The sequence below is a fragment of the Lissotriton helveticus genome, chromosome 4_1, assembly GCF_964261635.1.
Source record: "Lissotriton helveticus chromosome 4_1, aLisHel1.1, whole genome shotgun sequence".
NCBI classification, from domain to species: Eukaryota; Metazoa; Chordata; class Amphibia; order Caudata; family Salamandridae; genus Lissotriton; species Lissotriton helveticus.
This window is the reverse complement of record NC_136063.1, coordinates 808,442,124-808,514,212: the sequence shown is the minus strand read 5'-3', so window position 1 is coordinate 808,514,212 and position 72,089 is coordinate 808,442,124.

Below are 72,089 nucleotides of genomic sequence, written 5' to 3'. Positions count from 1 at the left end.
TGAATGGGGATTTTGTCCTGTGTATATGAATGTGATAGACCCTTGAATGGCAGCAGTATGCTGATATGCACTGATCTGTTGTATTGTGTCAGTGGCCAGCGGGATGAAAGTCTTGTGTGTGGTGCATGAATGGCATGTGAGTAGACCATAAAGTGATTGGTGCCATCACAAGGCTTTATGACTCCCCTCCACCAGTCTTGGTTTCAATATTCAGCTACTTTGATAAGTTTTTGTGTTGAAAAGCTAGCATTTTTGGGGGTGCTAAAACCAACCAGTGTAAGTGTTGGATTAATAAAAAAAAATGAGTACCAGATTTATATCTGTGGCAGTAAGGACACTCCATTGCAAGGACAATATACTATCCTTACCGTGAAGATAATGGCCTGCCTGCCTGATATAAATGCGGACGGACCGTTGATTAAACTGTGGGGAAGACTACTCCATCTCCATGCATGGTTGCACCTCCTCCATTTCCCAACTGCGTAAGGGCCATCTGCGGCTGAACCCTGTGTCCACCCACCTAATTTAGATGTTCAGACATACAGGGCAGTCTTCACTGCCTGTTGCCACCTGGAAAATAATGGTGGTAAGGGACAGTGAAAAATGTCTAATACCCCCCTTGCCATGCAAGATAACTCCCAGATTGAGAGCAGATTTTTTTTTTCAAAAAGCAAATCTGATTTCGGGATTTTGTTTTTGAAAATTAAAAAAATTAATTGATGAATGGCTCTATCATGTTAATGGAGTAGTGAGTCAAACACAAAAAGGCATTGACAAGAACTGCCATGACGGCAGTGCCCATCAATGTTTTTTTAAAACTCTTTTTTATTGTTAAACTTACACACATTTGATTATTACAGAAACTGACATTACCACATCACGTCATCTCCTCTAATACATCAATGCCCACTGACGAGTAGTTCTCACATTGGAAGATTACAATTTGGTATTCCCTCCTGCTTGACCTCTGCCTGGGGTTTTCCCATTCCCGAGTACAATTGGGACACACATTTGTCCCATGTGTGTGTTCCACATGCTCCAGATTTGTTCCCATTTCTTGGGGCACCCTCTTTTTTCATAGACTGTGCTTTCTGCCACCATTGCCCAGTCCATATCCCTCACCCATTCTGCCATGGTGGGCAGTGCATCCACTCCCCACTTTCATGCAATGTTTTGGGTGCCTATAGCAAAGCCTAGCGTGACCATAATAGGTTCTTTACTGTTGCGGTCTGTTGGTCCCCATATATTGAGCAAACATAGTTGTGGTGTTTGTTGAATTTCCTTGCCTGTCACTTTATGTAGTTGTGTCACTATCGCTCTCCAGTACATCTGGATGAGAGGACATTCACACAGAATGTGGAAGAATGTGCCTTCTGTCTTACATTGTCGTCTACATTTTTGTCATAGTGTTACAGGAATAATAGGCTCTATGTAGTACTCTGAGTTGTATTAGTTTTAGTCTGGAGTCTATGGCTACTTCTCTAGGTGAAGCAAGTGCTTCCTGCCAGTCTTACTCTTCTAGTTCTCCTAAATTAACCTCCCATTGCTCTCGTAATTTTGTAAGGTGGCCAGGCATGGTATTTAATAATTTTTTATATGTTTTCGGTATAGCTTTACTGTCAATTCAGTCAAATGTAGTCTGTCCTCTAGCAGATACAATTCTGGAAGGTCTGATCCCGAAGGGCGGGCAGACATTAGGGTGTGTATGATTTGCATATACTGGTAAGTCTCAGATGCTGCCATAGCATCAATGTTTTTGAATTTACCACCAACTTTGCGGTCATTTCTAAATTTGGTGGGCGGAGTAGTCTCCTCATGGCAGATGTTAATTCCTCTACCAGGGCAACTGAGCCTTATTTGTCAGTCAAGATGTAAATATGGCCCTTCCTAACAACTCATTTGTGTTTTTTCTTCAATCTAAACACCCAGAGGTGTCCAGCCTCACTTGCCTTGATTCGTTCACTTTCCCATAATGCTCCACAAACTTTAATGTGCGTACTCAACAAACATTACTCATTTATTTACATTTTGTGTTTGAAATTTCTGTATTCTGTTGAGATCCACGGATTGACACCCAACCAGCGATCCCACATGTGTCCACATAACAAGTGAGCCCCATTTGTGTGGGTAGCCTTAGCGCCCACATTTGGAAAACGGTAAAAACACAACATAGACAGATCAAATTTATGCAATGAAAACACGCCTGTTTTTGCAATGTGGGTGCTATGGATTTTGGGCCCTAGCTCTTCTGACACCAAGAAAACCTGCACACACATTTTTGAAAATTAGTGTGCGAATGGTGAGACTCTCATCAGATAATTCTTCCCAGAAGCCCTTGCAAATAGCAAACTTTGGCATGAAACACATTTTCCTCATATTTCTGTGACAAAAAGTTCAGGAATCTGAAGGGAACCACGGGTTTCCTACCACCCTACGTTCCCACATGTCTCCTGATGAGAACAGTACCCCACTTGTGGGGGTGAGCCAAGAGACAATTAGTCAAAAGGCCCTAAATTGCTGTGTTGAGACTTAAGCAATAGGCTTAGCTGCTGGATTAGGGACCTCATACCACGTTGCAATACCCCACTTGTGCCGATAAAAGAGGTGCCCCATTTGTGTGGCTTATTAGTGACCACTACAGGAGCAGCTCAAACCAAGGTCAATGGGAGCCCTCACCAGGGCCCCCCACTGACCTTGGCTTGATCTGTTTTCACAAACTGGAAGTAGGCTTAGGGCACAAAACATGGGAAAAATGGGCTACCTCTTTGAAAATGCCAAAACTGTGCTAAAAAATAGTTTTTTTATTCAGCTGTGCATGTTCCTGAAAGCTGGGAAAATGATGACTTTAGCCCAGCAAATCATTCATTGATGCAATTTTTAGGAAAAATACAGACACTTTTATCTGGAGAACATTGTTTCCCATTTTTCCTCAGAAACTCAATATTTACCTAATTTTGCCTATTTTCTCAGTCCCCTTCAGGGGACTCCACAGACCCATGGTACCTTAAGAATGCCCCAGATGTTGGAAAAATGGACACAAATTTGGTGTGGATACCTTGAGAGGGAAAAAAGTTATGGATCCCTAAGCATGACTGACCCCAAATAGCCAAAAAAGGGCTCTGAAGTTAAGGGTTAATTACATTTTGGATGTTTCCTTAAAATTATCTTACCATTAAAATGCTTCCTTTATTGTAATTGTATTTCCTTAAAATTGTCTTTCATCAAAATAGGTTTATTATGAATTAGTATCCTCAACTGTGGTTTTGTTTTCTCCATTAATCACATACATCATTTATCTCAGAGACTAGGGGCCAGATGTAGGTAATAGCAATTTACTGAATGGTAAATACCGAATTTTACCGATTCGGTATTTACAATTCGGTAATTGCTATGTAGGTAAATAATTCGGTAAAAATACAGAATCTGTAAGATTCGGTAATTACCGATTTGGTAATTACCGAATCGGTATTTGCCATTGATTCCTATGGGCCTTGAAGCCCATAGGATTCAATAGCAAATACCGATTCGGTAATTACCGAATCGGTAAAATTACCGATTTTACAAGGGGGACAGGGTGTCACTTTGACACCTTGTTGCACCCCTGTTTCGGGCTTGTGTGCCATGTGACACTTCCGCATTCTACGGGTGGTGTTTCATCGCGTAAACTGCTCTAATTTCATGCGTTCACCGCGCTACACCACGGAATACATTGACCCCCTGAAGAAGAGCTTCCAGCCCAAAATGCATCGGGGACATTGACACACGTTGTTGTTAAATATACAACCATGAAGTATTGAACTGTCTTTATTATGGAATCATCCCGCAATGTTTCATTTGAATTACTTCACCCTAAGGAATATCTTTGATTTAGCAGGATGAATTACATTCTGTAATACTACAAAGTGATTAAAACTTTGAACGCGCTGCGAGGCCCTAGGGCAGTTATGCGCTATACAAATGCAATTTTTCATTTCATTTCATTTCATTTCATTTCATTTCATTTCACATGAATACCCTTGAGTAATTTGCATTTATCCAGCACAACAGGAGTGCTCAGGTTTCTTACCTTATGCCTGTAAGGTCCTTTCTTCGATTTCATTGTTCTGCCCCTACCGGACAGAAGGGGTTCACCCTGAGCACCCTAAATTATTGAACTCTATTAATTACCCTCATCATTACCTCGAGTACCGTGGAGTGCAGCGGACCCCATCTCGTAGCCATGTGACACACAGACATGCCCTTGGGGCATGTCTGTGTGCCACATGGCACAGGTGTACATGCACACATGCACAGATGTGCATGTACACTGTAATTCGTTATTTACCATGGAATACTATTCCATGGTAAATAACGATTCGATAAGGGCCTGTGGCACTGATTACAGTGCCACCTACATATTGATTTACAGAATCGATATATTTACCGATTTGGTATTTTACCGAATCTGTAAATTTACCGAATCAGTAAATATACAGATTCTGTAAATAATATGCCCCCTACATTTCAAAACCCAAATACCGGTCGGTAACGGCCGAAATCGGCCGTTACCGACCGGTAAAGGCCTTCCTACATCTGGCCCTAGGGGCCTGATTACGATGCGGTCGGAAAAGGCTATGACTGTTGGTTGGAGCCTTTCCGACAGCATCGTAAATTTCCGGTCGGATTCCTTTCCACCCACCTCATTATGATAGAGGTGGTCGGAAAGGAATCCAACTGGTCATTTCGACTGGCTTCTGACGGGCTTGGAGAACCCGTCCGCCAGTTGTAATACTGTCAGTTATGCCAAGGGCAGCTCTTTCAACTCTTGGGATTACGATGTCCGGTTTCGGCAGCCTTTCTGTGCTGGCCTTTCCGACACAGAAAGGCTGTCAGAACTTGACTTTAGGGGCCCCCATGGGTTCACAGCCTCCAGTTGGAGGCCGAGCCCCCTGTTGATCCCTGAACCCCATGGGGTCCAGGGATGAACTGCACCTCCTATTTTACAATGGGAGCATGCATTCCAGCCGGAATGCATGCTCCCATTGTAAAGTATAGGACTGCGACCGAACAGTGTTCGGTCGCATCCTAATTACTCGATTGGGACCGCCGACTGGGTGTAGATCGGTCCCTTGACCGAGATGATGTCGGGCAGAGGAAACTCTGCCCAACATCATATTAGGGCCCTATGTCTGAATAGATCAGTTGTGAAATCAAACTTTTCCACTGCATAATAAAATGTAATCGCAAAAATACCTTGTTTGCTGGTGACACTAGAAATTCCTTGCTGGGGTGTGAATTAAAACAGTATCCCTTTTGGATAACGTTTTGAAGGATCTTTCTTTCAAATTTATTTTAAAAGGACCAGATAGTGATTAAGCTGTTCCAACATAAATATGAAAAAAGAATGAAAGTTTCTTGATCCATGGACTGTGAACAAGGGAATGCATAAAGATGTAAATGTCCAGTCCGTTAACTGGGCAGATAATCACTCAAAAAAGGTAAGTGGTAAAAGTAGGCGATAGACCAGATCTTGAGCTTCGAAATGCACAATGGTTGCATACCAATGTCTGTCTCTGAAAAATAGATCTAAAGGATGATGTGGAGGGAGCAGTAAGGCAGATACATTCCTCAGTCATTATAATATGTTAATGCCACCGAATGGGTAGACTGCCTTGGATGGGCTGGGGCAGTCTGTCTTCTCAAACTTCTTTCAAGTCATGATCAGGGCCAATAACTTTATGACCTCAGATAAAAAATAATTTATTTATATGTATCCGGGACGGGATGTTGGAGGAAGAGGAGTGGGTGTCTCAGCCTAGGACATGCTGGTTGAATTCGGCAACCTTTGCACTTATATCTTTCATCATTTTATTTCAACAACAAATATGAAAAGGTACAGCTACACATTCATATACATTTAGTACAAAAGAAAGTAATCTGCCTATTTTAACTAGTAGGATTCTGGGCGTTTCAGGCCAATACATTAAGGCATTTGTGAACACGTGGGTGGTATTCCTATACTATTATATCTTGACGTGCTCATAAACGCCTTTGTGAATTGGGCCATATATGTATTCTCCCAATAATCGTCTATTGTCACTGATAATTAGCGAGCTTCTTTTATTATAATGTAATAAGGGATCAATTTTGCAGAGTTACATTTCCTATACCCACGTGGATATTCATTAAAATATCAAATACAATTTTTGAATTTAAAAAATGCACCTTCAAGTAAGAGGGTTAATACGAAGAAGTATTGTGAAACAGGTTCCCGCAAAATAGGCGTCAGTTACTATTTTCTCTGAGATTGATAAAAATCACAAATCAATACAGAATGAAGTTAAGACACAATCGAATTCAATGCACCTACACCATTTTAGTTCTATTTTCTGTTTTTCAAACAACTTGACATCGGATCTAATGCTGTGGATTAAAAAGGTCCATGCTCAGTAATTTTCACGGATTTAATACATTCATCATTTCCACAAAATAGCCAGCCAGACGCTGGAGGAAGTTTCAAGCAAATCATATAAGGTCAGTGATTTTCAGCCCTTCATTAGAAACTTGGCAGAATCCAATGCCTTCTCATGCTTGCTCCATTGGATCATTTGTTAACACAGAGAACACAACGGAAGTTCATGCCTTTTGTAGCGAACTTAATTCCCTCTTCCCATTTCTGTCTCAATAGAGACGAATACACGGGTAAATGGACTAACATTCACATTATACACACTGCAAGTGCATTCTCCACGCTACTCCAGCTGTAAGAATCTTTCAGGGCCAAACTTTGAAAATATTAATTTTTATTCTTATTTAATATTCGCAGTTTTGAAGCTATTTGTAGGAACTTTAAAGCAGGGCCGGCTGAAGGGCAGTGCAACTGGTGCTGCTGCACTGGGTGCAGACCTGGAGGGGGCGCTGTGTTGAGCAATAACTTAGGATTGAAAGGCACCTGCTGCAGAGTTCCATGTGCCTCTGGCTTTCAGGCAGTAATACAACATCAAGATAACTCTTGTGATTAATGTTCCTGCTAGAGAGAGAGAGAAATGGAGCTTTGTCTAGGAGCAGTTTTGACTCACCATAAAGTAGCGCAGAGGGTTAATATGCCTGCTGCAAAGAACAGATCTGTATTTTTTCATGGATAGCTGATTGGATTAGTAAAACCAGTCTTCACCCACGCTTTGAAACGAATGAAATGTATGTGAGAGAGGGGCTACAGAGGGATGAGGGGCACTTTTGCCAGGCGGTAGTGAAGGAATCCGAGGTGGATTCATGTTGGTGGGTGCACCAAAAACAGTGTTGCACCAGGCGCCACCAACGCTATATGCTTTAGGGAAAAAGAGAATGCATCGTAATGATCATCATTATTTGGGTGCCTGTTATATTAGGTGGTATTGCTCGCACCTATGGGCAATGATGGTTGTTATTGCCCTAGAGGTAAAGGTAATAAGGTTATTGCCACCCAACTGTAATTCCAATGGGGCCATAACTGGAGCTATCTCATTTATCAGGTCCCTAAGTGCCCCACACATTACACCCTGATATTTTGTACCTTCCAAGTTACTGATGACCCTCGTATTAGTAAATCCAGAGGACAGAGTCCCAGGTCAAGCTACAGTAGACTCTTAATAAGGGCTTACCTAGGTTGCATCAACCTGCACAGACAGCAGACTTGTTCAAGCAGGCTACCTTTAAGCATTTGGTAGTTGTGTTGTTTCAAAACCACAATGGCATAAACTGATTCCCTTGTATCCAGTACCCACTTAATAGTCACAATATTTTCAAGCACATTTTTTTTTTTGTGAATGCAAATAAAGGGCTCTGACTGCCATTGACTGACACCCATGCCAGCTATTCCACATTGCATTCAGAAATATCTTCGGTGGCAGCAATCAATGGAATCACATATGGAATTGCATTAGCTGCATATTACAACTCCATATTGAACAGAGTAATAGATAAAACCGTCTGTTTGTAGATGTGTATCACATAACATTCTGTGCTTACAAACGATGCAGTGCACTCAATTTCACTTCAATAAATAGTGGGCTGCTGGTAATACATTAATGATACATTCCTTTTATCAAACATGATGCCATACTTTCAATTTCTTCAGAGCAGTAAAACGTTTCCCTTTACTCCACTTGTGTGTTTGTGCAAGAATTCAGTATTTGTACATGCAGAAAGAAGAACCACCTGAATTTGCACACAGCACAACGCTCTCATAATTCTGTTACATTACAAACTTAACATATAGATACTGATACATATGTTGGTTACAACAAATATTCAGAATGACATACAATATAGTAATTAATTGATAATTGGTGACACAGCCCTTTATATGCATTATTTCACAAATGTGGCAGGCCATTTTCCAATTTAGGGCCCTATTATGATGTCAGTTGGAAAGCCTCCGACCGCAGGTCGGTAGGTTTTCTGAACCGACATCTAAGGTTTACAGTCCAACCGCCTTATTACAATGAATCAGAAAAGGGGGTGGTGATTGACAGAGCATCTGAGTTAAACAGAACACTCATACCCAGTCAAAAGATCAGGGCTTGATCCATCACCTTTTTAGCTCACTGCACCATCCCAGTTCAGAACCTGGCTACATGCAAATTAGTCTGTCCCTGGCCCAGTGCATCATGGGAACAGAGCAGACCAAACTACCAAGCCAATTCTTTACTGGAAAGAAAACAAGCTTCCGGGGACCGGTTTCTGGCATTACAGCCGTCTTCGGCCCGGCTTGCTTGAATCCTGATGGTGCAGTGAGCAAGGGACTCATGTCTGAGCATACCCTGCCACTCCTATAGTGGCCAAAACGATTCAGAAAAGGGGGTGGTGATGGACAGCCCTGATCTTTTGACTGGGTATGAGTGTTCTGTTTAATTCAGATGCTCTGTCCATCACCACCCCCTTTTCAGAATTATTACAATGAAGGCGGCCAGTCTGATTGACTATCTTCCAACGAGCTCAAAGAGTCTGTCGGCCAGTCGGAACTGCAATGTAATCCCTTAAGGACGGCGTTTTCGCCATCTGCATAATGATGTCAGTTTCAGACAGCTTTTCCATGCCTGCCTTTCCACCATCGAAAGGTGATGGAATGTGACTTTGGAGGCCCCCAACAGGGCTCTCTTCCCTTTGCAGCCTATGGCTGTGGTGTACCCCTGTAAATCCCTGCTCCCTGTGGCAGTCACCATGAGGTACCTTCCACAGGGTGCAGGGATTTATGCAAACTCCCATTTCTCAATGTGAGCTTGTGCTGTGGCCGGTTTCCAACTGTCGCACAAGCTCCCACAGAGAAATGGGAGTATTTTCGCACTATGGGCGGTCACATCATAATACTGCAGTCCAGCCGCCGACTGAATGCTGGTTGGTTCCGATCCAGCTACGTCATAATGAGGCCCTAATTGATTTCTACTTAGCCATATTTTAGTAACAGGGAAATAGTTTATGAACTGGACTAATATACATATAAAGCAACAACAGAAAAGCATGAGTACTTAATGTATCAGTAAGTACACCATACAATACGCAAAAAAATTGGAGAGAGGGTCCGAGGGAATATTTAACGACCTAGGCACAGTTATAATCCCCCTTTAAACTATAGAAAACACAAAGAATACCTGTGGGTCTAAACATGTAAACCAGCTATGTGTGTGGAAATGGCTGTGTGTAAGCTGCAAATGTAAGCAAACTACAGGACATTTGCCTATTTTACTTGCTTTGTATATATGTATGAGTCATAAAAGTAAACTACTCCTTTGTACAAATGTAGGTGTACTTACTGATGAAAACACAAAGAATAACTGTGGGTCTAAACATGTAAACCAGCTATGTGTGTGGAAATGGCTGTGTGTAAGCTGCAAATGTAAGCAAACTACAGGACATTTACCTATTGTGAGTAAGTGTCCATCAGTTACTGTTCCTGTACCATCCAATTCATCATGTGGTCTACTACACAGTAGGTAGTCCGAGTTAACTACAGACACACCTCTTCTTTTATCACTATTCACTAATCACATTTGCACTGCTTTCAGTTACAAACAACATCTACCTATCACCCTATAAACTACCTCATCAATACCAACCATCTCCCAATAACACCCTGGAGTTGGTTAACTCGGACTACCTACTGTGTAGTAGACTACATGATGAATTGGGCGGTACTGGAACAGTAACTGATGGACACTTACTCACAATAGGTAAATGTCCTGTCGTTTGCTTACATTTGCAGCTTACACACAGCCATTTCCACACACATAGCTGGTTTACATGTTTAGACCCACAGTTATTCTTTGTGTTTTCATCAGTAAGTACACCTACATTTGTACAAAGGAGTAGTTTACTTTTATGACTCATACATACGTACAAAGCAAGTAAAATAGTAGATGAGAGGTTGCACAGCATAACATTGATTGAGCCTTTCGATGACCAGATATATCTATTACGCATCTACCACAGCTTGCTGGAACTTAATAGTGGCCACAACCAAGGGCTATGGCCAAGCTTGCACTTACTTAAAAAAATATCAATCAAGCCAAACATGTATTATTTTGTCCTTTTAGCAAAGACACTCCTTCTATGCACTCGGCATTGCATTTTGAAAGTCATGGCTCGGCGAACGATTGCTCAAGCCTGAGCCGGAGCGTGGCAGAGCCTGAACCACAATGCACCTGTACCCACCTCCCCTCGGCCAGTACAACAGCACCTCTGGAACCGCCGTGGGAGGAGCAGAAGAGCTGGAATCAGTAAGGGGTTGCAGAGGCCCCCACCATTTGGAGCTGCTGTGAGGGGGCGATGCGAGGACGAGACAGCGGCAGGCAGATAAGCAGTGGGGCAGGCTGGGCCGGTGGAAGCCCCATACCAAGGCGGAAGTGGGCGACAATAGGCTGGTATGGCTTGTCTTGGAGGGGGCCCCACCCCACATATTCCTGCTGTTGGCCGTTGTGGCTGTTGGTAAGGGGAGAACACAGGGAGTTAAGGGGAGACAGGGTGGCCATTACCTCTTTGGTAAGGGAGACAAGGGGGACCACTACTATTACCATCAACCCCCCAGGGCCTCCATTCCTTGCCGCCCCGGCTCCTATTCCTCTTCTGGCACCGGAGCTGGGGAGGGCCCAAGAAGATGCCTGGACCTGCCCGGCCCAGAGGTTCTCGCCACATTCGGAGACAGCTAAAGGGTGAACAAATGTGAAGTCCTAGACATTCAGCAGGCCAGTACAGTGAAAGCAATCAAAAAGCAACCACATACACAAGACTAGTTGGACCCGGAAAAGCACAGCCGAGCCGTGTCAAATGACGTTAAATATACCCCGGAAAAATCCAGAAAACAGAGCAACTTGTAGAAGAGCGACCACTGGTAAAGAATGCAAATGCCCTGCACACATGTGGAAACTGGCTTGTAAATTACCTTTCGGGTTGTGGCACAGGACCTTTCTAAAAGAAAATAAATGAGCTAGCACGCTACCGGGGTGGAAAATGACAAAGAGGATGCCAGGGACTAAAACATCCTCTAGTAAAACCAACACCATGAGATCACCATCTATGGAGACTCAAGTCCAGCTTGAGTCCACCCCCGTCGTACACTCAAACTCAATATCATGACAATCTGCAAGTACTTCATGCCAACGCCTGCAGCGCTCAGAGCATTAGTGAAAGGGGAGCCACGCAGTAGGGCTACACCACATCAACCAACCTCAGCAAACCAGGTGAGGCAACAAGCAGATGACTGCCACAGTCAGGAACCTAATTTGCACTATTGTGAGAATCTGGCCAATGTGAGTATCTCCAGCCCCTTTAAAAGTGGAGCTGATCATGCTTTGATCCAGGAATTCCATGCAAGGTGAGACAGGGCAAGGAAAACCCGAAGCCCTAGAAATATCATCAGCACTGGACTCCCCGAAAGGTGAAACGCAAAACCAGGAAGGAAAAGACTAGGTGACCCTCCAGATGAGAGGCAGCGGCCCTCATCACGATCTGTACCTTTCACAAAGCCTGCAGCAATGAAGCCCTTCACTTTCAAAAAAAGCTTATCTCTTTTGGGACTTCGGGTCAATAGCCCCTGGTGGAAACAGCACTCCTACCATCTACTTGGCGAGACAAAGCTCACAACTCAATCCAGGTGCTCCCACCAAAATTCTCTTTTATCCTCAATAAACTCAACATTGACGACCACCAATAATGCCATCACATGCGAAACGCAAAAACTTGAAATTCAAAAGGACACTATGTAGGCAATAGCAACAGCTATAACGAACATAGCAGCGAAAATTGATCATTGAGATGGGAATCTGGAAATGTTGAAGAAGCAGCACTTTGTGAGGTGTTCCTGCCTTCCAATCATTGAGGAGCTCAGCTCTATTTTTTTTTGTTTAAATATCCTTTATTGAAGTCACAGGAGGAATGAAAACATGAATGTTACAATATACATATTACTACATCTCAGAGATGTCTGTCATGTTTGCGGGGCGCGTCACACAATGCAGTAGTTCTCCGCTTCATACATCATGATATCACAAATGTTCCAACCGTGTTGGCGCAACAGAGGAGATGACATTCCTAGATAAACAATGAAGAAAAAAACAACAACAAAGGGGGAAAAGGAAAGGGGGAATATGGTTATCTGATATGGAAGTGTGGTGTGTATGTCAAGTTGAGGGTGCATCGATGTAGTAGGGGCGTGCGGGCGCTATTGAATAGTGACTATCGGTGTGAGTGTAGCTCTGGGGAGGACAATGGGTCAGCTGCGGCAGGTCTTTGGTATGAGGGGAGTGTCGGGCGGGGTATCACCATGTCGGTCAGCTTGGGACGTCAGCAAGGGACGTATTGGTGGCATCGTCCGGGTGGTCGCCATTCGTGGGGTTCTGTGCGAGTTGGCATTCCCTATGAAAGGAGCTTAGCAGTCCATCCCATAATGCCGCTATTGGGAACTGTCTTAGACCTGCTGTTTCCTCATTATGGAGGGTGGTGCTTTCCGCTCTCGCCCAGTTGTCTAGGGACGTGTGCCAGTGTTCCGTCAGGGGTGGGGTAGCTCGCTTCCAGTGTTTTGTGATCAGTCGTTTGGCCGTGAGGAGGCCAAGGTCCCAGAAACGAGAAGGGACTCTATTTAATTTGGATCGTTTATACAGGCCTAGTATGCATGCCTCCCATGTGTGCGGTATCAGCATGGCCGTGCATTTTTCCAGTATCGCTAGCACAGTCCGCCAGTACGTCTGAAGCCGCGGGCACCGCCACAGCATGTGCAGCAAGTCTGCTCCCTCCAGAGCACATCTCGGGCAGCCAGCTGTAGCGCCCGGGAAGTACCGGTTAATTTTGTCAGGCGAGAGGTACGCCCTATGCAGTATATAGACCTGGATCAATTTGAAGCGTGCGTTGCGGGGAATGTTCCTGGGTCCCAGTAGTACCATCTCCCACTTCTTATCTGTCCAGTCCCTCCCCCTGTCAATTGCCCACTTGTCACGGAGCGGCTGTAGCGTGTGTTGCGTGTGCGACAGTAGTGCTTGATACAGCCAGTGCACCACATGTGTACCGTTCCCCATGTCATGTAGGCTCTGTAGCAATTGATGTGTTGGTAGTTCCTCTGTGATGTTACCCCATCTTTGCGTGTATGCCATAATTATGGAGGCGTGTTGTAAGAACTGTCCCGCTGGGAGACCCGTGTCAGTAGCTAGTGTCAAAAAAGGTATCAGGGCACCATCGGCGTACATGTCCGCCATGGTGTCCACTCCAGTGCGAGTCCAGTGTTCCAGTGCTGTTTCCGTGACAACTGAGGTGTTTTTGGGGGTGCCTAGGAGTGGGAGTGCTGGGGCATATGGTTTGGTGTGTCTCGTGAGCCGCAAGCTCCTGACGTAGCATCGCACCGCCACATCTACATGCAGTTGTGACGTTCTCCTCGGGTGTGTCAGGGGGTGGAATAAGGTATGTATCTGTGTGGATGACAGCGCATCTGTGGCCGTGGCCGCGTCCTCCAGGCGGTTTCCTGCGAGCCAGGCAGTTACCCACTGTAGTTGCGCAGCTAGATAGCAGAGTTCTAGGTTCGGTACTGCAAGGCCACCCGCACTAACCGGCGTATATAGTTTTTGCAGGGCTACTCTGGGCCTCCCTGTGTTCCATATCAGGTCCCTGATCATGGATGCTAGTTCTTTGAAGGTGCGGGCCTGTACGTATACCGGGATGTTGGCGAAGTAATATAGGAGTCTTGGGAGAACGATCACTTTCGTCAATGTCACTCTGCTCGGGACGTTGAGCGGTAGGGACTTCCAAAAGGCAATTTGGGACCTTATGGACGTTATGGCGCGTGTTAGGTTGCCGTCCAGGATGTCCGGGGGCGTCCTGTATATATATATTCCCAGGTACTTGAACGTGGTATGATGCCACGGCACTTGTTCGCCATTAATCCTAATTTCAGGGTCCAGGATGTCGGGGTTGAACGAATACGCCCCTGATTTGGCCCAGTTTACCTTGAGGCCTGACACGTTATCGAAGGATCGGAAGATCTCCGAGAGTTCCGGTGGTATTTGGGTGAGGTCCCTGACGTACAAGAGTAGGTCGTCCGCATATAGCGAGACTACGTGGGTATACACCCGTTACGACGCAACTTTTACTCCGCACTACCATTACAACGCGGGCATTACAACGCATGACATTACAACGCATTGCGCTGGGGGGCGCTCTAGGATAAGAGGTAAGTTTAATTTACTATCCAACACCTTCCCTAGGGTCCACGGGGACTGGAGTTAGAATAGTAAATTATACTTACCACTATCCAGCACCCCAAAGCGCTATGCGTTGTAACGGTATTCGTTGTAAATACCGCGTTGTAATGGTACGCGGAGTAAAAGTATGCGTTGTAACGTCATACATCCGACTACGTGTATACCATCCGTCAGCGGGATGCCCCATCGCATACCCCTATTGCGCAATATTCCTGCAAGGGGTTCTATCGCCAGTGAAAAGAGTAAAGGGGATAGTGGGCAGCCTTGTCTGGTGCCGTGTCGCACCCTAATGGCGTCGGACAGCAGCTTGCCCGTGCGGACTCGCACCACAGGGTGTCTGTAGAGCAATCCGACCAGTTTAATATAGTCATCCCCAAGCTCGAATCTGCGCAACACAGCCAGTAGGTAGGGCCACTCGACCGAGTCAAATGCCTTCTCTAGGTCTAGGACTAGGCAGCCTGACCTAGGCCAATCTTGTACTGCATATGTTTGCACTCGGAACAGCCTCCGTATGTTGTGGGAGGTGCATCTAGTGGGCACCAGGCCTGCCAGTCGTCGGGCGAGGGTCGATGCCAGTATCTTATAATCTGTGTTCAGCAGCGCTAGAGGTCTATACGAGCCGAGGTGCGTACCATCCCTACCCGGTTTGAGAAGGGACACTAGTGTCGCCTCATTCATCGACTGGGGTAAAGCCGAGTCTTCCAGTGCCGCTGCGTACACCTTGAGGAGCTCCGGGATCAGGATATCGGAGCAGGCTTGGTAATATTCCGCCGGCAACCCATCTGGGCCGGGGGCTTTGCCATTCGAGAGGGCAAAGATGGCCTCACGGAGCTCCTCTGCTATCAACAGCGACCCTAGGTCGGCCTGTTGGTCATCCGTTAGGGCAGGCAGTGCGACGCCGTCTAGATATTCAGTTATGGTGGGTGGTGTGGTTAGAAGACGGGACACGTATAGCGTGCTGTAGTGCGCCACAAAGGCCTCGTGTATTTTCGCCTGGGTGTACACTTTCGGGCCAGCCACTGATTGCATCGTCGTCACTGGCGTCGTGCGTTCTTCGCGTTGTATCAGCCAAACCAGCAGTTTGCCAGGCTTGTCTCCAGTGTGGTGTGTGCGGGCTGAGTGGGCCTTGTAATTAAAATTTTTCAACCTGTCAATCAGCCTGCCATGTTCCGCCCGTGCTTCCAATAAGTCGGTGTTCGCGCCTGAGGCCGCTGCCTGCTCCGCTTGCAACAAGTCTGATTCTAAGCGTCTGAGATCTGCCTCTAATTGCCGTCGGGAATGGGCCTGGGTGCCTAGACATTGCCCCCTGAGGACCACTTTAAAAGCGTCCCATTCAATCTGTGGTGTCGACGCCGTGCCTGAGTTGTCTTCGAAATATTGTGCTGTTTGCATGCAGATGGAACCTCTAAATGGGCCATCCAATAGTAGGTCAGGCTGTAACCGCCATGTGGGTATCGGGGGGCCGTGGTTGTTCCCACACCAGTTCCAATAGATGTGGGTTGTGATCAGAGTGCGTGCGGCCCATGTAGCAGGCATCTGTGACATGTGTTAGGATCTCACTGGTTACCATGTACCTATCAAGGCGTACATGCAGGGCGTGCGCTCCCGAATAATATGAGTAGACTCTGGAGTGTGGATTGCGAGTGCGCCACCCATCATGTAGATCCCATTGTGTGGATCATTCCTGTAGTGCATTCGCAGTATTCCGTGCCTGTGAGTTGTGTGGTGGAGGGTGAGAGCGGTCCATACTCTCTAGGAGAGCAACAAAATTTAAATCTGAGGGGGTGTTTGTGCTATGTGCATGTGATCAGTAGTTCTGAGTCAGTATAGTTGTTCTATAAAGGCCCACTGCCTTCCCGGGAGGAATGTACCAGTCTAAGCCGCCCTTGCATACAGTGAACCCCTTTTGTATATGCATGAAATTCTATACATTACGTGTCCCAATCGAGCTGCTACTAGGCGAAGCAAAGCGTCTCTGTAGCTGCACCTCGGTCAAGTACGGGCACTCAATGTTGAGTCTTGGATTCGTGCTCACTGAGGAGGCGCCTGGCATGTGCGTGTCTCATGTGCGGCTGGTAGGGTCAGGGGTGTAGGTCGCTGCCGCAAGTGTTCCTTGCCGCCGCTGCGTTGCGGTTGTATTGGCGCGTTCCTTCAGATCCGTAGCGATGGTTGTTGGCAAATGTCCCTTCAGAGTGTTGTGCTCGTCGTGCAGTTAGCTGATGTAGTCCGCTGTTTGGGGAGTGACGTCTGGTCATTCATCCGATGTTGGGGAGTCCGGCACACCATAAATGGCTTCGTCATCGCTGTGGAGTTCCTGCGCGCCGCTGCCCGCCACGTTGCTCCATGCAGGGGATCCACTGAGTTCCATCACCAGGCGGAGGGCGTCCTGTTTCTCCTGCCTCGTTGCGTCCGCTGGAGGGGGAGTTCTTGCCGTTGGTCGCGTCTCAGTCTGAGACCTCTAGCGGGGTCGACGCCTTCGTCTGTTGCCTCCGGATTGTCGCCGGGGCGCAGGACCCGCAGTTGTTTTGGGGTCTGTATCTACTCCGCTGTCCAGCCATGCTTCCACTTCCGCGGGGTCCGTGAAGAAATGAGTCCGCTCCCCGGCCACAACCCTCAACTTTGCAGGAAACAGCAGAGAGTACTGTAGGTCTAGCTCCCGCAGCCGTTTTTTCACCGCCATAAAGTCATGTCTTTGCCGCTGGACCTGTACAGTGTAGTCCGGAAAGAACATTACTGACGCGTTTTCAATCCGGATCTCATGGAGTTTGCGTGTTTCTCGCAGTATGGAGTCTCTGTCGCGATAGTTCATTATGCGGAGCAGCATGGGTCTCGGGTTAGAGCCTGTTGCCAGAGGTTTGGTGGGGACCCTGTGAGCACACTCTATTACGAAGTGTGGGGAGAGTGATCCCTCTGGTAGTATGCCCTTCAGCCATTGTTCCATGTGCTCCTCTGGGGTCCTCCCTTCCCATTTCTCCGGGACTCTGACCAAGCGCACGTTGTTCCTGCGGGTCCTACCTTCCGCGTCTTTGGCTCTGTCCTCCAAGAACTCCACCCTGTTCAATAAATCCTGTATGTGCTTGTGCGACTGGTTGGCTTGAGGCTGAAGCGTCTGCATAGCACCCTCTAAGGTCGTGGTGCGTTCTGCCAGTTTTTTATGGTCCGCCCTCAGGTGTGTTAGGTCGATGACCACGCTATCAATTTTGGTGGCCAGGGAGGTGCGGGTTAGGTGTATTGACTCTTCTAGCCTCTCCATCGCCGCCAGCATGGTGTCCAGCTTCGCCGCCGTTTGGTCCGGATCATTGCTCTTCCCGGACTTGTCCATCTTGCCCTTTGGGTTTGTGCTGCCAGTCCCAGTTCGTGTTCTAGGTCCGGTAGACATCTGCACCACAGCGTTGTTTCCGTTCTAGCGGCGTGCTTCACCCCCAGATGACCAGCTTGTGCGTGTGGTCGTCAGGCGGTGGGTGAATGGACTAGTCCTCAGAATTCGCGGCCCGCAGGTGAGCAGGCGCCTGTGTCCGTGGCTCCGTGTCGGCAGCCCGCAGCGTCCGGCGCTAGCTAGGACGGTGTGTCCGTGTTTGTAGGTAGCGCAGGGCCAGCGCGTGTCCCCCTGTGGTGGGTCAGGGGCGGTGGTGGTCCATGCAGGCCACTTCGGCACTCACGTGGTGTAGGCAGCGTCGTGGGCGTCTTGTTTCCCCGGCTGTGGGCGCCTGTGCGTTCCCACCGTTTCTTGCCAATATGCAGGCGTGTTGCAATAGGCGCGTTGGCAGTCCGATCGTTTCCGCCGTCCAACCGCGCACCATTCACCCCTCGTGGCCGCTCAGCTCCGTCATTGCTGACCGCCTGGTGGAGGAGCAAGGCTTCAGGCACACCAGGCGGGCAGGAGTAGGCCTCCGCAGTCGGTGGATCAGCTCCGCTCCCCCTACCTCCGGTTCGTGTCGGTCAGATCGGCCCCATCCGGTCACTTTCAGCCGCTCGGCCGGTCAGGTGTCGGCATAGCCAGTGCTCAGCATGTGGAACTTCCGGTCAGGTCAGGCCGGGCGCCGCGTTTCGTCCCTGCACCACGGCCCCATGTGTTCGCTTTGCATGTAGGCCGCGAGTCTGGGCCTTCTACGCCAGCCGAAGCCTCGGTCTTTCCTGAGCGTCCCCCGAGGTCGGGAGCGACGCGTGCGGCCCTAACGCCGCGGAATCTTCGGTGCGTCGCGGGTGTGCCGTTCTTCCCCAAAGTCGGCAGGGTGCTTAGAGGCAATGTCTCGTGGCAGCGCCGGCGGTTTTCTGCCGGCTGCAGGCTGTGCTTCACTGGAGAAATGCGCCGGGAAGGGGAGCTCAGAGCGGAGCTCTACCCCAAGGCGGCCATTCCTGTTGCGCGCTTAGCCACGCCCCCAGGAGCTCAGCTCTATGCCAGAAGTTTTTACATCACTAGTCACAGAATTAAAACTAAGTCAAACAACAATCACAGATCATCCGGACCCTCGCGTAGAGGACAGGGCTCCAACTTAAGTAACAAACCAACGCAAGTAATGAGACAGCTGGAGAAGAAATCTTCCCAACCATCCCCCAGTTGATAATAATGAAGAGCCCAAATCATGCTCCATATAACCAATGTTTATAAGTTAAGTCCTCTACCTAGGCTAAAAATGTGGAACTTAGTAAATTGCTATCCAAAAGGACAAAAAAATGCCTGAAAAAGCAAACAAAAAACATCAAACACCGGCGCTGTGTAAAGGAACTACATTTATGTCTGGAAGCATAACCAGGGTCACAAAATGGACCTAAAGGTGGACAAACCACTAAAACTATTCAGGCCACAGAAACTGTACCCAATCTTTCAAAAGGTGAGGTCCATCATCAGTCCAGGGAATGACCAGCCAACTACAGCACATGTAGTACAACCACACACAAAGCCGTGCTGTGGGGATGGTCCAGTTGATGACGGGCAGAAGCAAGCCCCAAAGAAGATCAAATTACCTCTACAAATTGACAATAGAGGGGGTAACAACACAGCACAGCATCTAAACAGGCAGGAGCAAGATGTGCCTCCACCCAATATTGATAGCACAAGAATACTTCTCCCCCAAATAAACAGAATAGGGCTACGGGAGATCAATGCAGCCCAAACAGACATCAGAGCAACTATAACAAACAGATATTTCCTGGAAACATACACCGCTACCACAAGGCCAAGGATCCATGCCGGAAGAGAATCAGTAAACAACATCATAGTGCTTACGCCCAAATATACATCATCGGGAGGTTTAGAAACATTATATAGGGCTAATATTTTACAAATTCTCCAATACATTCCAGAGTTAATACAACTCACACCAGAAGATCTAATCTGAATTCAATTCAAGGCCCTGAACAACAATACTACAAAAGAATCGACAGTAGCCCAAATGATTATGACAGAAAAGGACCAATTCGCGAAATGGGGGATAAATGTATATGAACCCAAAGTGGAAAACTATCTACACATGCTAACGGGCGGACCCACAAACAGAAAAACACAGTCGCAGAGAAAGTCCATTTAAGAGGCACAACCAAAGCTGCTTATCCTAAACTATTCTCCAACTTGAGAATACATTTCTCACCCTTTTCCTCTGCAACAGGATACAAAATCACCGAAAGAGGAAAAGTGGGGCCGTACACATATGATCAGGATGGAGCAGTAACAACCCTGTCAGGTTGGCAATCAAACTGCTCCTAACACAAAGAGACTCAACTGGCCTGCGAGTAGAACAAACAAGACCATAAAAATAATTTCTTGGAACTTGTACCGGCTGAAGATCATGCTACAGAACAGAGTTGCCTTCGCATTTTTACAGACAGGGGACTTGCTGTGTCTCCAGTAAACCTGGATACTCGCCCCATTGATTATACCAGGATATAACACCCAGCAAAAAAGCATTAAACATTCGGAAAGCCATCAGGGGGCCTATCCATATACATAAGCTTGGGTACTACCATAACATCAAAATCCCCAAAAAGCACAGACATGGTCCAAGCCTTACACTTTGAAAGCCTGAAACTAAAAAGGGTTCCCAATAACGATCCTACTCTTGAATGTTTACTTCAATTGCAAAGATAGCCCGAGGCATGGCAAGATCAGGGAACTGGTCAACACACTTGAAGAACTGTTCAGCAACTGCCCGAAATGTGAGATAATAATGGTTGGTGACTTCAATACTCACAACTTGGGAACAGAAACAGATTGCTTAATACATTTCTAAACACTTACACACTAAAGTCTGTACAAGAGGCACAACCCAAATCAACTATTGATCACATTTTGATGAGCTATTGCCTTCAAGAACACGTGGGAGTATTTCTAGAACCAGCACAGCAGACCAGTGATCACCTCCCACCGGTCACAGCTATTTCTTTACAAACGGTTAGCCTTAAGCACATTATTCCCCTGGATGCATCTAATGGAGGGAAATACACACGCTCCTAAGTCAACTACAGTGGAATAAAATCGACACATCTGGCTTGGCAGCCTGGAAAAACAATTGGCCAATACTCAACATCAACTACATTGAGGGGAACATACCTGTTAAATGGTCAAAACTGGTGCCGGGCTGTACCACCTTCTGCAAGGGGCAAAACCAAGCCATTGGTCAGAATCCAAAGAAAGGGTGTGCTGCAAATATCAGCTACGGTGTGAAAAAATCCAACTAAGCAAGAAGGCATTGAGACACGCCAACCGCAACTACAAAAGTGCAAGAGTTGAAACAGGACTCCAAAAAAGGCTGACAGCTTAGAACTCACACAGAAGAAACATATGGAACTTCAAAAAGCAACAAGAAGATTCCCTATGGCTGCACATCCACAGTCTTTTAATCTCCAGTAGACAAGCAGAATTTTGGCTATGCATCAATATGCTGTCGAGGCAGGACTCACAGGGGGTAGAGGGTGGGGGTGGGTGTGGCACGGGTGGGGTTGCAGTGGGAAAAAATGAAAAAAAATTCTTGTCCTCAAACCTAGTACTGCTAAGGAGAGGTAAGCTAGCTTGGAGCAGTGACTCTAGATTGGAAGTAGAGTACCATAGACATAAATGGTTGGAGATAGGTTACAGTTCCTATTGTGGAACGTTAACGGATTATGGTGTAGCAGAAGACAGCGCCTAGTTTTGAAATATCTTGAGCAGTCTACTGCCCAGATATTTCTTATTCAGGAAACACACCATCGCTAAGTAGAAACCAAAGAAGTCTTTGGTAGATACAAATGGATAGAGCATTTCATCTGCTCCCAAAATACGACACACAACAAGGGGGTGGCAGTACTGATAAGGAAGGGAGTCACCAACGCTATTAAAAAAGTAACAACGGTCTTCTCTGATAGGTGGATTTTGGTGCAGGCTCAGGTCGGGGGACTGAGATTGCTATGGTGTCCTATTATGGGCCAAATATAGATGATCCTGGTTGCCTCCTTAACACCTTCAATGCTACAGGGTATTTTTCTCCTGTGCTGCATTCCCAGATTTACCATTGTTCATGACAAGGTCAGCTCGTCATAAGCACAGCTCCAGTGGTACTGCATGACGAGCTGACCTTGTCATTAGCATAGAAGGAGTTAAAGTCCAGGCTATATTAACTGGAGTCACAACCTCAATCATATTAGGGGGGACTTTAATGTTCTATTAGATCCTGTCAGGGATAGGTCTAACTATAGCAAACATGTAGCTGCACCGCACACTCGGAGAACAATGATCAATATGATCCATGATTTGGGTCTGGTGGACGTATGGGAAGCCAAGGGAGGAATAGGATTAAGGTTTACCTATTTCAGTAAAAAACACGGCCATTCCTCCAGAATTGATTATATCCTAACAGATGCAATAGGGGTAGAAAATATGGAGGATATCCTTGTTCAGCCATCTATCCTCTCAGACCACGTACCTATAACATTCACCTATGTAGGCAGCATAACTAAATCACCTCCCCGTTGGACGTTAAATACAGACATACTAGTAGATCCAAAGCTGATCACCAAGATTAAGGACTCCACAATCAAATTCTTTTTAGATAATGCAGGGTCAACAACCCCCGACATGGTATGGGAGGCTTTTAAGGCCTATATCCGGGGAGTATTTCATAGTTTTACATCTTTTAAAAATAAGAAGAATAGGACAGAATTCCAAAAAATTGAATTTGAGATATCTAGACTAGAGAATGCTAGGCTGAACTGCCAACCAGAAACCCTCCCCTTGATTCTAAAAGAGTTAGAACGAATTTGCCTAGAATACCGAGGCAAGTTGGAGGAAAAAGTGAAAGCCAAATGGAATGTTCATAAAATGGAGCATTATGAATACGGGGAGAGAGCTAGTGCCATATTAGCTTGGAAGTTAAAAGCTGACAGGATTAAAAATAACATTAACCAGCTAGAAGTAGACAAACTAGGTACCACATCTGGTAAGCATGAAGATATGGAGTTGAAAATATGGAGGATATCCTTGTTCAGCCATCTATCCTCTCAGACCACGTACCTATAACATTCACCTATGTAGGCAGCATAACTAAATCACCTCCCCGTTGGACGTTAAATACAGACATACTAGTAGATCCAGAGCTGATCACCAAGATTAAGGACTCCACAATCAAATTCTTTTTAGATAATGCAGGGTCAACAACTCCCGACATGGTATGGGAGGCTTTTAAGGCCTATATCCGGGGAGTATTTCATAGTTTTACATCTTTTAAAAATAAGAAAAATAGGACAGAATTCCAAAAAATGGAATTTGAGATATCTAGACTAGAGAATGCTAGGCTGAACTGCCAACCAGAAACCCTCCCCTTGATTCTAAAAGAGTTAGAACGAATTCGCCTAGAATATCGAGGCAAGTTGGAGGAAAAAGTGAAAGTCAAATGGAATGTTCATAAAATGGAGCATTACGAATACGGGGAGAGAGCTAGTGCCATATTAGCTTGGAAGTTAAAAGCTGACAGGATTAAAAATAACATTAACCAGCTAGAAGTAGACGAACTAGGTACCATATCTGGTAAGCATGAAGATATGGAGCCTGGTCAACCTGTGTTCGGAAATTTATAATGAGGAGGTAGGTCCTGATGTTGACTGCATTCAAGAGTGGCTCAATAATATAGATCTGCCGAGATTGCCCACTGACAGCAAAGAGTCACTCGAAAGACCAATAACGGAGGAAGAGATAAAACTGCACATTGCTAAAATCAAAAACAACAAGGCAGCGGGGACAGATGCACTTCCAGGGGAAGTCTATAAAATCTTGGATGATGCAATAACATCTAGACTTCTTGAGCTATTTAATTACATCTATATAGGAGGGGGGAAAATACCCCCGTCCTGGAAGGAAGCAACTATCGTTCTCATACTAAAACCCGGTAAGAGCCTACGGAAGGCAGACTCCTATAGGCCAATCTCCCTGCTTAACGCAGATTATAAGATCTTCACAAGCGTTTTGGCAGGGAGATTGGTCAAGATGATACCACAGGTAATAGGAGAGGAGCAGAAGGGGTTTACTCCGGGCAGATATATACAGGAACAGACATTACAATTAATCGGCTGTATAGATTTAGCGATAGTAAAGTCAGAACCACTAGCAGTAGCAGCGTACAACGCCGCCAAGGCGTTTGATCGCGTTAGTTGGATCTTCCTCTGGGAAACTCTAAGAGTCATGGGATTTGGCCACTCTTTATACGATCATTAATTAAATGCTATGACGGCGCATCAGCCAATATTCTTCTAAATGGCAAACTAACATCTAGATTTTAAATAAGGAGAGGCACCCGACAAGGGTGCCCTATTTCACCCTTATTCTTCAACATTTATATAGAGCCACTGGCACAAACGCTTAGGCTAGATCCTTAAATAACTCCTTTTCGGGTACAAGACCTTAATATCAAGCTCGCTCTGTATGCGGATGACCTGTTAATATATACTAACAACCCTACTGAGGTCCTCCCAAAGGTCGAGCATTCCCTAAGCGAGTTCGGAAGATTCTCCGGTTATGCAGTTAATACTCTTAAGACCGAGATAATGTTGTGGGGGGTCGAAGGCTGGGAAAGACGAGAGGGACCAGGATTTAAATATTTGGGAATTGGTATAGAGCAAGACCTGATAAACATACCCCTGACTAACTTAAATAGAGTGATAAAGGAAATTGACCATCTTTTCCTTAGGTGGAGAAACCTCCAACTTACAATTTACGGTCGTGTAAATATAGTCAAGATGGTAATTTTACCCAAGCTAACATACCTCTTTAGCGCTATTCCCCTCGAATTCTCCTCTAAGCTTATCGGGAAAATTCAGAGTAAGATCGGTAGTTTTGTATGGGCCAACAAAAGCACCAGACTGTCCTGGAAAAAGCTGAAGAGAAGATTACTTAAGGGGGGACTCGCACTACCGGATATTTTCTGCTACTGCCTTTCTTTTCAGTTTAAAAACATCCGAAGCCTTCTGACCAGTCCTCGCAACAACAACTGGGGGATGATCCTAAAAACAATGGCAATACAGGAGGGAGGCGGAGAAGGATTTTTGTACAAATTTGGAGCCATAAGGTTCTTCAAAAAGGTCCGACTGAAGGTCATCCGGGCAGCACTCAACGTATGGCAAAATCTGAAAACTAGGTGGGGTATAAAATACTACTCAGACCTCGCCCCAATCTGGGATTCTCCTGGGCTTCCTGAATGTTTGAAGGATGGTTTGGTGGTGCCAATTGAACTTGCAGGTATAAGCACATGGTCAGAACTAATATCAGCAGATGGGGTTTATCCATGGGAGGTTCTGAAAGCAAGAATCGGGGATTCTTTTTCACGGTTTAAATATTTACAACTATGCTCATGGTTTACAGCAGAAAAGAATAATATTGGCGGAAACTGGGAAATAGAGTTCAAACTGCAAAACCCCACCCCTCTTAAAAAGGAAGTTGGGATATGGTATAGGTACCTATTAGATAGAGAAGATATCGAACTACCTTCACCCCACATGGTATGGAGAACATCAATATTAGAAAATAGTGCTGCAGAGTATTTTTTTCCATTTATCACAAACCTTTATAAGTTCGTAAAATCAGCCTCCTTGAAGAAAAAACATTTTTTTACTCTAAATAGGATTTATTACACCCCATATAGAGTTGCCAAATTTGTCGACAACCCAACCCCCAGATGCCCTAAATGTGGTATGCTCAAGGCAGACGATCTGCATATGTTTTATGAATGTCCCCAACTCAAAGGGTACTGGCAGAACGTAGAAAAGGCACCAACAGGTATAATTGGAAAAAAGGATAATTTAGACCCAGCATCAGTTATTTTTGGCTTAAATTCTTCACTTGGAAATTCCATGTCTAGAGCACAGATTGGCCTTTTTTAAAATGTAATTCTGTTGGCCCGCAGGGAACTATGCATATTATGGAAAGATCCAGCTGCTCCCCTTTATGAGAAGTGGCTCCGGGCCGCACTTGCAATGGCAAGGCTTGATCGTACGGAAGGTAACGTTTGGGCGCCCTTGGTGTGCTGGGGAAAGGCACTAAAGTTGGTTTAAGATCGTCCAAGGATTAAACCAAGCCTAGTACAAAGAAGCAGGCCTGGCGGCCCGTAGTGTATGCAGGAACATGGACCATGGGCGTTCAGGATCAAAGGGGTCTAATGTTATGATTGCAGACGCTTACGGTGGTATGAGGACAATCTAAATAAAAAAAAAAATTAAAAAAAAGAACTCATAAGCAAAGTTCGAGCCTTGGTCTAAAGGCAGACCACAGGCCCAAATCAGTGAGCATATATCACATTTAATGGATTTATATTTCCTGCCCTTTGTAACTGTTCGAAATGTACTAAATTAAATGATACAATGTTGTTTCTAATAATTACCGAAGGACACACTGTGCACGGCCTTTTGGAACAATTTTTATTAATTGAAACAATCAATTCATTCACGACACTCCTTCTAAAAAGATTATGGTCCAGCCTATCATAGGCAATATCTCTGATTGATGTGACAGTAAAGGTCCTAGATAGGGTTCTATTGGCCCGACTAGAGGAGTGGTCAGCCGCAAATAGGATTCTTGTAAAAAAACAAAAAGGCTTCAGTCAGGTTATCGGCATGACTGAACAATGTCTCAATTTGTCTCTGATTGTCAGCAAGTACACAACGTCCATGAAGAGTTCGATACATCTGGCCTTCATGGACTCATCAAGGGCTTTTGATACTGTCAATAGGGACAATTTCTGCGCAATGTTGGGAGGCATTGGAATAGAAGACGCTTTGGTAGTCCTTCTACGTAGGTTACATGCAAATCAGTCAGGGTATGATATGGTAGTATGGGGAGAAAAACAATAAATCGCTTTAACCGAGGGGGTTCGTCAGGGCTGTATTCTAGCTCCTTTCTTACATTGACTGAAAAAAAACAAAGGTTAAAGTAACGTTAAAGTTAGGTGAAACTTTCAGTTACAGTTAAACTCTATAAAACACAGAAATTCACCAGTTAAGATTATAGTTACCTCTCATAACTATAACTCGTGCCCTAAGGTAACTATGACTCGTGCCCCTGCCATGAATAATTTTCTCATCAAAAATGTCATTTTATTCTAATTTCCTTCTTCTTAGTATTTTCAGGGAACATATTACTTTTTTTGCTTTCATATACATTACCAATCTTTGGCAGTTGTACTGATCCATCCAGATCGTGCCTTCTTATTTTTCATATCCACCATAAGCGTCCTTCCGAGGCCATCACGTCCACGTCCACGTCCACGTCCGAAGAAGCTACGCAGCATGATGCCTCTTTTTTATCTTTACTGGCTGGGCCGAGCCTGTCTCATAGACGCCATCACTGACAGGGAGAGCCATCTACAAAGGTGTATACAGGAGCATAATCAGCCCTGCTAGGTAAGCGTTTTTTTCAAAACAAGTACTCTTTTTTTTTTTCACGGACAGAATAGGCTATTTACAATAGTTAATTCTACTTGATTTTAAATACAATGTCTTGAACTTGCCGGACTTTGTCATTCTAATCAGAGTCCATTGAGCTGCTCGCCTCTTTTCAAGTTGAGCCATTGTTATAACTCCAGCCACCTTCATTCTCCATTTCATCCTGTAGTGAAACTGACAGGTGCTTTTTATCTTTAACCCGTTAACTGTGGCTGTAATTTTAAGAGTCGAAACATCATCAACATATGTACAAATACAGGCGGTCTTATATATATTTTTTATACACTGAATAATTTCCTGTACCTGTTATTGTACTGAATACAAACTGCTGTAAAACAATAAACCGTTGATATTCACAATTTTTCTTCACCCTTTTTTCCTTTGCTCAGTTTTGCTCAGTTTTGGTTTTCTTCTCGCCTGGGGTCTTTGCATTCTTCTTCGTCTCTTTTGTGAGACAATCTTTTTCTCACTCACAAGTTGTTTGTTTTCTTTCATAAATGTGTTCAAACTATATATTTGTCTTTCAAATAAATCTTGGCTCAGCTGAATCGTAGCTGTGTACAAAATACTGGCTGTTTAAAAAAAAAAGAATTCCAACCATTTATTAAATGTTAATGCTGATGGAATTAACAATATTGGTATGCCCAGACGTGGGACTCGTGCTCTCCATGCCACTGGAGTCAAGCTATCCTGGCTGATGAGGGCTGAAAGCCCGAAACCAGTCCTAGGATGCATGTTTCCAGTCCAGGGCGGACCTGGCCTGGTAGTTCGGGCTGGACTATTCCCATTGGGCGCAGGGTCAAGACTAATTTGCATATGGCTGGGTCCAAACTGGAATGCATGGTGAGCAAAAAACAATGGATTTAGGCCCAGGTCTCTGTACTGGGGTGAATGTATGACATTGTTCTGCATTCTGTCCATCAATTGTTCTTTTTGCATTTTTCACCCCGAGTGGGACGGGTATGCCCAGTCATGGGTATTGTGCTCTCGATGCCACTGGAATCAAGCTATCCTGGCTGATGAGAGCTGAAAGACAGAAACCGGTCCTAGGATGCTTGTTTCCAGTCCAAGCGGACCTGGCCTGGCAGTTCAGGCCGGACTGTTCCCATTGGGTGCAGGACCAAGACTGATTTGCATATGGCTGTGTCCAAACTGGAATGCACGGTGAGCAAAAAAACGATGGATTTAGGCCCAGATCTCTGTACTGGGGTGAATGTATGACATTGTTGTGCATTTTGTCCATCAATTGTTCTTTTTGAAATTGCCACCCCAAGTGGGATGTGTATGCCCAGACATGGGTTCCGTGCTCTCCATGCCACTGGAGTCAAGCTATCCTAGGTGATGAGGGCTGAAAGCCCAAAACCGGTCCTAGAATGCTTTTTTCCAGAAATGAGTTCCATGTGGGCACTTGTTCCAAGGATAACTATTAGTTACTAGCACTCCATCAAGTTGGTGAGTGCTCAGTCTAAATCAGTAGGCCATCAGCTTGGGGTAGTAGCAATGAATAGTGCAGAATACATCTATTTCTCTATCCATGTATATATGTAAATCCCTCTTTGTTTTACAGTGGTCACAGTTGTATTCCTCATGTGGTTGTGAATCCATTGCACTATAATTCAAAACAATTATGGGGAGGTTTAAAGATTAAGGTGGCCCACTGGTTGTCAAGGTGGTGTGGCCTGAGCCAGCAACTTTATGATAAAATCATCATGGTGAGAAGAGTTCCATGGGTGGGCAATAGGTGTACATTATTCAGGGTAGACTGTATTGTTGTACATTTTAGAGACCTCTTTTTAGCAGCTTAGGTACTATATAGGTTGATCTGTGAGAAAGATGAGTGTAGCAATATTAAGGCATTTTCCCTCTTATATTTTTATTGACCAGTGCATTGTTATATTTCTAGGCAAACATCATCTGTAGGCCAGGGGATCAGATTAATTTCCCAGATTTTGAGGCTCATTACAATGGCAGGTGGACTTCAGTCTGTCTGCCATCATCCCAGGGATTGGGACTGGCCACCTATAAGGCCATCAAATGATGTTATGATGCCGCTGCCACCACGGTGGCTGCAAATGGCATGTTTAACATTGCAACTGGTGCTGCTGGCTGCAGCACCCACCACAATGTTAACCCCTTCCATGCTCATGACGGAACGGTTCCGTCATGAGCTACGGTTGAGCTGTGCTCATGACGGAACCGTTCCGTCACGACCACACCCGTTTTTATTACGGCCCAGCACCGGAGGGGGAATCGCGGTCGCGCTGAAAAGGTTAAAAATGCACTGTTTGCATTTTCCTGCACTACGTGGCAGGCACCATTCTGTGCCGCCACATGGTGCAGGGAAATGTAGGCGGCACCATAGGTGTCCCCCAAGTGAACAAACAAGCAGCCCCTGTACAGGCCTCCAAAGTACATCCCTGAAAGGCTGATGAGGATGCAGCATCCAAATCTGGCGGATGGTGCCTGCTAGGCACCACCACCATTCTGTGGATGGGGGCGCGGTCCAACAGGCTATCCTAATGATTGCTGCTGTCGGTCCCGTGGCAGATGGACTTTCCATCCACTATGCACACTGTCCGCCATCACAATACATCACAATGTGGTAGGCGGAAATTGACCTTACGATGGAGGTGAGCCCACCACCGGCAGCCTGCCGGTGGCGGGTTCACTACCATCGTAATCAGGCCCTTTGGGTTGTTACTACTGATACTTTTGAACCACCTGCCTCTGTAAACTTGGTAATTGTTCCTCATCCCAGTTGGCCTGCATATACTTGTGCTCAGACATTATAGGTTCCAATAGGAGCACTCCCAGAAATCATGTAGGTGCACCTCTCTGGTATTGTCAAATTGGTTTCCTAGAATGTGGCTGGAGTCATCAGCAAACTCAATACTCTCATCTGCACCCAAGAGATTTGGGCTAAAGTCATGTTTCCCATAGATGCATACTATTCTTTCCATTCCTTAGCTACTCCTTCAAGAGCAAGCAGGGATAAAGGGGAAGCATTTTGATATTGATCCTTTGCTCAGTGACAGTTATACGTTTTTCTCTGAATCACAGTTTCACCAGTTACTACATATCCAATTTGAGGGTTTGTTTAATATCCTGGTTATCATTTTTTAGAACAATACGTTTGATTGCAAACATTTGGATGTTATTAAACCCCTTAAATATAAGGTGGATAAATGGTGTTGTGGGAAAGGATACACCTTTTTCATATTGTGGACAGGGATTTTAACATCAACTTGGGTAAACATCCTTCCAACTCATTTTGTGCACTATCTAACACAAGATGAGATGTCCTAATATATTTTGTTCATAACCCTTATGAAGCCTCTTAAAAGCCTCTTGATGAAGCACAACATTACTCTTTCATTAGAGAGCTGTCCTTTTGCTCCTTATTTAGTTCCTATGTTTACTGGTGGAGATACCGTTAGCATTATTTGTTTTATTTTATTTTCTGATGATCTGTTCCGATACTTTGCAGATATTAGGGTCACACCTAATTGTGCTAGAGACAATAACCTTCTATCTGTGCTTATATTTTAGTCACTGTCATAAGGTATCTATTGAGAGAATGCCAGAGGTCGAATTACTAAAAAAGGGGGTCATGTTCTAGTGGTCAAAGGATAACCCTACTTGTCTGCCTTCAGATTTGTACAATTTAAATGTAGAGGACTTCTGAGTGTACTTGTATTAGAATACAGAGGCCACAATGATGCTGAATTCTTTACATTTAATATGTGACACATTAAATTCTCGATTGAACACACCCATAGGGCGTGCAGTGGCCAGATCACGTACATGGTTTGAGTTACATGTTCCTATAATGAGCTTATGCTCACCTTGAAGAATTGCAATCCCATAGGTAAAGGTACAGAGATGCTCTGCCAGCAAGAAAAGCTACAATAAGGGATGGTGTTTGGGGAACAATAGCTGCGTCAAGCACAACCCATGATAGTGGTCTTTTCTGGAAGGTCATTAACTCGTCTTTTTTTTAATGATGCTTCCTCCACTAAGGTGAATGCTTTTTCTATCAGCAGATTAGTGGGTGGATCAATTCACCAATGTTAACTCCTATTTTCATCCTGTCTCCTCTTCCCCCTGACATTAGGGAGGAACAAGTGGTACATAATACTCCATAATTCAAGTTGATAAAGTCATCTTCACAATCAAGAGAAGTCCTAGCAGCAAAGCACCAAGCCCAAACAGCGTCCCAATAAATGCTTTAAAATTAATATAAATCTATGGGCTCTAATTTTAACTAATGTTCTCAGGTGTGCAGTTAATAACGTATTACACTTTCCTTGGTCCAAATCAATTATTTTACCCTTATTTAGGAAATGTTCTTTTCTTTTAGGTGCGGGTTGTTAGGTTTGTAGGGGTATAGGTATGGAAGTAAATTCAGTAATCCCTAAATATACTTAGTTAATAATTGTTAGTAATATTTTAATTGATTAATATGCATGTATATTGCGTTATATTATGTTTTTTATATTTTAGTTGTGGCTGCTGGGTTTGTATGGCTGTGGGGTGGAAAATTATTAAGTAACAATTAATTAACAATGAATTATTACCTAATTATTTAATGGATTATTAATTATGTAAGTTGGTTAACATACATATTGTTTTAGTTATATTTTAGGTGTGGCCTGCTAGGTTTGTAGGGGTATAGTGTGGAAAGGTAATTAAGTGATAATTAAACAATAATTATTTTTTATTTGACAATTAAATGTAAAATTGTTTAATTAATCAAATTGTATAATTGTTTTCTATTGTTATATATATTTGTATGCACATTAATATTATTTATATTAAGAGTGTTATATATTTTCAATGAATTACTAGGGTTATTCAAATATGTAATGAGTTTGAAGTGAAGTACTTTCCCTACAGTTGCACAGACCGGAGAGGGAATAGTACATGTAACCATGCAACCACCCCTCATGTTACCTCCAGTAGGCCCCACACAGCAGGATTGCTGAGAGGTCGTCAGTGGCCACACCCCCTTTCTCCACCACTCAAAATGTGCCTACCAGTGCACTGCTAGTTGGGGGATAAAGTCCCCTTGGCTCCAGAGAAACCTTGGGGGCCCAGAAGTCCTCCTGGAACATCCTGTAAGCCGCACCAAGCGGAATTCCTGAGAGCTAGTGGGAGGCCCAGCCCCCTTTCTGTACCACTCAGCAAACAAGACTACTAGTTAAAAAAACCTTAGAAATGCACTAAATAAACAAAGATTACAGGGATGGTAGAGTTAGGAATTAGCATTTAAAAATCCTTAGAAATTCACTGAAAAAAAACAAAGGTTTCAGGGATGTTGAGAGACTCAGGGTTATGCACCTGTGGGGACGACAAAGAGAAAATGATTTGATTGTCATCAGCATAGGAAAACATTGTCAGACTGCAACTCTCCACCATGTCCACAAGGGGGTGCAGATAAAGATTGAACAGCATAGGGCTCAGCGCAGAGCCTTGAGGTACACCGGAAGTCAGTCACAAGCCCCAGACCTAATGTCTGAAGAAAAGACTTGAAATGATCTATCTTTCAAGAAATCAGCCAAGCTAGGTCTTTTCCCTCAAGGCATGCAGTCCTCAATCTTCCCACAAGGATGGAGTAGGACACCATATCAAAGGCCGCACTGAGATCCAACAGAATCAGTGTGGCTGTACCACCCTCATCCAAGAGTCATTTTATATGTTCTGTGCCCCCAAGGAGGGCGGACTCCGTACTGTGTACTGTTCTAAACCCCGATTGAGAGGGGTGGAGAAGTTGCTGGGCTTCCCAAAAGTGGTAAGACATGAATGTATATGCTTTTCTAACATTTTGGAGTAAAGAGGCAGCAAAGAGATGGGTCTGAAGTTAGCCAAATTAGTAGAATCAAGATTGGTTTCTTCAAAAGTGGAAGGACCATGGCATGTTTCCAAGATCGTGGAACACAACCCTAATAAAGGGCCCGATTCACAGAATGAACTTAAGACTAAATCCTAAACTTACTACTATTTGGTATTCACAGAATGCACTTACTACTTTCGGGATTCACAGAGTGAACTTACTACTTTCGGGATTCACAGAATAAACTTACTACTTTCGGTATTCACAGAATAGATTTTAGACTTGTAACTCTAAGTCCGAAATCGGGGAGTAAATTCCGGCCCGGAGGCGGAGCTTACGGTCTGGAGGCGGAGCTTACGGCCTGGAGGCGGAGCTTCCGGCCCGGAGGCGGAGCTTCCGGCCCGGAGGCGGAACTTCCGGCTCGGAGGTGGGGATTTTTGCCATGCTGAAATCTCCAACTCTGGGCCGCAAGCTCCGACTCCGGGCCGGAAGCTCCGCCTCCAGGCCGTAAGCTCCGCCTCTGAGCCGTAAGCTCCGCCTCCGGGCCGGAATTTACTCCCCGATTTCAGACTTAGAGTTAGTAGTCTTAAATCTATTCAGTGAATACCAAAAGTAGTAAGTTTATTCTGTGAATCCCGAAAGTAGTAAGTTCACTCTGTGAATCCCGAAAGTAGTAAGTGCATTCTGTGAATACCAAACAGGAGTAAGTTTAGGATTTAGTCTTACGTTCATTCTGTGAATCGGGCCCAAAGTGAGGAGTTGAGCAAGTCTACCCCTGCTTGTAGCAAGTCAGGATCAAAAAGCCGCAGCTTAGCTGGAGAAAGTGGGTCTAGAGGAGAGCCTGATTTATTAGGCTGTAAAATGGACAAAAACCCAGCAAAGTCTAGCTGAGGCCATAAGCCGAAATTTTGTTAACCAAACCTGGCATATAATGGGAGGGATGCAGGTTCAATTTAGGAGGCTGCTGAATTACACTATCAGAGTTCTCCACTTGTGAACCTGCCCTAGTGTTTACCACCAGTTTCAATTGAATTGTGGCTACCTTGTTCTCAAAAACAGTGCTAGTTCTGTACATTGCTAATTAGACAGAAGAGGAACAGGGGAGAGTTTACTGGGATCAGACTATTCATTTCCTACACTGAGAAGTGTCTTAGGACAGTTCTTAGCATTGGACATTTTTTCTGAATAGCAGGATGCTCGCACTGCTCTGTAAAGTGCATAATATTTATTGATACAGTTTTGTATTTGGCTTTAGCCTCCGACACATTTGTTTTCCTCCAAAGTCTTTCGAGACCCTTTAAGCATTTTTTTCTAGATGAAGCATATAATTAAACAAAGGGGCTTGCAGATGCAACCTCATAGTGGCCTTCAGTTGTCAGAGGGAGAATAGACTCCAAGGTGTTTCCAATCCAAAGGTCTATCAGAGCCTGATCTGCTTTAGCCTTCTGCATTAGGTCTGGTTTGGAGCTATGAAGTAGTGTGTTGAAAGCTGGGGCATCAAATTTGCACCAATTCCTGAACTTGATCATAGGTTTGTGAAGGCCTGCAGATGGTTGAGGTGGAATTCTGATGAAGAAAAGAACAGGCATATGGTCAGACCAGGGTAGCAGAATAGGCGGCTTTACAGAGATCCTCTATATTAGAAAAAATGGGGTCCAGAAGATGCCCAGCCTCATGAGTGAGAGTTGAGATGCAGAGACAGGTTTCATACATTCAGATTTTCCAGGAGTGTAGTACCCTTGCGACCCATCTGGTCCTCTGAGTGAATATTAAGGTCACCCAGCAAAATAATGTTGTTCCACCTAAGGACTAGAGGAGAGAGGAGATCTGAAATAGTGGTACACCAGTTACTGGCATGTCCTGGTGGACAGTATATAAGAGCTTCCTAAACTGTAAAATTATGTGAAAGACATAGTGAGAAGTATACCGCTTTGCCATCATCAATAGAAAGAGCTTTTGTTTTACATTTAGATTTATCTTTAAAAAGGATAGCAATACCGCCTCCCATTTTATGTTGTCTATCTTTTCTTACCATCACGTAACATGAAGGAAGAGCAGCAATTATGTCAGGTGCAGAGGCCTCACTAAGCCAAGTCACTGTAAGAAATAGAGCATCCAGAGACTTCTCTTCCAAGAAATCAAACAGATGTTGCTAGTGCCTGGGTAGAGACCAGCAGTTGAGGCTGTAAAAGCAAATAGCATCCCTGCTTCTATCCATAACAGTAGTAGCTATACAGCTGGGATCAATGTTATCTCGTATTTCTATAGGATTAGAGTCCTTTAATTTAACTGAAAAAGATCAGTGGGATCAGAAGAGAGGGTTTAACATAGGATCCAAACCATCTGGCAGCCTTCCAAACAAACAGACCGGATGGAATGCCATCAGATCACCAGAATCGTACAACAGAGCACTCCTCTGTAAATGCGCCTGCCCGAGGCCACCCGGTGGCCATCAGGAGGGCGGGCCCTTAGTCACGGAGGGCTGCCCCCGCCCTCCCCCAGCTGGTAAGTTGGCCACCCCCCTCAGGGCAGGTTGGCCTAGGTGGAGGGGGGCGGTCTAGTGACGCACGTCCGGGGGCACGGGCTGGGTGAGGGTATCTCTCTCCCACCGGCCATTGTGCGGCCTCTTTGGCGCTCCAGACGTTGCGGCAGACACGTCGGGACACTCTTTCGTCGGGGCTTCGACACGGTGAGTGTCCCATGTCCTGAGGCCTGCGGGCATTACCCCCCCTCCGCCTACTCCCTCCCTTGAGGTTACAGAGCGATGGCTAGGCGGCCCGCTTAGCGTCGGGCCGCTGTGGAGGTGGGGGTTACGGGTTCCTGCCTGGCAGTATTTGGCTGTCGCAGGAGGCCCACGGGTTGGCCTTGCCTTGCCCCCCTTATCGGGCGTAAATCCGCCACAGGCCTCCCGTCCCCGCATGGCATCGCCAGGGTCAGAACTGTCCGGAGCGGGTCACCTTGGCGGCTTGCCACAAGAGACTGCTAAGCGACAGGGGACGACGGGGCGGCAGCGATGAGCTTGTTGGGGGCCCTCGTGCTAGGGAACCAGGCACTTGGGACCCCACCCCCCGTTTGGCGGCCCTGGGGTCGCTCTTGTTGTAAGGGGGAAACCCTGCTGAGTGGCACCCGTTGGTCGGCCCGGGGCCTATGGCACGAGTGGGCGCCTTCCCTGCCGCCACCTGGTTGTGGGGGCCCGGTCCCGCTCCGAGCCGGCGAGGCGTGCATGGCTGCTCTGTGGTCGTCCCCGTCTGTGGCACACGATGCACTTTCCTCGTGCGGTGGTCGCGGGTCGAGTTGCCCGCATGTTTGCCGGGGTGACTTGGGCCATGATGCCGTGGTGCCCGGAGTTTCTTCCGTGCCCCCCCCCTTTGCTCGAGCTTGAGCGGCCCAATTGCCGCGATGGATTGCACCGGGTTGTCCTCGCTGTTGCTTGGGGGTCGCAGCCGCAGCTGCCTTGGGCCGCGTGCGTGTACAATGCGCGCCGAGGGCGTCCCTGCCTTTTAGTGGTAGGGGTGTGCTGACGCGGTTCTTCCTCCCTGCCCCGCGTCCGTTATCCCCTGCGTCCACCGCACATGTAGTGGGCGGCCCAGTGAATTATGTCGTTGGCTGTGGGCCCCATGTGTTCGGTGCCGGGTAAGTCCATGCCCCAGTCCCGTGTGCAGATGCCAGAAGGGTGGCGAATCTGTCGCCTCACGGGCCATGGGGGGCAGTGGCCGATCGTCGGTCCTTTGTTTATTGCACTGCCGTCTGGTGCCTGCATTGCCCTTGTGCGGCGTTGGGGGGCTGTACGTGATGCAGGGTGTGTCCCCCCCCCCTGTTGGTGCTCCCTCACCTCGGCCTAACGTTGCTGGTTAGTGCACGGGGGGAGGGGGCTGGATGAGCGCGAGCACAAAGTACATGTTAAGCAGACTGAGGGCCATCTTTTAAGAGATCACAGGTGAGGCGTGTACAAAAGATGGTCTCGCCACAAGGGGGCTTAATAAGTAAAAAAGAGTTTTGAGGTCGTGTGGGGGTAATGTGTTTGGGGGGCACGTGGGCGACCGCTTAGCGTGATACCAAGATTACCCCCACGCATCATGGTCCGCCAGCAACTCGCACGTACGCTGAAATACGGAGAGGAGTTGGCCTAACGGCTAAGGCGCATGATTTCTGACCTGGGAAACTGGGTTCGAGTCTCGACAACGACGCCAAAAAAAAAAAAAAAAAAAAAACCTCTGCGATTCTGGGCATATCACTTAATCTCCCCGTGCCTATAATGAAAGTAACTGGAAAATGTAAAAGTGTAACGTACTTCGAAAATATGTAATGCGCTCTGATACCTGTGAATGGCCACACGAGGTTCGTCGGCTCGGTTCAAAACAGCCTGGTTTCCATACCTGTTAGGCAGTTAATCTACTGTATGAGTGAAGTGGGCGGACTGGGTGAATCCTTCACCATGTTAGTCCCCAGCGAGCCATCGATGGCCTGTGAACTTTTATTTACACGAAGTTGATTCCTTGCCATATCATGGGTACTTTAGTGTTCGCGAGGTATCTGTCAGTGTTCGCATTTTCTGTTGTTCGTGTATGCTGACGGATGCTGGGCCATGCAGTATATTCCAAATGGAGACCTTTTGCCTGCCGCAATTCGTGTGTGTTCTGCTGACACGTTGCATGTCCAGGGGGACACCTTTGGGGTAAACCGAGAACACACAATCCCCCCCTTTTATCATATGCCCAGCTGGATGCACATTTATTCTATTATGGTACCGTTTGCTTGCGGCGATGTACTGTGGCCACAATGAATAATTACTTGGATAGATAAAATTCATCATCTGCAGCCAGGTGTCTGTTTCGCCAACTATGGTCCGGTCAGCAGACAGCCTGCAGGAGCTACTAACATCGAACCTTGACACAACCCGGGGGTGCTGCTACCCTGCGCCCTCGAGGGGAGATTGCCCGGCCTGCCTATTACTTTGAGAGGAGGGGGCCGAACGGGTAGGGCGGGCGTCCGTGAACCCGGTGCCCCGGGTTCGAATCTCGGCGAGGTCGCCGAACATCCTGTGATTATGATTCATTCAATTTGCCGTCTAACAAATTGAATGTGTCATGAAAGGCAATCGGAGCTAGGTATTGCACCTCGATGCCCAGGTCGCGTCTCGCTCGGGCCATTTAACAGGGGAAGTATTGTGTCTCAGCTTGCTGGGACCTCGCTTCCAGCGCGGGTTGGACTAGTTTGGTTATTAGGGTTCCTTATCGCGCAGGGCCGTCCGGTGTGCGGGCGAGCTACTTGAGCCGCTCGTCCGGGGGGTGAGTGTTATTAGTCGAGCTCCTCCCTTGCCTCTTCCCGGGTATCGGCTTTTGCAGGCCCGGGCACCCCATTTGCCTGCAGGCTGTCGCTCCGGCGCCAGTTGGGTTGTGGCCCCGCTTTCCCTTCGACCCACATAATTCATCATAGCGCGCTACTTTCGACTTGCCTGCCCTGCCCACGAGCGTGATCTAGACACGGGGTTGACGTCAGAATTCTTGCAACAGCTGCAGGTACGATTATAGATCACTTCCAGCATGACCATTTTCCTGGGAACCATCTTTGCCTTCCCCTGTCTTACGAAATCGGGCCATGGGTGACGAACAGCTCCCAGGGTGGCGGTCTATATTGAGGCTCCTGCACGCTCGCGGAGGTCGTAATCTGCGAATTCCCAAATTAGGAAAATGCTTTTTAGGCGGTCGTGACTACTCATCAGTTACCGCAGGCCCGGGTGGCTTGAGTACATGTACTGGAAGTTAAGTCAGTCAAGGGGCGGCATTGCGAACATGATAAGCTAAACGTGAAGCCTGCTTTGTACATACTCAGCCGCAGGTAATAGGTTCCCACTGCACGCATTATCAGACAACAAGCACTAGAAAACACTGGTATGACACCTCCAGAGCCTGGGGATATAATTCCTCCACTTGAGGTTTCTCCCGTCATCAGCAGAGGGCTTCAATCTTACTTGTTGAGGTTCAGTTACAGGCTGGGGATGAGGTGTGCTGGGTAGTTGGGCTCGGGACGAGCAGATGTGAGCACCCCTCACACCCTCCTGGATGCGCCTGGCAGGCTCGGTATGCGAACTGCATATATAGGGTGGCCTCCGGGTTGTTCTTTCTTGTGTTAGCACGCAACTACAATGCACCTTTACGTATGTGCAGGATACAACACCACTAGTGCTTGTTCACACGGACTCTAGTTATAGTATATACTCGCAGATACATGCACCGGAGTGCCGGCAGATATATGAACTCGGGCCTGAGTACCTGCTTGAGGGGGGTGTGGTACACGAGAACACCTGCCAGTGTACTCTGCTTGATTCCGCCATGTATACAGGTAACTGGGTGCCCGATGTTAGAGAGGTATGTGGCATCAGGTAAGCACCAAGCTAGATCTACAGGATGCACAAGGGACGTGCAGTAGTTCAGGCCACCTGTGTACACCTAAAGCATTATATGGCTGACCCAGGTATGCCTGCTCGTTCCTGGAGAGGCGCGTAGTTGCGCGCTCAGTGTACCTGCATGGGTATGGACAACTGCTCTTGTGCAATGTTAAGGCCTTCTGGAGCGTCAGGATTGTACTACATCTAATTTTAGCTTCTATTCTTGTAGGGCGGCGCCCGCCAGCACGGAAGGCACGTAGGCCACATTAGCGTGGAAGCAGGTGACAAAGGTGCTTCCTTAGGCACTTTTCCTGGGTCTAGCGTCTATTTTGGTCATTGTACATACAGTGGGGGCTGGCACTCCCCTGAAGTTCACTCCCATGTATATTGTTTCTTTCCTCGCGGCCCATATATTTGTACGTCTCTGATCCCCGCTTGACTATTCCGCCCTTGAGCCGAAAGGTGTTTACGGTTGAGTCCTGCAGGCGGGGTGTGCGGACCTATAACTTGCTTATTATCCATATTTTAGCACAGACAAAAGGATGCTCCATACAGCCAGAGCATTAAACATTGGATAAGTATCGAACACTTCTTATGGATGAGCCCAGTGTGAACAGCCTCTGGCTGGTTTACACGTGTGCTGGAAGGTGGGCCACCTTGCCGCGAGGTTCCGGGCCCAGGTGGTCCAATCCCTACCTGCTTGTAGACAGGCCTATCCAGGAGCGAATGGTTACGCAGGCGTAGTAATGGTGCTGTCTGGTAACCAATCGTTGCTTTGTAGCATTTAGCGGACTCAAGAGTTCAGTAGTAGTGTATGTCACTTCGAGTTATTACACTGGTAGAAGATCACTTCCAAGTTATCGGACTCTCTCACAACAAGATCTCACTGCAATTTGGCGTCTGGTGCGTCAGTTTTATTACAGAAGAGCAGGCAACCCATTTAATTACACGTGTATGTGTGGTATGGGGAGCCCCGAGCCACGTTATGTGACTCTTTGGCTGTGGGGAAATTAATATTGGCCCTTAATATCATACATATGACAGATTCCTGCTGGGCTTATTCCTGTGGCGCTTAAGGGGTGGGGCCCTCACTCTTGTGTATTATCTGACTGAACTGTCATGGCATGGTTTTAACTTATGGAAGTCCGTCTTAGATGTGCCAAAATTAGAATAGCAGCAAATCCTAAGGCTAGCCCTAAGCTAATAGGGCATATTAACCCCATGCGCATATCTATCCTGGGGCCTTACCAAGTGGTATAGTTAGTCTTGCTTATGTACATTCATGGTACCTGCACTGTTTTAACTTAACCTATGGAGAAAAGGTCGCATGCCAATAGTTTATTAGCTCTCCCTTATACTGCTGTCGTCTGTTTTCTTCCAAGGCTATGGAATCTGGAAGGCAGCCTACCTGCTGAGCCTTCAGTCGGGAGCTTCTGCTGCCTCTCAGTAGTGTGTAGGGCCTACAGCCTGCAGTGTCACCTCATTTCACGCTAGTGGAGCAACTGCAACCACTGCCTGTGCCTGGACTGCCAATAATACCTATAGGGTGGGCCCCTAGAAGACTCTCAACTAGGATTGCTCAGTAAGTGAAGCAACAACTGGATGAGGACTCAGAATGCCTATCTGGTAGTCCAGCCCCCTGTTGTTCATTTCCATTGGGGTGGTGGATTGCACGATGGGCTCCTATCAGGAAATGGACCCACGGCTTCTCGTTCAGGGTTAGCGTGGTTGGGCTCCCCTGGCTTGCGTTGAACAGCCTCGTGTTGAACCTGAGTAACCTCTAGATTCCTTTGTGCTCCTCCCAAGGTGAGAAGATGGCCTGAGGTTTGAGGTAGCATGGTTGAGCAGCCTCCAGGTTCTAGGGGGCATGTGTTACCAGCTGTTTTCCTTTGCAATCCTGTGTATATGTAAGTCCTCCTCGCAAGTTAAAATAAATTATGCTTTGCGCACTGTAATATCCCGCTGTACTTTGCTTAGTATAGTTGCACAAGCATACACAAAGCACAGTTACAGTTGAATTTGAGAACTGCGTTTCGGCAGAAGTTATACATTACTGGGGGTAGTCTGCTGATGCTTTGTGTGAAGGTGTGTGGTGGGGTCTCAGTGGTAAGCGCTGGTTCGCCTAGTGTTTAGATTAGAGAGCGATATCATCAGGGGAGCCCCCCTCATCCCTGGGGCTCCTTCCATGGGTATGACCTCACGAACCTGGGATAGTCTACACTATTGCTGTAGAGGGTTTGTTCCCGGGGGTATAGGCTCATTAGCGTCGGAGGGGCTTTTGGTTTCAGCAGGCGTGTCTTGATACAGGTCGGGATCGTAAGGGGGCACTTGGTTGCAATCCCAGCTTTCCCCTTGTGGTGGTCCTAAGTCAACCTTCAGACAAGCTATCATAGAGGTAGCATGGCCTAAGCTGTTTCCAGACTAATACCCGAGAGTGCTGGTGATGCCTGCTGTTTTACCTTTCCAATCCTGTATTGGCACATGCAAGGACATCGTCTTAGTTATATAGTAGGATATGTATTTATCCCTTCTATGCCTCTGTGCTCTTTGAGTATAGCAGCACTAGCGTTGTTCGTAGGCACACCGTCTCTATGTATGCGGAGAGTGGCGTACAGCAGAAGTGTAACGTAGCTGGGTGTAGCCTGCTGTCGCTTGTCGTGAAGGGTGTTTGAGTGTCAAGGTTGGTGCTGGAACGCCTATTAATTTTACGAGGCGCCTTCAGAAGTAGGGGCCCCTCCTTTTCACTTTGTCAGTTACCTGGGAGTATGACTTCACGACCCGGGGATGGTTACATTATGTTGTAAAAGAGTAAGACCCGGGGTATCTGCAGATTAGTGGCAGAAGGGCCTGGGTTTCTTCAAGCATGTATTGTCATGTCAGGATCAGGTCACTGGTGGGGCGCTAAGTGGTGCCAAGCAATTGTAAGGTCTAGGAAGGAAAGCACAGCGCCTTGAAGAAATTTTCCCAACGGAGTGGTCTGGGTTTCTTCAAACATGAAACCATTCAGGACAAAGTCAAAGGCTCTTTGCTTGTGTTGTACATTCTTGGTCAAATAAACATTTACAGCGATTGCGTTTGTTTTCTTTGACAGGGTCAAGAGTGTGGGTCTTGGGGCACTCCACGGTCGCCAGGTTGGGCCGATGGGCAGCGATCAGGCACTGGACGCAGGGATTCGCTAATATTGACTGTCCTTGGATGGGTTTCCCTGGCATGCGTTGGAATAGTCTGGGGTACAGATTACAGGTAGCTTCGCTACCGTGAGACCACCACCTGACCCTTGGTGATTCACCTGGGCGGTAATGACCTTACTAACTGGGGGAGGTCGGTCTTACTCCAGAGAATAAAGGAAGATATTGGGGTCATCTGCGGACTCATGCGGGAGTGCGAGATTTGGTGGTCTGAAATTTTGCCACGTAGAGTGTGGCGAGGCGCTACACCATGCCAGTCGATTGATAGGTCCAGGAAGAAAATCAACAGCGCCATGAAAAAATTTACCCATCAGAGGGGTTTGGGGTTCATAAGACATGAGATGATACAGGATAAAGTCAAGGGTTACTTCGAGGAGGATGGAGTCCACCTTACGCCGGTTGGCTTAGACTTATTCCTCATCGATTTAAAAGAGGCTTTGCAGAGCAAAGGTTGCAGGTAAAAGGAGTAGCGTTGGTGGGGGACCCGTGCGACGGCGGGGACCATCGCACGGGCTGTGGTGGAGTTACAGGGCAATCCGGAAACAGAGAGGTGCAATACAGTACTTCAGCGGGCACATAGGGGTGCCAGAGCCTAACCTAGAACCTCATGGGAGGTCTAGGAATCCGAGTGGGCGCCCCAGTAGTCCTTCGGGCGGTTGTGGGCCTGTGCAACCGGGGGTTTGCCTAGATACGCCCTGCAAGGGGCGTGAGTAGTGTATTACCATAATGGTGCAGCAGCTGGGTGGTTCGCCACTGTGCTGATTGGCTCATCAGGCGGGCAGGTGGCCATAATGCGGCCTGCCCTTGGATTGCCCGTAAGATAACCCAACGTGATTACATAATGTTGTATGTAACAATAAACCTGCAGCAATATTTCCCAATCTCAACACTGGTGTCTGTGTGTTATTTGTGGGATATTGGTTATGTGGGGGCGGGGGGTTCCTGTGGCCCTGAAGTGACTATGCGCCTGCCCGAGGCCACCCGGTGGCCATCAGGAGGGCGGGCCCTTAGTCACGGAGGGCTGCCCCCGCCCTCCCCCAGCTGGTAAGTTGGCCACCCCCCCTCAGGGCAGGTTTGCCTAGGTGGAGGGGGCGGTCTAGTGACGCACGTCCGGGGGCACGGGCTGGGTGAGGGTATATCTCTCCCACCGGCCATTGTGCGGCCTCTTTGACGCTCCGGACGTTGCGGCAGACACGTCGGGACACTCTTTCCCTCCCTACCTCTAACCCTGAGTGTCAAGTATGGGGGGGACTCCTGAGGGAGTTTAATGTGTTCCTTTTTCGTTGCAGGTGGAGTTACAGGGCAATCCGGAAACAGAGAGGTGCAATGCAGTACTTCAGCGGGCACATAGGGGTGCCAGAGCCTAACCTAGAACCTCATGGGAGGTCTAGGAATCCGAGTCGGCGCCCCAGTAGTCCTTCGGGCGGTTGTGGGCCTGTGCAACCGGGGGTTTGCCTAGATACGCCTTGCAAGGGGCGTGAGTAGTGTATTACCATAATGGTGCAGCAGCTGGGTGGTTCGCCACTGTGCTGATTGGCTCATCAGGCGGGCAGGTGGCGAGAATGCGGCCTGCTCTTGGATTGCCCGTAAGATAACCCAACGTGATTCCATAATGTTGTATGTAACAATAAACCTGCAGCAATATTTCCCAATCTCAACAATGGTGTCTGTGTGTTATTTGTGGGATATTGGTTATGTGGGGGCGGGGGGTTCCTGTGGCCCTGAAGTGACTGTGTTCAGAGGTCCTGGGCCCTGGGCACGGTCAGGAATGTACGGGTGCAGACGGGCTTGCCCGTTGCACGTGTCCGCACCACAGCCGTACTAAACAGAGCCGGGCGTGCAGCAGTTGGACTGCTGACCTCCGCTGATTGACGGCACCACAAAATGGCCGGCAATCAGTTGAAGCGGGCACCTAACCCGTGCTCTATGCTTCGCACAAAAAAACAGAATACACAACATAAAAAGAGCATCACGTAAAAAAGTAAAAAATACATTAAGGGTTAAAGGCCCAACAACACTTAAAAGCCCCCAATCTGTATAGAGTCCGGAGTAGCACCCTACCTTTGGGCGGTGCGTCCTCGCTGAGGCTGTACTAAATAGAGCGTTCCTGGTACACTGGGTACACAAGGCTCCTCTGTCATTTCTCTGTCCTTGCTGCCAGCTTCTCATCTTCGTGCCTTACTATTATTCTAGTACAGAATAATAAGTATTTTCTCTAACAAGGAACATAATAACGCATTGCAAAGAAATGAATGAGCACTAAACTGAGTTCAAAATGTTGAACACTCAGCTAAGTCCAAATGTCAAGCTAAGTTAGCTCGAGAATCAAATTGAAGGCCCATCATAGCGTTAATAACCCTACAAAGGAAACTGTCACAATCATAACGTAACTATCCAATAAATGTAAATATGTGTGATTTTTTTCACTCCAATACACTACAGTGGGATTTTTAAATGCGCCCTGCAAAATTATTTATGATAATTCATAAATGTGAAACACACAAGTTAATGAGTTAATGTACACGTTGAATACATAGATATATACTGTAACATTCCCACAACCTTCTCTCCCCAAGAAGAAATGGTCCGCACTCACAATGCCCGTGACCAAGTTAGTAGTAACTAACGAAACGCTTCGGTATTTCTGTTTGAATCGGAAGCCTTGCTGCAAATGAAGACATTGTGGAAACATCGGGCATTGTGAGTGCGGACCATTTCTTCTTGGAGAGAGAAGGTTGTGGGAATATTGTTCGACTTGGCTCTGTCGATGAGTCACGCACCGGGAGGAGAGCGCCAGGGGTCCATGAATTGGAGCCAAACTTGTGGATATACTGTAACATAAATAAAGTATATGCAGAGGGTGGAGTTCAGAATACACTGCTCCAGTCTCAGTTTGGATGTAGCCAGAGGCCAGCTTCACAAGGTCAATAATTCAGGGATGTCTAGCTCTGGATAATGTACTGAGAATCTCATGGTAAAAAGTTCTACTTTCAGTTAGGCATCACTGAATTATTTAGCTACCCTGATCTGATTAATGCATCTGGCAAAGTTTTTTTTTTTTTTTTAATAAAGAATTTGTTTTTGTAATTTTGTGAGAATATAAGGTCCTCAAGAGAATATTGTAAATTATAGGCGGGAGCTCATGACACTGTAACTAACGACCTGGGGGATTATGGAGCCTGGTATCTCTTTTAGAGCTAACTCACAACATAGATTTTATCTTATTGGTTTAGATTGAATGGTATACTTTTCCCAGTGCCGTTTTCGAAGTGTGGTTCCCGGTTCCAATACCTTCCATGTAGCCCTTGTGACAATCAGTCTATTCAGACCACGATGCGATTTATGTTTTTTGGTAAATCTTATATGGTCCCCAGAGATCGCAATTTGTTATCAATATAGAATATTTTAACAATGAGGTAATATAGACCTGCATATGTTTTTATTCAACAGTTTTTATCTGATAGAGCCTATTTTCCCGTAAACAATGTTGTACATTGCGCTATTAGAATAAGGAAATTGCTAAAACCAACCATTGTTTGTTTAGTGATGCTCGGATCAATATTTATACTTATACTTTTCTTAATTAATAACTTTTTTAGGGATTGATTGTATATGTGTGAAGTTGGGAATATTGTGTATCTTTTATGGCTCATTTAAGCCAAATAAAATGTTACTGATTGACTGATTAATTGATTGATTGATTTTAGATAACTTTTTATTTTTCTGACCCTGCTGCTCATTTGTTTCTGTTTAGGAGATTATTTGTAAATAGGCTTGCCTCAATCTGTCTCCCTCCCATGTCTCACTCTCTGTCTCTGCCTGTCTTAGTCTGTCTCTGCCTCTGTCTGTCTTTGTCTCAATCTGTCCCTGCCTATATCTCTGTCTCTCTCTGTCTCTCTCTCTGTCATTCTCTCTCTCTCTGTCTCTATCGCTGTCTGTCTCTACCTCTATCTGTCTCTGCCTCTACCTGTCTCTGTCTGTCCCTGTCTCTGACCCTATCTAGCTCTGTCTTCCCCTGTCTCTATCTGTCTCTGCCTGTCTCTGTCTCTATATGTCTTTATCTGTCTCTATCTCTATCTGTCTCACCTCACCCGGCTCTCACTCCCTGCTGCCACCTCACCCGGCTCTCACTCCCTGCTGCCCTCTGTCACCTCACCCAGCTCTCACTCCCTGCTGCCCTCTGTCACCTCACCCAGCTCTCACTCCCTGCTGCCCTCTGTCACCTCACTGGGCTCTCATGCCCTGCTGCCCTCCAACCTCACCCGGGCTTTCACTCCCTGCTGCACTTCCACCTCACCCGGCTCCACTCCCTGCTGCCCTCTGGCACCTCACCCGGCTCTCAGTTCCTGCTGCCCTCTGTGACCTCACCAGGCTCTCAGTTCCTGCTGCCCTCCCACCTCACCGGGCTCTCACTCCCTGCTGCCCTCCCACCTCACCGGGCTCTTACTCCCTGCTGCCCTCCCACCTCACCCGGCTCTCACTCCCTGCTGCCCTCTGTCACCTCACCTGGCTCTCACTCTCTGCTGCCCTCTGTCACCTCATCCGGCTCTCACTCCCTGCTGCCCTCTGTCACCTCACCGGCTCTCACTCCTGCTACCCTCCCACCTCCCATCTCACCCGGACTCTCACTCCCTGCTGCCTTCCCACCTCACCGGGCTCTAAGGTCCTGCTGTCCTCTGTCACCTCACCCGGGCTCTCACTCCCTACTGCCCTCCCACCATACCCGGGCTCTCACTCGCTGCTGCCCTCCCTCCTCACCCGGGCTCTCACTCCCTGCTGCCCTCCCACCTCACCAGGCTCTCAGTTCCTGCTGTCCACTGTCACCACACCCGCTGTCCTCCCCCCTACCCCCCCCCACGTGTATGTGTGTCAGCCCGGGCTGACACAGCTTCCCAGGCAGACACACAGCCGCACCCCAGTACTTGACAGGTCTTTAAAAGACCATATACATGTTAATGAGGCTTTGTTCACCTCTTCTTAGTGCCCCTGCAGCTCCACTCTGACTGGGGCTGGAATCGCCCGGCCCCCACAGAGCAGTACCGGCAGTGTTTGCTGACACTTAGATAGAAAAAAAAGAACACAGGTACGATGTCTATAAGGTCCGCAGGCCGCCAAGGAAGGTTTTCTGGGCCACTGGCGGCCCGTGGGCCGTACTTTGAGTACCCGTGTTCTATAGGGTAGGCATGTTGACAGACTATTGTACACACCTCTTTACTAATATGTGCTTACTCTATCTGGAACAGCTCTTTTTCATTGACATATGTGCTACTTTGTCCTGTTTGTAGAGTTTATTTTTAACTGTACTTTTGCAATGATGGTATTTTATTACAAACTTGCTTTAAACAAGCATAATATGAGCCTCTATTATTGCAATAATGGGTAAGGTTTTCATTTTTATTAGAGGCCTATAAGCAAGCAGTGGTTCTCCACTTTGTTTTAGGGCAATCAATGCATGTATTGATTTTATTCCAATGCTTGCTTTTTGCTGCCCTGTTATACTGTTTACTGTAATCAAATATGTGTCCCCTCTGCATTTTTGGTGTTCACTCTTCACTGTAGGACACTGCTAAACTAAAAGATGGTCTCGAGCCACCAGGATGCAGAGGCCGACCAGCATTTAAGTTTGTCACCTCACACTGTACTGGTAACTTTCAGCTAAAACCTCTCCAGCAAGTCAGTGGTAGCCATGTCTCCACCACTCCTGCTGGACGGTAGATTTCCTGCCAAATTCTAAATCACCTGATTGGTATTGCACACTATAGTCATTATTTGAATACTGATCCTAGTAATACGGGGGTCCGGGGGGTGTCACACTTAGAATAATAATACGTCTCTTTCTAGTGGTCCAAACATACATACAGAGGCCTGGGCATCTGTTCATCTTCCACAATTATTTATTTACTGAAGCAGTTTGTTGTAGAGCACGCGTTTGAGGCCACATAACATAAATGGTGACCGGGGCATAAAAATAGGCTGTGGTAGCACTCTAACAAAGCAGCACATAACTTTAGGCCTCATAACATTGTTAGATGAATTTATTCAATTTGTTGATATTTTAATCAACCTTTAGCAATAAAATACTGGTCAATATTCAATGGGATAATCTCCTTCCATTTAAACTATTAGTTTATGTTAATTTTCTCCAAGGAAGTTTCCTGAAATCATGCAATTTTCCTTACACTAACTCTCTCCAGAGGAATTTAACCTTGTTTTGTAGAGTCACTTTGAATGTAGAAGTACAATTCAATTGGTAAGTGGGATCGAGTTAGTTGTTCCACCTAGGACGCAGAACAAGGTACCTGTTCATCAAGGTAGCAGCATTTCAGCACAGACTACATGTCCCGGAGCCCGTAAGTTAAAAATAAAAAAATAAAACAAGTGCAGATTGTGATGGCACTCGAAGCAGGACTGATCTTTTCACATGTGTGTGCCTTCATTAAGTCTGCCTTTGAGTCGTGGCACAGTATTCAATGTCCGCACCACCAACGAAAGTTAAGTTTCATTGAAGAGCTTCAGTTGAATCGAAACGCCCTAAAGTCAGGCAGGTACATTAGTGAAAATTAAACTGTACAAAATGTTTGAATTAAATTAAATTGAGCCGCGTTTTACTGCTAAGGGAAGATTGAAAAAATGACATCTACCACAATGCCACTAAGCCTCAGTGAGGGAAGCCTTACTAAGAGAACAGACCTTTGAAAAGTTATGGGCTGCTTAGTTTGAACACAACCACAATTAGTGCTCAGTTTTTGTAAAAGCGATTAATATACTAAAATACAGAAACCCAGTTTATAGACCATGTACACATTATGCAGAAGGTGATAGCCAAAGAAAAGCAACAGGAAAATGGTGATTGGCTTTCCTACAGCAATACTCAAGCGGCATCACTGGCACAATATCCATTCATAAAATTATCGGAAAATAAATATTGTTCACAAAAGTATAGCCTTTCTATACTTAACTTATAAAAACACAAATGTCAATAACCAAAACATCATTGTTAAAAATATCTATTTTAACTTAAATCGATAACAAAAATATTGTAACATTTAGATACACATATAGTCAAAAATATTCCAACACGCAAAATATTCCAATACATTAAAATCACCCTAAATAAATATTTCCTATAATAAAACATAAATATTACACAATTTTACATTGAACAAAAATTGAACATACACATTACAAATACAAAAATATTCCAACGTCATTATAACCATTTTACATTACAAGAATAAACATAAATAGCACCCCCAAAATGATACACTACAATGCAATAAAATATTCATTAAAAAACTATATTTCCAACAAATACTAACATTTGAATAAGAAGCAAAAATAATTAATATATATTCATCAATTATACATAAAAATTAAAACAAAAATATAGAACTATATATTCAGCGTAATTGAATGGGCACTAATTAGTATTAACCATATAAGGCAATAACTGGAAAAAAATTAAAACTAAAATAACACTAACCAATAAAAACACACCGTAAACAGAATTTATCAATAATGTTATGCAATCAATTAAACTAACAATATAAGAGGCACACAAATTGTGACTAGTAACTACTAACATCTCTAGACCAGAGATGCTATATAAGGGGCATGTGTGTGTGGACACTCCAGTAGTCTTGGTGCCTTCTGAAGTTCACAAGCATTTTTAAATGTTTCTGTTGGTTAAGCGTTGTTTAATTTGTGACACTATTTAAAATATGTCATAGTCCTAATATAGGGAAACTGACATTCTCCTTGACCTGCCGTGGCCCATTAAGAAAAGCATTGTTGTGGAGGGAGATGTTGTGTTGCCCACCTCCTGGCTGATTTTGGGGGACATCTTTCAAATTAGCGCTCTAGTTGTTCTCTAGAGCGGAGATGCTACATAAGGGACATGAGTGTGTGGATGTGCCGCGCGCGTGCCAAAGGTAAGACCATTTGCACCTGTCAGCATCAGGCGCCATGACCTCTGGTTCTGCCTGCCTAGAAAAGCCCCCAACTGCTGCGTATTCTTAAGAACCACTACTGAAGATATGATGGGATGGTAACGCTCATCCATGCATGTTGTTTGGATTTGCTGAAATGTATGATCTAAAACTTGCATTTGTGATAGCTGTGGCTTAAGAGGTACTTACTAATCTGTTAGCTTAATGCTAATCTACAGGCCCGAGGACCCAGGACGTCTTTCCCGACCAAAATATCTAATTTTAGAGTACCACAAGGCAAATAGTAACATTACCATCTTGGGGGACTTCCATTTTCACTTGGAGGATGGTGCAAAAAGACATTCTATGACACTGAAAGAGACTTTGGCCTACCGTGGGCTTTTACATTCGGTCACAGCCCCTACGCATGTAGCAGGACACACACTAGATGGGATTTTTTCCACTGCCCCCCCCAGTTCTCTTTACAGAAGGTGGTTCCCCTCATTTGGTGAGATCACTGGGCAGTCTCCTTTTCACTCACCTTGCCCCCAAGGGCCAGCTTAAGGGTGGTGCAACTGATGAGGCCATACTGGGTGCTCACCTGGAGGGAGAGCACTAACCTCAGGGGGGTGCTGAGGTTAGCAATAAGGAACAATTTAAAGCACCTGCTGCAGAGTTCCTTGTGTGTCCAGCTTTCAGGCACAATAAAAATGTCACGAGAACTCTTGTGATTAATATTCCTGCTAGAGGAGAGAGATCAGCGTTTTGTCTTGTGGCAGTTTTGACTTGCTGTAAAGTAATGCAGAGGGTTAATATGCCTGCTGAAAAGAACTGATCTGTATTTAATGTGGATAGCTGAGTGGAATAGTAAAGCCAGCCTTTACCAGAACTTTAAAACAAATTAAATGTATTTGAGAGAGGGACTATGGCTAGATGAGGGGCACCTTTTCCCAGATGGTAGTGAGGGAATCCGAGGAAGAGGTCATGTTGAAGGAGGGGGCATCAAAAGAGATTGCTGCACCAGGTGCCACAAGAGCTAAAGCCGGCCCGGTTGACACCTGCCCATAGCAGGGATATGCCCACCAATAGTAAGACCCTCAGGAGGGACTGGAAGGGAGTGTCAGCAGAATCCTTTGCTATTGCTCTTGGAAGCAAGCCCCTTATTGTCCTGAAGGGTGTGGACAGAGGGTCTGGGACTTCTCAACCTGGCTGTGCACTGCAGCAGATAAGGTTAGCACTTATACAGGAAGTGAAACCCAGGAGGAAACTGCCCACTGCCCCCTGGTTTACAGTAAGATTAAGGCTTCTCAGGCAGGCCTTCAGTGTCAGGGAACTTGCCTGGAGGAAAGATTATGACGTGCAGGAATGGTCTACATATACGAATGTGTTCAGAGACTGCAAATGAGCTCTCAAAAGAAGAACAAGCCATCTACTGCACCAACAAAATTAAGGCGTCTAAGTCCTCGAAATAACATTTTTAAGTTATTCAGCAGTTACCAACAACTCTGGCTTTGCCTAAAATCGAATGTTCACAATAACTATGTAACCAGCTAGCAGAGACTTTTCAACTTAAAATCTCAAATATTTGTAACGAGTTTGAAGTCCCTAAAACAGACGCTGATGATATGCTGACTTCAAGTAGAAAGCTGCAGCCAGACGCCCTAAAATCTGCAGAAGCCAGGGAAAAAATTGTAAAGATTCTTGCGGGTTTACCTCGTCTTACACCGGAGCTTGTTGAACTGCACCTTCTCAAAACCATAATCGGGTTCCCTCATTGAGCCATGTGCACCAAAAATGTTGCAACTGGTGACTCAACCATTATCAGCGATGATGAACGAAGCCATCGTGTCAGGGTGCTATGCTCGCCTTTGGAAGGAAGCAATAGTGAAGGCTCTTCTCAAGAAGCCCAATATTGACATCAAGAACTTGGAGAAACAGATTAATAGCCACTCGATGGCTCGTGTGAAGGAATGGAGTCTGTTGGACATGTCACAGTTCAGGGTCTGGGAAAATCATGAAACAGAAACAACTCTTTTATCTTCTACTGCCAGTATCAGGCGCTTAGTGGATTCAGGGCTGGCTGCGGAGCTGATCCTGTGGGTCTGTCTACAGACTCGATGCCATCTCACTATCCCTGCTGATCAAATATTACAGGAGTTGGGTATCACAGATAGGGCTCTGAACTGCTGACCTCATTTCTTGAGGAAGGGAAACATCCTTTACAACGCAACTTTTACCACGCAGTGCCTTTACGACGCAACTTTTACAACGCAAACCATTACAACGCATTGCGCTGGGGGGTGCTCTAGGATAGGGAATCGGTTTAATTTACTGTCCAACACCTTCCCTACTATCCACGGGGACAGGAGTTGGAATAGTAAATTAAACTATTCACTATCCAGCGCCCCAAAGCACTATGCGTTGTAATGGTATGATAAGAGTAGGGCATGTCCCAGTAAAATACTATTCTGGAACGTGGCAGGCATACTCACTAAACTCAACAATCCTGACTGGCTAGAATTTGTATAAACCTATGATATATTGTGTGTCCAAGAGACCTGGGTGGATACCGCACAGCACATTAATGGGTGTAAATTTTTTTTTACTTCTGCCGTACCCACTAGCAATGGGAGGAAATAGGGTGGATTATCCACCCACTTTTTCTATAGGATGAAGGCCCAAAACCTAGTTTTCACTGGGTCAAATATCTATTATCAACTAGTAACACTGAACACTGACAAGACCCACTGCACTGCAATAGTCAACTTTTATAATAATTTTCCAGTAGCGCAAAAAGAGGCAGTCCTGAGGCATTTAGAGAAGGATTTAAGTAAAATGTGGGAGGAATCAAACAAAGACATTTGTGTAATCTGGGGAGGGGACTTTAATATTGGCCTGTGCCATCATGCCAATGGCCGTGTTAGTGGACTAACATCTGATGATGATAATGATACCAACCACTTTTCGCATACACCACTCGGGGATAAATTAAATATATAAAATACGCAGAGGATATGGGTTTTGCAAATAAATTGTGTTCACCATCTATATCTTTTAGCAGCACCTTCAACGGCCGTGGGAGGTGTTCTATCATAGACTATGCACTGGTTTCTAATAGATATGCCATTAGAATATCTAATTTTGGAACTCACACCGTTACTTATAGCGACCATTACCCCAACAGCCTTACCTTCGACATGACAACTGAAGTACTAACCAAAAGCCATCAGGATATTTACCCTGTGCAGGATATTGCAGTTAATAGACCTAATGGCTACACCATTAAATGGAAAGGTGTGGACCCCCTAAAGCTAACTAAGTCATTTTTAAGCAATTGCATGCATGAAGTTGCAGTCTGTCTGGACGAGTTTGCCGCACACCATGACATTTTTAATTCTTTTCACAACATATCCCAAGCTCTGAAGAAGGAATTATTGACAGAATATAAAAAACCCTGAACTAACAATACGGTTAGGTTTGACACCAAATGTAGCAAAGCCCACACAGAGTTTAAAATTGCCCTACATAAGCTTGTAAGAGACCTGGAAGAAATAAAAAAAGGCCAGAGCTGTCTATAGAACCTCACTCAGAGCCCGCAAAGAAGCAATAAAATCACGGTTGTGGGAGGCCCTCCATAAAGCTTAAGAACTAAAAGATGCAAAAGGTTTTTGGACAGCAATAAATGCCCCTTTCCTGGCTTCTAAAAACAATCCCAGTATTGTGATCAACATTGGAGAACATCAATGGGTGTCCAATTTTCCCAAACTCTATAGTGATAACTCAGACAAAGATCAACGCACGGAACTTAGAGCAAGTCCCACAAGCTATTTCCCTATAAACATTGACTTCACTGTGGATGAGGTGATACTGGCCATCAATTTGAGTACTGGCGGTAAAGCCCCTGGCCCAGATTGTATACCCGTTGATCTATACAAATACAACACATTGTTATGGGGTCCTTTACTAACCTCTGTTTTGAAAGCATGCTGTAAACAGGGTTTCATACCCACCTGGGCTGACTCTATACTCGTCCCCATCTTCAAAAAAGGGGATCGTAATGACCCAGACTGCTACAGACCAATTTCACTTCTGGATTCCTTTGTGAAAGTGGCAGGCCGAGTCATTTTAAACAGACTGCAGACGTGGGCAGAAGGGAGTAATCTCGGAACTACAGTATGGGTTTCGTCCAGGTCTAGGCACGGTGGAGCAAAGCCTAAATTTAAGTATGATATTTGGAAAATACATTCAAACTAAACCTGGGAATCTTTTTTTATGCTTTGTCGACCTGAGCTTGGCTTTTGACTGTGTGATTCACCAGAAACTTTGGAGCATCCTCGAGTCTATGGGGGTAGAGTTGGTGCTTATTAATTTTCTACGCCAGTTATATCAAGGAGCCCAGGCAAGTATCCGATATGGCAGTGCAGGACTATGTAGCCCAAACTTCCCTGTTAAGAAGGAGGTCAGGCAGGGGTGTGTGCTAGCCCCCTTCCTTTTCACCTTGTATATAAATGGCTTAGGTGTCACACTATCCAGGGAATGTTGGGATCTACCCCGCATTGGTAAACGACCTATAGGAGCTTTACTATATGCGGATGACACTGTTCTTTCATCCCACACACATATTGGATTGCCAAAAAGTGTCACGAGCTTTGTAACATGCATGTCTAGCTTAGATCTTAATGTCAATATAACAAAAACGTATGTCATGAAATGTAGCAAGCCGAGTGTTAAGTGTCGGGACATCGTTATTGATAACAAGACACTGGAATTTGTTTGCTTTTTTTCATACCTTGGTGTTGTTTTCGATAAAGGGGGGTCATGGGCATACGCTATTAGAGCAAGAAAGTTGCAATCATCAAAGCCATAGGAGCTCTGACAAATTTTGCCAGGAAGCCAGGTAAGTGTCCCATCGTCGAATTGCTCACAATTTATAAAGCTAGATGCATTTCAACTACCGTGTATGGAGCCGGAATATGGGGATATGTAAATGTTGATTCATTGCAGACAATAGAGAATACATTTTTTAGATATCTTTTAGCTATCACAAACAGTACAGGTACGTACATTGTCCATGTCGAGCTAGGAATGCCATATCTGACCGACCTAATTAAAACGCAGCCGGTCCTTTTGTGGCACAAGGTTTGGTCAAGCTTGGCCACAGGTCTTAATGGGGACATGATTGAAGATTGCCTGAGACTACAGCGTGTTTCAAGTATCCCGTGGCTTAACTATGTCAAGCATTTCGTGGCCAACTTGGGACATCCTGAATACTTCCACAACCCTGTTAGCATATCTACCATCCAAAGGCAAGAGCTAAAGACCATCTGCATGAACTTTTTAGACAATTTGAGATTCTCTCTTAATAATGACAAACCAACTGTTAGACAGAACCAATTGCTACTGATACAACCAGGGATTCAACCATACCTTTTAAATACAAAGGGAAGTTATGACAGGATGTTATTAACACGCTTACGCTTAGGTAATTTTCATAACACTGTTACATTTCTAAACATGAACGATTGGTCACGCCCCCTAGACCCTTGCCCATGTGACGATATATCCTCACAGACCACGATTCACATTATGTTTTTCTGCACTTTTTATACCTTGTTAAGGAAAAGATGGATTTTGCTAATTTTGAAAGAGCTAGGACTGAGGCAATGCCGTCCCGCATTTATTAAACTACAACTTTTAGAAAATGACATTTTGAATGATTGTATAGCTAAATATATGAAAGGGGTTTTTATATTTAGAAAAACAATGTAATATCTCATCCCCACATTGCGAGCAACTGGCCGATGAAGTACGATGCTGAAGTCTTTTTAATAATGTATTTTAATTGTTTTTAAAATATTTTGTAGAATTGATGTATGTTTTTCTTGTATCCTGCTTTTATGATTTAATATTTGAATAGAATAAAGCGAATTTTGATTTGATTTGATATGGCACATAATGTACTTCTGTCTGCTATCCATTATTCGTGCACTGTTTTATGTATATTGAAGTATGTGTTTGATTGTGTGAAGCACTTCGCGCACAGATCACACAATACAAAATGAAAATACATAAATCCAACCAGTGATGTCTCGAGCAGTCGTGCAATGTTGTATACAACAAACCGCTGTGGCCAGCAGAAATTAACGCCCCTGTAGCCGATAATTCCTGGCTGCTCAGAATATGTCCTCTGCGCAGTCAGTAGGCAGTGTGCTGGGAATGGGATTAGTGGTGAACAATGTCTGTGAATAGTGTCGCTTAGGAGATATCTGTCCTCAAGGTATTTTACCTGATTTTGCAGATCTTCAAACTCAATTTGGTTTGCCAAGACAGGACTTCTTTAAATACCTGCATATCCATAGCTTTTTGAATACGCTTGGTCCAGATTTAGATGCCCAACTTGAAAATTTTCCATTGATAGATCTTTTGGAGAAAAGAACGCCTATTGGGTTTTTGTATTCTAATTTGATAAAGCTAATGCCATCAGATCTAAAGCAATGCCAGGAGAAGTGGGCAAGTAAGCTATATATGGAAGGGATAGATTTAACTAATTCTATACTATTAGCAAACCAAGTTTTATTGACAGGGAGGATGCGGTCACAGCACTATATGTCTGTTTGTGATATGTATTATACTCCGGGTAAAATTTCAAAATGGGGTACTGGTGCTGGAACCAAATGTAGTAGATGTGGGGCCTTTGCGGCAGATGCGCTTCATATGTTTTTTCCATGCCCTAAATTGTTGGATTTAATTACGGCTATTGAAAATTTTTTGGCATTGGTAATTCGCGTGCCAATTTGCATTACTGGGGAGTTAGTGCTTACAGGAGTTCAGACAGAACCTGCTTTAGCTGCATCTAAAACACCAATTGCTTTTGTATTTATTTGTATGGCAATTTTACGAGCCTGCATCACGAAGGACTGGATTTCTCCTGACCCTCCCACATTTCTTTCTCGGCGGGCAAAACTGTTGGCAATGTACAAATTGGAAAATGCCATTTATAAGACTAAAGGGAGCAAGAAGAGAATTTTTGGGGCAAGGCTGTGGGCCCCCGTGACAGAATGGATTTAAGACACATTGGCTCCTCCATTTGATTGCTTTGTTTTTCTTTTTTTCTTTTTTTTTCTCTTGTTGTTGTCTAATATACACAATTCTTTTCTTGCTGACCCCATGTAAATGTGCTTTATATATATTTTTTTCTTTTCATGTGTTTGTAATGCTTGTTTACTCCTTGCATAAAAATTGCAAAAGAATAAAAAAGAAAAAAAAGAATAGTGATGCAGAGCGGCTGTTTCATGCCTTGCTGATCCTTGAACATCTCATGGGTTCTAATCTGCACACAAAGGCCAGGTGGCGTATGGCACACATACCTTTGCACACAGAATAGCACTATGGTGCATTCTTAAGGTGCAGCCTCGCTTTTAGCAGCAAGGTTTCTTTTAATGCGCTTACACTCATGTAAGTGCATTCAAATTTTATCTTACTGCAGAGGTTTGCCCCTTCTGTTCATGTCATGCATACGATCTAATGACATTATTGTATGACTGTTCGAGGCTCTGCCTCTGATTTACATTGAGAAAACATCCTTATATTAGGCCTTCCTGTACCACCTCCAGGTCGTGCATGGGACAAACACATTCATTTTGAGCTGCCATGGATTGTTCTTGAGGTCTAGTGCCTCGCTGTTTTTAAAGGCAACTCAGTTACATATACAAACATAGGGGTGAGCCCTGGCCACAGCAGTAAACTCTGCTCTGCTGGAGGTATTCAGAGGGTTTGCCAAACCTGGTACTCCTAGCGGAGCATGGAGTAGGCAAAACTCTGAAAACTCTGCAGATGGAGCAAAGTTTACCACCCACTGCTAGCTTTCACTGGACTGGCACTGCAACCATACAATGACTACCTGTTTCTGGATCATCAGAATGTTGAAGAAAATCTTTCCATTCATCCCCTTTCTGCACAGAAACAATTAACCTTGACATTGGTCTCCTTCAGGTTGATAATTCCAATGTGCTTTACCTTGAGACCAACAACAACACTGAAGTCAAACTGCAATTAGTGCAGAATGCACTGCCAGGGCTCACCGTGGATATTCCATAATGGCAGTAGATGTCCAAGGGACTACACAACCTGCACTGACTCCCAATAAAAAAGCACATAATGTTCAAGGCACTTTGCATTGTACATAAGGCCCTCTATCATGTTAGACCACAGGAAATCAAGACTAAGGGGCCCATTATGATGGCGGGCGGATTGCCCCCGCCAGGCTGGCGGTGGCCACCGCCAGCCTGGTGGGGGCAATCTGCCCGCCATCATCTCCTGTTTCCCCCCCCGCCATATTAGTATGGCGGGGAGGACCTCGGCGACCGGGGCGGAAAAGGAATAATATGGTGGCGGTGTCCAATGGACACCGCCAGCCATAGTATGATGTGTGGCTAGAGGTGCCTTTCCGCCACGGAAATGCAGGCGGTCTTTGCTTTGGGGCCTCCCTGCGGGCCCCCTGGGGAAGTCTGAGGTGGTGGGTGCAAAGAGGAGGTACCTGTGGTACCCCCCCGCATTTGCATACACCAAGCAGCAGGCGGAGACTCCACCATGGAAAGGCATGCAGGAAATTACTTTTTTTTTTTTTTTACTTTTGATTATATAAACAGAAAAAAACACATCAACAAACAGTCAAGGCAATATGACAATAGTACATCCGTTAGGCCTGTGCTCGAGGAGGACGGGAGATACATGTCAATAGGAGAAAAATACTTGGAAGACCGATAAGGGGGGGGGGGGCCAAAGGCGAAAGTGCACATAAACAGCTCAATGTAACAAAGCTAGAAGGAATGCAGGTCAGGGTGACTGAGAAGGACTAGGAATTTCTGCCAGTGGGGGCGTACATATATCTCCCCGATACGAGTTCCACTGGTTCCAAATCCTTCCCCATTTTCCGGGTCTACCTCTCGCGATATACACTGTCTTCTCTCTGAACATGCACCAATCCACACTCTCTTTCCAAGCAGTCACTGTAGGCGGCCTCGGGGACCCCCACAATTGTGCAATATCACGTTTGGCTACCATATTAGCAAGAGTCACCCACCGAAGCTGCGACACACCATAATCATTCGGACCCCACACATTCAACAAACTTTGCCGGGCTTCTGGCATCATCACAACACCCGTCACTTCACTCATCACATCATGTATACGGTTCAAAAAAAGGACAACCTCAGGGCATTCCCAGATTACATGTAGATAGGTTCCTAGGAGACCACAGCCACGCCTACACAAGCCATCCGTAGAATAGCCCATATGGATCAGACGGGGCCGGTAACATAGATTCTGTGGAGGATCTTGAGTTGGACAAGACGGAGGCGGGCCGGAATCGCAACCTCCCTAGGAGAGGAGATCGCAGATTGCCAGTCCTCATCATCCAGTTCAATACCATCAGCAATCCAGGCTGCACGAAGGCGATCAAGCAGACCCGATCGGTCATTAATCATCTTTTTATAAAACAATGAGATAGTACTATCCGGCACGTGACCATCTAATATACGATCTTCAAGGGGGGAGGACTCCGGAATATCACTACCCACAGGGAACACAGAAGTTAAAGCATGGCGTACTTGAACATAACGAAAAATTTCCCTGTCACTCAGCTTATATTCCGCTTGTAGATCCGAAAAAGCCTTCACCCCTCCCTTAACTCAGAGATCACGCACTTTACTGATACCGATCGTGTCCCATTTGTCAAATCCCTTAGTCTTCCATAAACAACCCAATTTCGCGGAGGCGTAAAGCGGAGTGGCGCCGGTTAGTCTACCACTCCAGCCCATAGCCGCAGTCGCGCTATGCCATACCCGCACGGCTATAGCGGTAGGTCCCGAGAATTGTGGACGGGAGGACCCCGAGTAAAGCGCCCTGTAGTAGTCACCCCCCGGGATCAGCAACTTATCCATTTCAAAGGCCTGATTCAGTGCCGGGCCATACATCCCATGGTTGATGGCAGCGAGTTGGGAAGCCCAATGGTACCTACGAATATCCTGGAGCGCAATGCCGCCATCATACCAGGGGAGTGTTAATTTTAGAAGAGGGATGCGCGAACGTCTGCCCCATATCAACTGCCTCTGCAATGATTCTACCTCTCGAAAATATGCCGACGGGATCACATCAAAACTATTCTAAAGTGCATATAGAAATCGCGGTAAGGACATCATTTTAAAAAGGGCCGCACGCCCCAAGGGAGACAACGGTAGTTTACGCCAGCGCACTACATCCGAGCGCAGCCTTTGGAGTGGGGGGGAGTAAATTTCGTTCGTAGCGAACCGTCGGATCCAGCGTAATAAACACACCCAAGTATTTAAAACCGGACTGTGACAACTGGATGGGACAGCCCCACGGTAAACGAGGGACATCACCCGCGAGCACGTAGATATAGGATTTTGACCAATTGATAGCAAGGCCCGAGTTCCTCCCGAAGGAGGTAAGCACGTCGAACAATACGTTAAGCGATTTTTGGGGAGATGTGAGGTATAACAAAATATCATCCGCATATAAGGAGATACGATCTTCGAATTCCGGTGTCCAACGTATGCCCATCATTGAAGGCTCCCACCGCAACCAAGCGGCGAGAGGCTCCAACGCAAGAGCAAAAATAAGCGGAGACAATGGACAGCCCTGCCGCGTGCCCCCCTCGAGAGCAAAAGGCATGGAAACCCGACCATTAACCACCACCTGCGCCAGTGGCGTTTCATACAGGAGCTTGACCCAACCAATAAAGCCGGCGCCAAATCCGAACTTGGCAAGCGCGGCCCAAAGATACGACCATTCAATAGTGTCAAAGGCCATCGTGGCGTCCAAGGACACCAAGGTGGCCGGTTCACACAACGTCGGGGCCCTCGCGAGAACACCATGCAAACGTTGCAAATTTAATGCCGTGTTACGATGAGGGATAAAACCCGACTGATCCGGATGGATCAGGTCGCTAATCACCGTAATCAGACGATTAGCGAGTAGCTTGGCGAGAATCTTAGGCTCCGCGTTTAGGAGCGAAATAGGCCTATAAGACGAGCAGCGATCCCTAGGCTTGCCCTCCTTGTGGATCACCACAATGGTCGCAAGGCGCTGATCCCTAGGGAGGGAGCCATTTTCTCGCGCATTCTATAGGAAGGCCATTGGGACCCGAAGCCCTGCCGGAACGAACGGAGCGCAACGCGAGAACCACCTCATCCACCGAGGGGCGGCATCCAAACAATCCCGATCTGATTCTGACAAACACGGCAGTGATATATCTTTAAGCAACAATTGAGAGTCCTCCTCAGGCCTGTCGTACACCGAGGTATATACCTCTCGGAAATAGTCAGCAAAGCATTCAACAATTCCAACAGGGTCCGTCACGCGTACACCATCCAATTTCTCAATTACAGGAACCACACGACTCGCACTCTCCTTTCTATCCAGCCAGGCAATCAATTTTCCTGCTTTATCGCCTACATCATATAACCGTCCCTGCTTTTCCCTGCTCATCATCCTGGCCGCATCAGTAACTAAAGTTTTATATTCCAATTGTTTAAGGTGGAGAACATGCAATGCTTCTCGAGTCACATCTCGCTCCAATGCAGTCTCTAAGTCTGTAATTTCTGTCTCGAGATGGACAATTGCCTCATTCTTACATTTCTTGGCACACCCAATCAAAGACAATGCCTGGCCCCTGATAACAGTTTTGAAAGCTTCCCACAACGAAACAGGTGAAGACACAGAACCCAAGTTTTCAGCGAAATACAGATCAAATGATTTAATCAATTCAGTACGGGTTTTGGGGTTAAGAAGGTACCAGGGGTTAATCGGGGCCACCCTCCCTGCAGCGCCTGAGTGAAGATGAAAATAAAACCAGACAGGGGAATGGTCTGATATACCCCGAGCCAGGGGTCTAATCTCGCCAATCGAAGGGGACAGGGCAGCCGGTATCAGGATATATTCCAGTCTTGAAAGACTACCATGTGCTCCCGAGTGGAAGGTAAACTGAGTCTGCTCAGGATGCATTAGCCTCCAACAATCTACAAGCCCAAATGTCTCCAGAAAGTCACCCAACCAGGATTGCGCAGCAGGAAGGTCACCACCCGATATCAAAACACCTTCAGGGAGACCCAGAACCACCTGCCCCAAGTCAGCAAATGTCGTGGATTGCAGGCCAGGAGGGACATACACCGACACCAACGAGACCGTTTTCCCCTCCCACCGCCCGACAAGTGCAACATATCGACCCCTGGCATCGAGGACCACACCATCAACCTCAAAGGGGAGGGAAGTCCTAAGCAATATGCCCACCCCTCTAGAACTAGATGTAAATCCAGAGTGGGCAACAAGACGGAAACCCCGTCTATTAAGGGCGTGGCAAGTATTCCCACTCAAGTGAGTCTCTTGTAGCAAAACAATGTCAGGCAAAAGGCCCCGCAAAAGCTGTGCAACTACCCCCCTCTTTATCCGATCACCCAACCCATTCACATTCCAGCACAGTACCTTCAACCCCCTACCCCCCATCCGAATCCACTATAAGCTCCCATCTCAAAATGAGCACCACACCAATGTCAGAAATAGTGAAAGTTCTTTGCCTTGGAAAAGAAAAAACGAACAACCCCAACACATTTCCCTCCCTCCCCTCAATATTCCCAACACAACTCCCCCCCACCCTGCACCCCTGCACAGACTCAGAAGCCACCCCAATTTGCAGTGTGCCTGTCGCCCTAACAAATACAAACAAACAAATAATCTACACAAAGAATCCCCAGAGGAGGAAAGGGTCCCGCCATCCCCGCTACCCCCCAGGATACGAAGGGAATGATCAAAGAAGACAGCTGTTCATTAGGAATAGTTGTTTCTGGACCGATTGAGAAAAGTCTGGATAAAAGTTCACAGCAGCGTTCTCGAACTGCGTAGGACCGCCCGTCCGTGCCGCCTGCAAAATGGCGTCGCGATCTCTGAAGTTGAAGATCCGTGCGATAATCTGACGGGGGGGAAACCGGGCTTCGCCTGCCCCCCCGGCACCCTATGTGCACGTTCAATGGCGAAGAATTTGCTCAGGCTCTTGGGAGCAAGATGATTGAGGATAAGGTCCTCCACTCGAAGATCAGTGGAGAGTGAACTAGAATCCTCCGGGACCCCAATAATACGCACGTTGTTGCGCCGTGCACGGCCCTCAAAATCCTCCAAGCGACGAGCAAAGAAGTCATTGGCAGTTCTGAGGTCCGCACTTCTGTTTGCAAGTCGGACACATCCGTTGTGAGGCTTGATGTTTTAATGTCAAGTGACTTCACCCTCTCGTTCGTCTTGGCCAAATCGGTTCGAATGAGGTTGACATCAATGGCCACCGTGTCCAGCTTCAGAGCCAGGGCTTCATATTGTTGGCCGATAGAGGACTTGATACCAGCAATGGCGCCCATCACGTCCTGTAGCGTTAGGTCCGCCGATACAGCAGGATCGTCGACAGCCTCCTCCCGGGTCTTAGGCGTGCCACCGGGGGATCCTTTAGAAAGTGTGTAGCGGTCCATGACATTCGTCTGGGTTGAGCCTCCTCGGAAGTTGGTCTTGATTTTCTGTCTTTCACCCTCGGGCTTGCCCGTCATGTCGAGCCGGGTGCCCCGAAGGGAGGCTTGGGATCGGGTCCAAATGGCTCGTTAGAATTCACCCACTAGAACACCAGAGGCGAAGTTGAGGCAATTTGAGTCCACAGCCAAACTGTCGCTAGCTCCAAGCCCAATGAACTGGCAAGGGGGCCAGTCCGATCAGCCGTCACCCGGCAGAGGGAGGTGGTGCGCAGGAGAAACGAAACCGAAAGTGAAGTGAGGCCGTGAACTGATCCCCGCCAGCCGTTGTTGTTGAGTTACGACCCGGGTAGAGCCACAACTCAAGGCCCAGGCGATTCAAGGGAGGAGGCCGCAAACTTCAGGATGGCGTAACTCGGTGACCCTGCGTCCGATTCCGACCCAGAAGCCTGCTAGTACATCAGCCGGGCTGTGTCTTCAATGACCGTCCATCAAATCAGGATAATATCCAGGATAAGTGCGGGAGGCAGCGAGGGTCCTCGGGAGCCCTTTGCTCACGCGGCCATCATGGATGCGCGCCAAGCTCCTCCCCCAGGAAATTACTTTTGGGGCCCGTTGCAGCCCCCTGTGGGGGTGGGGGTCGGGGGGCAGGCATCAGCACCGTCCGCAATGTTAATGTACCAGGATGTACCCGCCAGTGTGGCGAGGTCATCCTACTAGGGTGGGCGGGACCGACGCACCTATGGTGGAAGGTCCCAGGTCCATCCGCCCGCCCGCCATCCTAATAGGCCCCTTAATGAGAAACCCCTCCTCTTACATGATAACCGTAACAATGAAAAACACATCTTAATCATTTCTACCGCAAATAACCTATTAAAACTAGACCAATGTCAAACATGGATGAAGGATTGGACATTCAAAATTTGTCCCAAACCATTCACTCATAAATCTACCATACATGGTAAATATGAACACACTAATATACTATTTTTATACACCCTACTATCCAATAAACAAATTAACCCTTTCTACAAGCCACTAAATCATAATAAAATTAAAGTAAACAACCACACCTCCACATAAAATAATAACAGATTTTGAACAAACTATCCTAAAACTTTACACACACCCAGCCATATATGTAAACCAAAGCATATGGAGACACCTCCAACAATCTGTACTAGGTACTTATTAATTACAAATATGGCAGTCCACAGTACCGCCCTACTCATGGTGACGGTCCAAAAACTGCCACTTCTGTGGGCCTGCCTGCAGTATTCTAAGTGTAGTGGCCAGACCGCCACAGGACCGCCGTCATCTAGGATCCCGCGGTGGTGGCTCAGTGATCAGGTGCAGTAATATGCTGGGGGTGCCACTGTAGCACTACCGAGCATATTATGAATTGCCTGTCCACATGGCAGCAAAGCAACCAAGTAGTGCAGGTCCACTCCTTTTATTCTGCCCTACACAAATTACATGTCCATATCGACAGAACAGTAGCCATTCTGTCAGTACTTCTCTTCTTACACTACTTAAGACGCACACACTACAATCCTAATCCCCAACTATTATGCCTGCAATGGGAGACCACAATCCCCCTATTATGATTTGGAGGTTTCAGGCAGCATTATTAGAAGACCGACCTTTTCATGATTCATTGGGCACGATGGTTGATGACTAGTTTTAACACAATGTGGTTACAGTTTCCTCTACCCTAATTGAATGGGATGCATTCAAGGTGACATTGAGGGGTCATTGTTTAGGCACACAGAGTGATATAAGACGTGGACTTAAGCATGACATACTAGTTTACAAGGCAAACTTAAAAAGCTGGAAACCTGGGCTGTAGACAACCCAGGAGACCTGACTGCACTTACTGATACACAGCGCAAACATACAGCTTTACTGTAATATCTGCGCTGTTTCAACTATGCTGCACACTCAGCGCCATAGACCCAATATAACATTGCGCTCAAGCACATTCGCCCTTCTACACACCCAAACTGACATCCACAGAGAGCTGACTCAACATCAAACCAAAGTCTATCAGTCAGTCATTGACTGTAAATGGGATAAATACAGATCATTTTTCACTGAATTCCCTATACCCAGCATTCCTGTTGCCGAATGTCTGGAATTAGATGAACCTATAACTTTGACAACATTCTGGAATGCTATTAGGCCGCTGTTAAATGGAAAAACCCCGTACCAAATAGCTTGCTGTTTTATAAGGCATATATCGCATAACACACCCCACAACTGCTGAAAATGTGTGACAAAGCCCTTTCAGGCTCCCAGAGAACGGCAACTGTCATATATTTACCTAAACTAAATAAGAATGCTGATTTCGCAGGCTCATATAGACCACTAGCGTTACTTAATACTGACTATAATATTTTAGCGAAAATGTTTGCGGACTGCTTAGCACAGCTGGTCCAGACCCTGGTGCACCTGGATCTGGATGGTTTTGTCCCCACACATAACAATAATGTGAATTTATGCTGTTTTTTCAGGATCCTGAATTACGCCCCCACCACCTGGAATTGAGCTGGCTGTTTGGTATTGGACCAAGAGAAGGCCTTTGATTCCCAAGAATGGGATTATTCATTTGCTGCATTGGCCCAATATGTAATTGCCACTTGTTTCCTTAGGCTGCTGAAATTATTATATACTGACCCGTTAATCAGAGTCAAAACAGGACCCCTCCCATCAGCAGATATCCCTATTCACAGAGGTACACAACAAGCCTGTGCGTTATCACCGATGCTGTTCTCGCTAGCTTGTGAACCGTTGGCTTTAATGCTATGCCATCAGGGACCTCTCTAGGGTGTTACACTGGGCAGAGAACTACATGTTGTCCACTTATATGCTGATAGCATGCTACTATACTTGCAGGAGGTATGCGATGTCTTGCATATTCCCCTTCCTTCCAAATGTAGCCAACCCTGACTTGGAGATAGGAGGGACATGACTGGAATGAGAACTGCACACTTTACGTAGCCAGACATACAGATATATTGCACTGCAACGGATATGTGTAATGGCAACATCACAACAGTATTGATGACATTACATGCACAAATTACATTTTGGTGAACTCTGCCACTGGCAGTTATGGAGAGGGGGTCCCTACTCAAAACAGTGGTTTTACCCCATCTCCTTTGCTTTTTCAACAATATTCCCCTCTATATTTCAGCTGTATTCTTTCGGAAATTTTAACAACAGGTCGGAGACTTATCTGGAACATATCAAGATGCAGGGTTGACCTGGCAAAAACTCTGTGCCTCCACTAACGCTGGAGGCTTAGCGTCCCCACAGTTTGAGCACTATGTTTTTGCCACTCAAATGCAGTGGATTGTGCAGTGGTTGTCAGGTCTTTACTTATCCGACCAAATAATATGTATATCAATTAGTTAAAAAATGAAAGAGTCGCCAACCAGAAGCTTCAAAAATGCAAGTAAAATCAAATAGAAACAATTAACTACAACACTCAACATTTTATATAACAAGTGTTATTCAAATAAAAAGACATAAAATACACTCATATAATAATATATAACATTTTCCACCCAAAAAATTCACTTGCATATAACTTAATGTTCTCTAGCTGCAGATCCCTAAATTCAAAAATATAATTCAGCAAAATAATTTTAAAAAATCCCTAAAAAATAGAAAAATACAACAGGTTTTACAGAAATCCATCAAAACAATCCTAAGTCTTAATAAACCATAAAAACCACTGAAAAAGTGGTTAAAGAAAGAAATGCTTCCTGGAACCCAAAAAATCTAAGTAAATCAAAATTAAAGATACTGATTTACTAGAAACGCAAATTGTTTTCTTGAAAAAAAAACCTCAACATCCGATCATCCATACAATGCTTTCTGATCGAGAAACCTGTAAAATCAAACACTATACCCACCCACAAAAAGAGTATTCTCAAAGTGAATCTATTCAATGGACATAAAATAACAAACTATTACATATAATAATGATACATCACTACAATACCAAACTCTACTTAAGCATAACACATAACGCTGGTAAACAAAATTATCAAAACTACAATACACCTTTTAGAAACCACAAGAAAACGCTATACCTACTATTTACTAGTACCCCCTACATTCCACAACCCTTACAAAACTATGAAAATCCTTAAAAAGGGTCTTACCTGCTCTGACAAACAGCAGCACCTTCCTGTGACTAATTCCAGGAAAACTGACTAAAAATATGACAAATAGATTACAAAAGTTAAGCTAGCCATAAAAAAGCAGGATGGTAAATTAAACCAACAACGAATATCTTCCTATAGAAAACAATGCGAATTTAATTTAAAACTGTTCAAAAACAGTTTAAAACATGCAGAAATGTTAAATAATGTAGGACATGTCAAACAAATTATATGAAAATATCAAACAATTATGTAAAGTACAAAATATATACTAAAATATAAATATAGGGCCTGATTAAGGTGGCGGACGGACGAGCGTCTGACCTGCATGGTTTCGGGCAGGTGTCCGACCGACTATATATCGGATGTTCCACCTGCCTGATGACAATGCGACCGCCATGTAGGGGATCATAAAAATGCCTTTTACCATTACAAAATGTGCTGCGGCCCAGAAAAGGGATTTTGTAAACACCCTTGCACATTTTGCATGGATGTTTGCGGGGACACCACATGTGCCCCCCAGGACCCATTGTGGAGGCACACAGGGGATCGGGGCTCTGCTACGGGCCCCTCAAAGTCCCATTCAAGCTGCCTTTTCAAGGTAGTCAGTCTGCCATAAAAAGGCAGTTGGAAAGGGCCATCGTATTCCCTACTACGGTGCCTCCACAGGCACCTACCCCATTGCAAGGATTATGGTCGGACCAACCCTCCCATGGGCTCCTTGAGTCTATCTAAGGCATCGGTCGGTCTCTCAGCCTGCTGTGGTCCAACCGACTGCATCATAATACACCAGTCAGACCGCTACGTTGGATGTCGATGGGACTGCAGAGAAGAAAGATCGCCGCAAAAATATTGCCGCAAAAATATTGTGGAGAAGAAATATCGAGAACAAAAATATAGTTGACAAGAATATCGACTGACAGGTAAGTAATATCGAATACATAAATATCTTTGTAATACATTTCGTTTACAAAAATATAGTTTACAAAAATATCGATTTATTAATAATTTTAGTGTTTTTAATGAGAATTGTTTGTTAATTTATTATATGTTTAGAGTTTTACTAGTTATTAATTTAAGTTTAATTCTGCGTTTTTAGTTCTGTTGGGGTTGTGGGTTCATAGGGGAATAGGGTCGGAAGTAATTTAATTTTATAAAATGTATTGAATAATTAATGTGTTAATTGATTAATTAATAATAGTTTAATAACTAGTTAATTTATTTCAATGAGTCAATTACTAAATAATTAGGCTAATTGCTTAAATACTTTTAGGTGTGTGTTGTTGTGTTTATATGTGTAAATTGTGTGAAAGGTGGTAATTAATAAAAAAAATATTGATTAATTATTAAATACTTTTAAGTTAATTACTATCAATTAATTAGTAATTATTAATTGTAATTGTGTAATTAATTTTAGGAGTATGTTTTGGTGTTAATATGTGTAAATGGTGTGAAAGGTGGTAAGTAATTATTTTTTATTGATTAATTAATAAATAATAATAAAATATGTTTTATTAATTAATTAGTATGTATTAAATGTAATTGTGTAATTAATTGTAGGTGTGTGTTGTGGATTTTATAGTGTTAAATAATGGGTCATTATTTTTTTTATCTTTGTTAATAATAATATATTTTAATTGATATATTAATTATGTTAATATTGGAAATTAAATGTAATAAAAATATTAATGGTTTTATTTTTGATTGTTTTGGGATCCAGCGCTTTCCCTACTGTTGCACTCACTGGAGTGGGAATAGTAATTTATACCTCTCTGCTATCCAGCGCTTTCCCTACTGTTGCACTAATTGGAGTGGGAATAGTCATTTTTACCTCTCCGCTATCTAGCGTTTTCCCTACTGTTGCCGTCACTGTAGTGGGAATAGTCATTTTTACCCCTCCGCTATTCAGCGCTTTCCCTACTATTGCACTGATTGGAGTAAGAATAGTAATGTTACCCCTACGCTATCCAGCGCTTTCCCTACTGTTGCACTCACTGGAGTGGGAAAAGTTATTTTTACCCCTCCGCAATCCAGCGCTTACCATACTGTTGCACTCATTGGAGTGGGAATAGTAATTTTTACGCCTCTGCTTTCCAGCGCTTTTTCTACTGTTGCACTCACTGGAGTGAGAATAGTAATTTTTTCCCCTTCGCTATCCAACGTTTTAACTACTGATGTTTTGATTTTGTTATTAAATGTATGTATTATTTTTTAAATAGTTGAATGTGTTAATTACAAATAGAATATTTGATTTTAAATTATTTATATCTGGGTTTATTTTATTTTTATATGATTTAAAAACTTTATAAATGAAATAAATATAATAGTTAATAAAATGAATGTAAGTAAATATATGTATATGTAAATATTGTTTTGTGTTTATATTTAATAAATTGATTTTATTTGTTATAATTAGTTTAAATATATATTACATTTAATTTATTTTGTTTTATATAGAAAGGATGATACTTTCCTCATTGTACAAATTTTAGCCTGCGGGCATTTATACATAAAATGTAAAATGATACTTGAATAGCGCACTACTCACCCGCAAGGGTCTCAAGGCGCTTGTACGAATACCGCTGTGGAACCCATCCTGGCTTTCCCTGTGAGGTGTCCACTCCTGGGCACCCCCAAGGTGGAGGCCAGGCATCCTTAGCGTTGTGGGGGCCGTTGTGGAGATTAAGCAAGCTATTGCCCAGAGTTGCAGAGTGGGACTCCATGATTGGAATAGGCACCGAGGCGAGAATTATAAGGTCCGTGGAATTTTTTAGCGCAAGACCCGCCGAAGCGGGGAATTGAACCCTGGTCCCGGGCTAGACCTCTGCATCAGGGTCTGCCGCTCTAACCATTGAGCCACACTTCTCCACAAGTCTTTAATGCTACCAAGAATTGGGGGCCAAACCCCATCCTTCGCATTATAGCTCACAAAAATGACCACGATACACGGTCGAATGCTTTTTCGGTATCTAAAAAAATTATACCTATTTGCTCTTGCCATGTAGTAGCATAGTCTAGCGATGCACTAACCCTGTGCAGGTGGTTAACTGTGCTCCTACCATGCAAAAAACCATGCTGGTGCAGGGATAACAACGATGGTATAACTTGTGCTAACCGTGTTGCAAGAATCTTTAAATACACCTTACCATCAGCATTTATAATTGATATTGGTGTATACGATCCCGGGAGCCTAGGAGATTTATCCTTCTTTTTGAAAACCACTATGTTAGCATTATCCTAAGATGGTGGGGGATTCCCACATTGAGCTTCTATAAAAGTGGCAAGCATATCATCCTTTATAATAGGAAAAAGTATGTGATAAACCGCCAAAGGGAGTTTATCCGGGCCTGTCGCTTTCCCTAACGCTGATCCATCTATTGCAGTCTGAAGTTCTAGCATAGTAATAGGAGATTCTAGCTCCTCCCGCTCGATTAGTCCTAATTTAATTAAATCACAATTAT